Raw genomic sequence first — 72089 nt, 5'->3', positions numbered from 1 at the left:
ACCATTTAAATGACAGTATACACATAATAATACAAAAGCAGCAATTTTAAAGTTACATTAAAACCCACTAAGATAAAAAAAGCCATTTTATAAAAGTGTGTTTTTAGTCTTGACTTGAAAACTGTAACGCTCCCAGCTTCCCTGACAAACGAAGGCAGAGCATTCCATAATTTATGAGCTCTACAAGAAAAAGCCCTGCCTCCCGTGTTGCTTTTGTTGACCCTAGGAATAACCAGCAGCCCTGCATCCTGAGATCTCAGAGTGCGGTTTGGAATATTTGGGGTCAGTAACTTCTGCAAATAACTAGGTGCTAATCCATTCAGGGCCTTGTAAATTCACAGCCAAATCTTAAAATCAATTCTATACTGCACAGGGAGCCAGTGTAAAGAGGCCAAAACAGAGGTAATATGTTCACTTTTCCTGGTTTTAGTCAGAATTCTAGTGGCGGTATTCTGAACAAGCTGCAAGCAGGATACCACATGTTTTGGGACACCAGAAAAAACTGCATTACAATAATCAATTCTAGATTAAACAAAGGCATGCATTAGTCTCTCAGCATCAGATACAGAAATAATTGGTCTAAGTTTGGCTAATATGAGTCTCAAATGATAGATCGGGATCAAAGATGACCCCCCAAACTCAAGGGTCAAGCTCATGTAATCCCACATTTCCGTTCTGTGAGCCCACTAGCATAACCTCTGTTTTATCTGAATTCAACATTAGAAAATGTTGTGACCAATGCTTGATGTCTGTAAGGCAAGTAGCTAATAACACCCAGGAAGAAGACATGCCTGGCTTTAGGGACAAATATAGCTGGGTATCATCAGCATAGCAATGGAAGTTCACTCCGTGTCTGTGGATAATGTCACCTAACGGTAGCATATATAATGAAAACAGCAAGGGACCTAGAATGGAGCCCTGTGGAACACCACAGACAACTTCCGATAATCCCGATTTTACCTCCCCAATAGAGATGAACTGAAACCTATCAGAAAGATATGATTTGAACCAGGATAGGACAAGGCCAGACAGTCCTACTGTGCTTTCAAGACGATTCAGTAGGATGGAATGGTCTACAGTATCAAAGGCAGCACTTAGATCAACAATAATTAATAATAAATAGCAATACCATACAAAAAAGCTTCTATAAACTAAAAGAATAAATACAGTACTAGATTGAAAATTCTGCCTGCCCCATAATACAACTTGCGAAAGTCTGACTAAATGTGACATACTTTGTATATAATTTATTATTTTTTAAAACCTCTTGTACTAACTTCCAGACAAGGAATGGACAGATGCTGTAATTGTAGGTACGAAGCAGAAGTCCTGTTTATTCTTCTAAGTAACACTCGGTCCCTATGGGCTGAGACCACGCCAAAACAACAACCCCCCCCTTTCTCTTATTACTTATCTCTCTAGAATCCCAGTACCTGCCCTCCCTACTCGTTCCTACACCAGTCGCCCTCACAGCCCCTTACAGGCTCTATCTCTGGCTAACTCTCGTAGGCCTTAATTGAGTGACACTCTGTACGGTTGGAATTCACTCAATCGATCTCACTAAACACTCTGCCCTCTAGCGTAATCCCCCCTCTTTTATATCAACCAGATTAGACCCACTCTCTCACCAATCACCGCAGCACATCACTCTCACGGACTTCCTAGCAACAGCAGGAGCTGCACCACTCCTGCCATTAACTGCCGTTACTCCCCCCCTCACACACATGCACACGCACACGCACATCCCTACAGACTCCTACCCCCCACACACTCCTACTTCTACCCTTCACTATCCCTCACCTAACTAACCCCCGGCATGGTCCCGTCCCAAACAACACATACACCTGTTCAACCGAAAAACAGACAAACAAACATAAAAGAGTCCCTTCAGGGTGTAGCACCCACTACAGTCCCCAGGTTGCTACAATATAAACTTTGTTATTGTTATTATTAGGGCAACAGCATTATAATAACTGTCGCTTTGACTAGCCTATGTGTAGACTAGACAGTATCATTTATTAATTTGCCTATATTTATCATTTTGTTAAAAGTCCACAGTCATTTATCGTGATTGTGGACTTTAAAATTGTCCTTTGATGGCTGGAACTTTACATCTGCGATGTAAATCGAAAAGGCACCAAAGATCAGGTAACTGAACAATGAAGCGAGTCTCTCTAAAATGGGAAAACAAAAGTATAGCAAAATACAGCTTGAAAATGTTTTCAGGTAAGATAAAATTGTTTGTAATTCAGAAAGCGTGTACAACACTATGAAGGTTAAACTATGATACTGAATCTGTAAGGTTTAAATACCCATCATGAACAAGGACTACTGTATTGCACTTATTGAACATCTACAACATGTACAGAACAATGTGATCTTTTGAGAGCAACATGGGTTTGCAATAACTAATGGCAAGTGCCACATAACAAGTAGTTATTTGTTTAGTTTGTGTATAACATCTTAATTTGTCTTATATTTATTAATGTAATTGATAACAGACCTGTCATTGATTTATTGTGCAGGTGGGTTTTGTGTTTCAGATGACTAGGGGTAGCTGGAAACAATTGTGAATTAGTAATTATTAACCACCTGTATACACTGTACTTGCAATCTTTATTACACAGAAAAGTAACTGCACACATGAAAATAAATTATATTTTTGTGTGGAACCTTGCAAACACAACAGGCAGAGGAGGACCCAGGAGGAACATGAACCTTCATACTGGTATATTGTATTTTTATGATGTCTCATCTTAAACTTAAAATATGATCCCAAAGAAATAAAATGCACTAACTGCTATTATGTTTTCTCATAAGGGATTTTTTTAAAATGTTTTTGTAAAAACCTGCCACTTCATCAGCCGCTCATAAACTGATGCTGACAGTATTATTGAAACCCCTCAATCTAACAGTGGCATGTAAATGTGATGTCCCTTATGTAGCATTCTAATTCCTAAAGAAATGGTGCAAATCAGACAGATGTTCAGTGGCTCCAGGCTGGAGATTAATTAAATATTGCCTTATATATTCAATCTTTTTTTTTTTTTTTTGCCATATACTGTTACATTTAATCCATGGCTCTGTTAATATAAGCAGATGACCTTTGAATCTCAAAATGTCCCATTGTTATGGAGATTTTGTTATTTCTTTACAGAATAATTTTAATTAACAGGGGGCTCCCGAGTGGTGCATCCGGTAAAGGCACTCCTTATAGCATGGAGATTGAATTCAAGCTATGCCACTGCCGACAATGGACGGGAGTTCCCAGGGGGCGGAGCACAATTGGCCAAGCGCTGCCCGGGCGGGATAGGGGTTAGGTCAGCTAACCTGTGGCTGGCCGGGCACCTGCAGGCTGGCCATATACAATTCAGAACTGTGCGGTCCTCCGACACACGTTCTGAATAGGCTGCTCAGCAGGCTTGCAGAGCGAAAAAAAAGCTGATGGCACTCGTTTCGGAGGACGCGGGTGCTCGTGTTCATCTCTCTCGAGTTAGTTCGGGGGTTGCAGCGGTGAGCCAGGTCGAATAGTAATTGGACATTCCAAAATTGGGATAAAAATTGGAAAATCAATAAAAATAATTGTTAAAAAAAAGAAGTACATGTTTAAGTCAAACTTCCATAGCTGAATAAGTGTCCAAATCAGAAAAACATACAGGCCCACAGAGAGACATTTGGGGCTTACATTACATTTTCGACTGGGGGATCTGCTCTGCCCCCCACCCCCTATCATATTTTTAGATTTAAAATGGAAAAAGATTATTTTTATTTGTTTTAACCTAACTTAGAAGATATCTGAAACAAAAACTCATTTAAAAAATAAAAATGTAATACACATACTGTAAATAAACTCATTATTTAATATGAACCAGAGCTCCAGATAAAGTTGTGTGTCATTGAGCAATTTACATTGTAATTTAGACACTATGTGAGTAAAATGCAACCATACCTTGAAGTCATGAGTACTTTCAATAAATACTGTACATACTTTAATGCTAACTTATGGGGTATGCATTAACTACAACCTTACATTTTACTGTTATTTTACTTTGAACTACTGTATAAAAACTACTGTAATATATCTCGAGTTCATTTTGAGCAGTAATGCATGAGGACTTTTTGAGCAATTGATAGGTGTCTCATATTATTTTTTTTTTCATGTTCCGATTGGCAGATTTGCTGTCAATCTGGTCTGTAGAAAGCTTTCAATTGTTATTTTACTCATCAAATTAGCATGTACATTTTGTTTTTGTTTCTTGTATAGTTGCCCCCCTGTAGGGAAATAGTATTGTGACCATGGACATCAATTGAACTGCATAAGAGAGTCTTTGTACTGTGAACTCTAACTTATGTTCAGTAGTTTGTGCTAAAGTGTTTCGGAGTGTAAATAACAGGAAACCAGTCTTTGTGAAAGCAGACATTAAAGGAAGAAGGTTGCTAAGGCAACAACAATTTTTTAACTTTATTGTTAGAACTAATCAAGAAGTGTACAGGTTGCAGGACATGTGGGGTAGTGGAACTTGACTGGAGTTAAAATTACCAGAAGAACACAACATGCTTTTTAGCATGTCCTCTCTGATGGGGTAAGGAATACAGCAGGGTGAGCCACTTTTTTTGAGACACGCTTCTGAGAGCTTCCATTCTCCTCCCCCATTGTGCTGAGGTATGCCCAACATGACTCCCAATGGGACGATAATCTGGCCGACTACCCAACTATTGTTTCGAACCTAGTGACTATTTTAATCTCTTCTAATGCATGTGTGCTTGAGACTTGGAATCAATAAATGTAATACTGTAAGTTCAATCATGAGTCATTCTTGTCTGAATTATACTTTATTAATTATAATTGATAATGACAATAATTAATCAATATTATAAAATGTAAGAAATTAAAGCCTCTACTTTCCCCTTCTCATCAGCACTGTGTATATATATATATATATATATATATATATATATATATATATATATATATATATATATATATATATATATATATATATACTGCTGTGCAAAAGTCTAAGACATGTTACATTTTTCTGCTCTGATGCATTATGAGCATCAACAATTTACTCAAAGCCTCCACTAGTGAATTCTACTATTATAAGAATCTTGACTTGCATAAAGAAGGAAAAACATTGAGTGGAACAGCTCGCATCACTCGATTTTCAAGGTGTGGTATCCAAAGCATAATCAAAAGTACAGAGAAACATCATCTGTAATTAACAAACCCAAGACTGGAAGACCTAAAAAGCTGTCTAACAAGGATGAGCAATACTTGAAGATAATATCCTTAAGGAAAAGAAAGAAGACCAGCGTTGAATTGACAACAGAACTGGCAGAAGGCACAGGTGTCATTGTCCATCAATCAACAGTCCAAAGCACCTTTGACCATTGTTCCATAGACCAATTTCTGTATTCTTGTGCATATTTTAGCCTTTTAGTCTTGTTCCCCCTTCTTAACAGAGGTATCCTTACTGCAACACATCATTTAAGGCCTGACTTCAAGAGTGACCTTCGTACTGTTGATTTAATGGACAACAACACCTGTGCCTTCTGCCAGTTCTGTTGTCAATTCAACGCTTGTCTTCTTTCTATTCCCCCCAGGTGGGGGTAGGCCGGCATTTGTATATGCAGTCAAAACTGTGTCCACAATCCAGTGGGACAGTCGCTGCTTCGAATGGGCTTGACCCAGGGTCCTTTCAACATGACAGACGAAGAGCTGGTCAGACTGACACTGCGCTCTCGTCTTTCCTTTCTAACTACACAGGAGTGAAAAAGCCAATGAAGCACTCCCTGCTGGTTCCAAGTTAAGACCAACAACTTGCCACATATTGTATTTGAACCACACTCGCATGTCTTACTCTCCACTCCAAGCAGCAGTGCATTTACTGGGTTAGCCACTGAGAGTCCCGTTCTCACATGGTTTTACTTATGTCCTTAAAGGTACTGTATAGGAACCTTTGCTTCTAACACAAACTACATGATCTCGTAGATTGTTGTGCTTTGGTGAATTAAGTGAAGATTTTAAAGTGGTAAATTAATAAACTTGATGATATAATTGTTTTTCTTTTGTATAGATGTATGGTTTCATTCTTCTTTCTTTCTGTGTATTCATCTTGTTTTCCTGTATTTTTATCTGTTTAGTTCAACGTAGGAAATAATTGACGGGTAATTGTATACATAATCCTTTTAGCAATCTATGGTAAAAAGACATGTGGGTTTTTTTCTTTTGCTATTGTGTGTTATACATAAATAATCAAAATGTATATGTCATATATGAACTACATTCCAAACATTTCTAATAATCTGGATATTATTATGATAAATTCATGACCCCAAAATAAGAGACACATTAGTTATTTAATTTTGCCTGAGGTTAAGCCTTTTTAAAGCTATGACTTTGTGTCCGTTCATTTCAGGTCAATGTGCTGCCTGTGATATACCTCAAGGGACCAAATGGCTAAAAAATAATGTACATCTACAAAACAAAAGCTTATCAAATAATGTTGTTATGTGTTGTCAGAAGAATCAGTCAGTGTCTTATTGATTGATTGGGATGTAGATTTGGGCACTTCTATAAATGTGTAACTATTTCAGAAACAAGTAATCACTGATGTGGAAGTATATACTATATATATAATCTATGTGTAAGTGTGTGTGTATCTATACAGTATATAGTGTCTATATTTCTAAATGTATTTTCATTAAACTTGAAATGGACGTGTACATACTCTAAATCCAATAACAATGCATATTAGGGAATACAGCATGTTTTATCTCAGGAGCATTCCGTTGCAAATTAGGCCTAATGAATATATATTTTAAAAAATCAAATGTGATTATTTAATATTTAAAATATTAAGGGTGATCTTATTTCTTTACTACAACCATTGGTACGAATCCAATCCAACCTAGTAAGAATCCAATTGCACTATTAACTTTAATCACATTGATTGAACACATGTCAAATGCATACCATCCTGTCAGTAAAAGATAAATAGATTTAAAAAAGGAACCAGATGGGGCACCAGAATACAATATTTTACGTATTACCTTCTGTCAGACAAATGATTAGTTAAAAAAAAAAAAAAAATAACACACACACTTGTACAAGAATTTAGGTTCACAACATATGTTATGATTGTGGATAACTGTCTCATCTCACCTATTTTCTTATGTTTTTATTCTGTCTTGGCAGTAGATTACATCTAAAATTAAGGTAGCAGGTGCATTCTGAAAAGCTGTGACAATTGTACAGATTTCCAGTTTTGTGTTTTTTTTATGCAGCTTCAAATAAAAAAAAATCCTGAAAATTAGTTTAGACCTGCACTGACACCTGCATTAGGAGCATGTCAACAACAGAACGAAAGAAACATGTATTTTTCTGACTCGTTATTTTGTAGGTGTTTAGACGTATATAACCACATTTATCTAGCAGATGTATGGCTGCATGCTCTCGTATTGTAAGAAACTTCTTGCTAAATCTCTATTGATTCAACTGAGGATATTTTGTGACATAAAGCAGATTGCCTATTGGTGGTTCATCTACGGAATATGACCATTTAATACAACCATGTTCAACAGTAATCACTGTTGCTTAAAGTATCCATACAGCTAGCCAGATTCAGGCATTACGGAAAAAAAGAACATGGGTATAACAACCTTGTGACGGAACAACACTTTAAAACCCTGTACACAGACAACAAGAAACAGTTGGCCAGCTCTGATTCTGTATGGATCAGATTAACCTTACTGATCTCTTTGTCTCTGTATGTTAACACCCAAGAGTAAATGGTAACTTTCATGTACAGTATATCTGTATGTCTTTCTTGAATATTCTCTTTCTAACAAAGTCATTTTGACTTTTTCAATTTTGAAGGTTCTCGTTAAAAAATGGGAACAATTAAGTTTAAATGCATTTATTAGCAGGCGGGAGCTTGGGTATTGGACAAATAGGCTATCTTTAAAATATGTGGCAGACTTTTTGCCAATCAAAGACAAAGTTATATTGATGCAATTTTTGGGTGGGATCTTCCTCTCACACAACAAACTATGGGCAAGCAGCGTTTGATTTGCAGGTTGTGAAGCAGGTGGTGCAAATGTGTTTAAAGTCCCGACCATTTCCATATTCCAACTTTATTTTAAATGTACAAAGTGTTAGCAAACTTACAATCTAACTGGAGTGCTGCAGTCAACATGGCAGAACAAATCTGTCTATTTCATTTCTTAAAATGACAATGGACAGATAATGAATTCACAAAACTAACTGACATATCATCGTCTTCTTCTGAATCTGCAAATTCTTCATCGACATCTACATCATCAATGGAAATGGCAACATATGAAACATAAACGTGGGACCAGTCCCGCTGTAACTACCGCTGCTTCTAAGGGCAAGTTGGCCTTCTGATTTATCTAATATCGATGAACCACTTCAGTGTTTTCCGACTTCTGCAGCTTTAAAACACATTGGTATACGAGATTCCAATGACTGGAATGTAGCATATCTAAAAATGTTAATTTCAGTATCAATGCCCCGGAAGCAGCTTGTTACAGACACTCCCATCCAAGCTTCTCTGGATTGAACCGTCAGCCCAAATGTTGATTAGAGCAAACGTTTCTTCATCCCTGCCACAATCTGGCTCATGGTGTGTCTCAAGCAACAGAAATATGGCTAAACAGAATAAACAAAAATGTTTCCTGCTGAAGTGAAATCTTCATGCAGGCGTGGCTGTTTGTATTTCGTCCGCCGTCATTCATTTTGTCTTGCCCAATGGACATTTAGGTTAAGCCGGGTACAACCCAGGTACGTGGTTTCAGTGTGAAAGGGGCTTACGTAATTTACTGACTTTCATTTAATTTACTAATTAGTTAAAATTTCAAATTGCTGGATTGATGACGCTGCTTGCTTGGGTTTTTTTATAAGAAGATTTACTGCATATGTATGCATAATATCTTATTTAGCTACTTAAAACATGTTAAATGGATCTATAGGGGTGATATTTAATATATTCAAGGTTTTAATTGTTTTAAATCTTTAGCAATATAATTTGCTTTGACATCAGACCACGATAAATTGGGGCCCACCGAATTTCCATTCCTAGCTACTCCACTGACAATATCTGCCTTTATTTTGCACCAATCTTCACCAAACGTTTGCCATACACTCCTAGCCTCCTGCAGATGTTTTGGATTTGCCTATAACCTGATAAACTTTTGATTTTATATCAACATTTTTTACCTGTACGTGCAGAAAAATGTAATGACACCTCATAATCCCATAACAATCTATTAAATAATGTGTGGTTAATCCAGCAAAAAAAGTAATAGATCACCTACCATGAAGAGTATAACATTTGAAACAAAGCAAATAACCCACTCAGAACACCAAAGTGAATGATACGTTTCACTTTTACTTTAGAACCATTAGTAACAGTTCTACAGTGTTTCAAATATGATCATAACAATAGTGGTAGGAAATTATGTTTCAAACTCACCTGTTATTATAATTGTGCAATCGTGTTTGGCATTTTCAAGAACAAAAGGCTAACGTTGACGACAGTGATAGGGTACTGAATGCCTGTTGTTTCGGTGTTAGAAATGACAAATGTCACCTAACTACCTTCTCCCTGTATTTTTACTTAGGGAAGTAGTCTGCTATTTGTGTTGCCTGTATAATAAACAATATATTTTACTGTACACCACAATGTAACTTGAATAACTTCTGACTGCTCTCTAGTGCACGCGAAAACAACATACAATGATGATTAGGGCTGTATTTTTTCACTGTAAAAAATTGCTTATTACACAGCATTTCATGGTCTAAAAATGGGTATTTCGAGATTATTTACGATTAAACATAATATTAAAGCAGAACAAATGTATAATTTTCTCTAGTTATTATACAATAAATGTTCCTATATATTTAAATGCTTATCTAAAAAACACTAAATGCTAAATTGCAGAATATTTCGTTTTTTATGTCCACCTTTTAAAGACATTCTACTTTTACCATCAATGAATTATCAAACTAAATAAGTAAATATAAAATTAACAACAGACACGTGAAATGTCCCCTTGTACTGGAGAGTGGGATCTTTAGCAGAAATATTTCCTGATCTTTGGTACAGCTGGTGTGTTTTTTGTTGAAGTCATTTTTAAGAAATCGTGCAGCTCTATGCAGTGTTTTCAATCATTTACCAGAAGCAAAATAAACCAGCTGCCAGGGTCCTAAATGCAGTGTAACAGGTAGTGTGTATTTATTTTGAAGTGATAAAATATGTATATTTACACAATGCTTTCTGAAATGGGGAATTCCATGGGGAACTATCTATTACACGGCAATGGGTACATGTGATAACCTTAAATACAGCCTTAGTGGTGATATCATGCTTTTGGACTGCTTAAGATAAGAAGGCAGATGAATACATGTTCAGGTTAAAAAGTCTTCATATAAAATCGAAAGTTTATCGAATTATAGAAAATGCAATCTAAAACGTCTAAAGGAGGATAGGAGTATATGACAAAAGTGGTGAAGATTATTGCAAAAATGAAAACAGTTATCGTGTTCACCTGGTGTAGTGTGAAAGACTGACAGACAGACGGACAGACAAATGGATACGATCAGTGTATAATATGCCCGCATTTTTTAATAAGGACCCTAAACTGGTATCCTGATATACTTAACTTTAATTTGTAACAGGTGTTGCATTTATTGTGTTTTGTAACACTAACCATTATTTATAAATACATATTGACTTGTATGTAAACTGCAAACAATGTAAAACGGTAGTTACTATCAAAGGTTAGAATATCTGTTCAAAAGTGTTCACAAAGAAATTGATCTGTTATAACCAGCTGTCTATGCATGATAATGTATTTTACATCTTAATGCCATTCAAATAGTGACAAGTGTATTTAGTGGAATAGGTTTTGATATGCTGGCAAAAGTGCTGAACAGAAAAAATACTGTTCACAGACATAGATGGGATGCACACTATTAAAACGAACCTAGTGTGACAGTTTGCTTAAAAAATTGTATTAATATTTTTGTTCCACCATCCTCCCTTCCTCCTCTATGCCACACCACCTCTGCAATGGCAGCTCCCTCTGGGGGCTAGCAAAGCTCGCTTCCCAACCTTGGAGGCCCGGCAGCCCTGGCCTCCCCTCAGCGAGGGCAGTCCTCAGCAAGCTACTGGGGGACCTCCGGCTAAATAATTATAAGTCGGGTCATAAGCACATTCCAATTTCCTATTGCTCTGTCTCTCTGAGCCAAAGAAAGAACTCCAGCTAACCATCCTTCTACTCAGCTATTACTCCTTTCCCGTGACAAAAACCCTTTAAACGAGACAGGCCCACCTCCTGTTATCAAGTACCAAGAAACATGAGAGAGCAGCATGAGACACAATCATTACTCAAGCGGAAAAAAAAGTTTGACACTTTCAAAAGTTGGCTGCTCCATGATAATAGCCATTTTTTGTAACTTGTCAGTACATCAACTTGTAAGATTGGATGATGCTATTATGAGTGCTTATCGACTTAAGCATCAACTAATCTCATCCCTCCAGCTTTTGTGATACATGCTGAGATTTTTGACACATCTGTGTTAATCATTTTGCCAGACAGTACTCAGTCTGTTTTCCTATAGCTTCCAGCTGCAGCCCATTGTCACAGTCCTCAGATCTTATGTGCTGTGGAGTTTGTACTTGAAGCAAGCCAGTGGGTATAGAAATGAGCTAGGATATGGGAATCCACCTGTGTCCATTAAAGCTCCAATATGTAATGCAATGCAGAATGTCTGGTTATTTTAAAAAGTAAGGTATATTATTATTACTACTACGACTACATTGGTCCACCCTTACAATGCTAGATAATGTTAATAAAAGAAAAGTGTGGTGATTTGCTGTAGATGAGGTGGTGGTAGAGTTGAAATAGTGTAATCATTTTAATTGGGGACATTCCCCATAACCCTGTTTTTATGTGGTAATGTGCAGAGTTTCAGCCCTTCTGCAGTGACTGTACGATTTACCCATTATCTGGTCATAGAATTTTAATGGTGATTTAAAACAAAACCAAAAAAAAAAAAAAAAATTATACATATTCAATGCAATATGAACAGATTAAAGTACAAAGCACATTTTAATTATGACACAACTATCCCTCATTGTGGCTCTTAAAATTATGATAACTGCATTTTCTATTGCAAACACTGCATAATAAATATAAACATCAGCAGTTACTGTATCTTTATCACGGTTGTTGTTTGTTTTGTTATTTGTTAATTTTTTTTAAATAGATGTAATGAATGACAGTCAAATTAAAAACAAATCCTATTGATTAATGCATGCACTGTTTGCTGCATCTGTGTTCAACTCTCTATTCACATTCTACCTGCATACAAAATAAATGAACTGTTGGCAAATTGTTTTCTAAGCTCGAGAAGCTCTTTTCTTATCAATACGCTCAGCTAAACACAGTGGTCTTACAGTACTGTCTTGAGAAGGAAAAAGAGAAATGGTTTCCGTTGGATAGTAGTTTTATACCCTCGGTGGGCGGGACCGAGTGCATCATCCAAGGAAGGGGCCTATTGGCAGCTCTGATATAAAGAGCTCAGCCATACCTACCCAATGGGCAAGAATATCCCATACATAATGTTTGGTGGTCATCTTCGAATTGAAAGGGAACCTTATTCACGCCTCATTCTTTTGGTTGCAAGTGTGCCGCTTTTTCCTTTGTTTTTCTCCTGGAGTCTGAACAAATTGTTCAAACTGTGAATTAGACTGACGGACACTGAGTGCCAACCTACAATAGTGGATAGCACATAATGGGTATCAAGTGAGTGGCTAATGGGCTATGGTAGAATTGTGTAGTCAAAAGACTGCACTGTAAAGCATATATTTCAGTTTGACGTAATGACAGTATAAGCGTAACACACTGTTCAAAAGCACCAGATGGCAATGTGCAGTCTAGTAATTTTCAATTGGATGCATGCAACCATGTACAGAAAGAAGGTATTGTCAACCACCCATGGTTTTGGTATGTACAGTAACCACACAGAAATGATTACCCATACAGGTGACAACCACTGTGTCATATCTATTGTACATACCCGAGGCAAAGATCAGATGTTAATTATATAGCCATAGGTGGGAATCTAATAACAGTTTTGTGGGCAAACAGCATGCTTCCAATGAAGGGTCAAAGCCTTGTCTTATTTTAAACTTTCAAGCATCTGACAGGTTGACAGGAATTCAATGTAGAAATGAAAAAGGAACATGTCAAAACTGTCAGAATATTACAATTAAAGAACCTTTGTATGATTTAAGCTTTACCGATCATGAACTAATATAATATTGTCATGCAATCAAGCTTTAAGTCACATTACATTGTTATAAACTATTATTATTAGTAGTAGTAGTAGTCGTAGTCATAGTAGTAGTCATAGTAGTCTCAGTAGTCGTATTAGTATTATTGTTATTATTAACAGAGCACAAACTGCAGCATTAAAACAATTACATGTAAATGTTTTACCAATAGTATACAATACAAAACAGATTTAATTGTATACTGTAGAGTATTGTGTGTGTTGGTTTAATGTCGAAATTTAAGCAATGAAAAAGTGCAGTGTCTGAATCTCTTCTTGTAATTATTCAAACAGCATTGATAGAAACAGAAATATGATTTTAAAAAGAGGTTAGTCTTATACAGTATATAGCAATTTCCCCTGACAATTAAAAAAAAGACAATGCATTGTAAACAATACACCTTATTTAAATATGTATTTTGGTACACTCAAAGGTCAGCTTGTACATACCTGTCTTCTCTGAATATATAGGGTGTAATTTATAAGCTCATTAAAACAGTAGAGAAAAGCACTATTCATTTCCCTTAAGGCAGATGTTTCACGAGATCATGAATGGCTTTTCACCACATCCTACTAATTACCAGCGGTCTATTCTCTTCACATGGGTTGTCAAGAAGGCAGAAGGTTCCTGCATGCCATCTGTTCAAATTCCTGACCCCATACTCTGCTAGGCATCTTTTGGTCTAATCTCCTCTCTTCTCTGTCACGGAGATTGTGCTGGATCACATTGCTGGGTCATGCTGCTTTTATTGAGAAACTGGCACATGCCAGCACCCCTGGGAGTCTGCCTTATGGGTTTCTCACAACAGACAAGTGTCTTGAAAACAATACATCAAGCTGCATTTACAAGTGGCAATTGCCACAATGAAACATCAAACATCAGTTGCAGGTGTCTGTGCCAGAGCCTAACATCGGCTAGCAGTTACTGTTATCAATGCCATTGTGAGATAGATTAAAACAGGGGCTAGTGGGAGTCTACAGGGAGTTTACTGGAGGTCTGCTGTGGGCGCAGGTTTAGTGAATGTTGTTGATTGCATGCAACTACAAAGTATTCACATTCATGCAAAAGAAAAGAATCCTGTAGCCCATGGTAAAACTGATTTCAAGGAAACTATCAGACTGCCAGAGGTGCTAATACAAAGTAAACAGGCAATGCTGATTCTAAGCAGAAAGGTAACATCTTTCTTTATCAAAATAATCTATTGTTTTAAGTGCATCAAACCAGGCATAAGCAGCATTGCTCTAAAATTGAATGTTAGAGACTCTTGCTTGCACATAATCCTCCTCCTCCAACAGCCCAACAATGCAAACTTAAACCAAGATAAATCCCTATGAACTATGAACCCATCACGGCCAATATTGGTACAGTAGAGGGGCACATTTTAATCCTGTCTGTTAGGGTATACAGTCAGCATTGTAGGAGGACCTAATAGAAACAAATTAATTTTTGCCATTTCATACCAATAAATATAGTTATATAAAACCTGCTGGCAGTTTTGCACATGTACATTGTAATGTTACTTGAAAATGTTACTCAGAAATTAAAATGCAGATTTCAACTATGCAGAATTCAATCGAGACTGTTGGTAATGTATGAAAGGAAAGAAAAAAAAATAGCTTGGAGTGCAGAACAATAGTCAAACCAATAAATGTCATGTAAGTACTGCAAGGAAAAGGGGTATATTAATACAGATCAACCAATGGGAAAAAAGGATATTAATTGATTTTAATGCATAATTGTTAACATAACAAAGGTTAATTATAGAAAAGCGAAAAACTATATAATTCTATATAATGCATTTCCATTGGTTTCAGGTTTAATAAACGTTCCTTTGGAACTTAATGTATCATTGATTTGTTTTGTTCTATTCCTGTATATTGGTCAGTTTGTGTGGGAAAACAAGCAAGACAAGGTTTATTACTTGAAAATGGCCAACCCACTGTAAATACACGTAATATTAAAATGTATTTAAGGTATACAAGATTTAAAGGTTCAATTTATAATATTTAAGACGCCTAGTTAATAACTATAACCCATCTTTAATAAACCTCTGCCACTTTGCCCAACTTTATTCTACAAGAAACCCATTGATTTTAACAGCACTTAATGGTCTGCAGCAGAGACGTGTCGTTAAAAGATAATATCACTCAGATCCCCCTGTTGGGCAGTAATAACACATTCTGGGCAAAGGTTGCCCTACAATGACTCTGTTTATTAGGTTCGAAATCACACTGATACCCAGAGGGTGAAGTAGAATCAAAATAGCATTACATTTCCACTGAAGAGCCTGCTTTATGTGACTTAGGTTAACATTTGGATAAAACATGACAGATGGCCAGTTATTGCTTTCTTTTCCCTACAGCATGGTGGACTTTTACAGAAGCACTTTTGCCATTTCTCATGGATCTGTATCACAATGACTAAAAACACTAAAAAGTATAAGAATTAAAACACTATTTTTAATAATAATGATAAATATTGTCAAAAATTACAAATGTTGTATTATATGAGGTCCATGAGAATATTCTATATCTACCTAAACTATTTTCACATTTAATATGTCACCATATTTTGTTGATAGTTATAGGTTAATAGGGTTTTTTTTGTACACATTTTACATTTAAAACAAACAGTACTGCTTCAAAACGTAATCAAGTTCTGCATTCAGATTGCATATACAGTATACATGTTTGTTAATAGATTGCAAATACTTCTTCATATCAGGGTTTATATGTCACAAATTAATGCAATCTAGTTTTAGATTTCCGTGGTGTATGAAATAGAATTAGTTTAATCTGCGCCGGACAGCTCTAATTTCGGTGCCCAAGCACTCTCTCTTCCGGGATGTCTCACGACAATAATGAAGTCATGGGGCAATCAAATCAATCTTTCTGAGCCTTGTCATTGAATAAGGCTAGGCACCAAGAACAAAAAATGGGTATCAAAAATGCCACACACAGGAAACTTGTCTACCAGCGCACATTTTGAAGTACAAAAGTAGAAGATCGAGAGGAGGCTTGTACTTGACGGTACATACACCACATATTTATTTATTTACTTGTTTGTTTATTTGCTTACAGTGGTGGCCACATTTAATGTAGTACCCCAATATAGTAAGGTTTACTGTGTTGTCACATTTTATAGTTTTCTATATACAGTCAGCGCCGTCTAATCAGGATACTGATAATAGGGATTTCTGCTTAAATGGGATACAATTGGGAGACAGTTCTTCTCAGTGCCATTTACTGTATGTCATACAACATTTTCAAATGATGAATGGAAATCACTTTTCAGAGCAAAACAGGTTTGCGTAGCGCAGTGTGCAGTGAGTACGTGATTACGCTGTGACTTGCATAAATTGCATATAACACATTAAACTCTTAAAGGAGCTGGAGTCTCCTGTGGTTTCTCAGGCTGCTGTTGCAAAGAAAGTTGGTGTGTCAACATAGCAGGTGCCTCGCCTTGTGACAAAATGTGATTTCATTCTTTTTCATTGCATGTAGAAATAAAAAAATAACAGTGATTCATTTTGTTTAGGAATAAAAAAAAATGACTCATTTTAAATTCACTGTGTAACATTTTTTTTTTTTTGGTTCCTGGGTAGTAAGTGTTATTTCCTAATTGCTTATGCCTCAAAAGTATAGAAAATGGCTATTATTCCCCACAAACTTTGCTTTTGTGACCAGGACAGTGATATTTTGAAATTTACCCTATTTTCCAGAATATTCCAGATAGATTCAGTGCTGAGTAAACTTGGAGTAACTTCTAGAACTTTCTAGAACTTTCCAGTAATATAAATAGTAGTATAAATACAGGGGCCTTAAGCCCACCAGTTCAGTTTAGTTCCAGCTGCCTAAGTGGATACATATCTGCATTTTTCTGAGATGGCATCAAGAGGCTGTAAGCATCCGGCAGACGCATTTTGCTATGTCTGCGGCCAATTTATCAAGACAAGAGCAAAAAAGTACTCCGTGGAAGCATCTGCTAAGATGTGTGAGGCTTACAAGGCATATTTCGGCATGCCTGTCGGGGATCAAGACAAACCCTGGGCACCTCATTTCACCTGCGAGCACTGCAAAAAAACTCTGGAAGGTAAGATGGACAATTGTTGCTCGGAATTTTATGTTATAAAATTTGTTAACATTTTTACAATTGTAAAAGTTTTTAATTTTTAAATGTTTTACAATTTTCAATGTTATTGAAAAAATATATCATATATGAAAAATGTTGCGAGAATCTCTTACACATTAGTCATGGGTGAAATAAATGTATTTTTGTAGGATGGTACAGAGGGGAAAAGAGAGCCATGAAGTTCGCTATCCCAAGAATTTGGCGGGAACCCACTGACCACTCAAGCAACTGCTACTTCTGCATGGTGGACCCTTCCAAACGTCGGACTGGCAAGAATGCACCTGCTATCACGTATCCGGACCTTCCTTCATCCATCGCCCCGGTGCCACACTGCCATGAGCTCCCCGTACCCACTCCTCCGGAGAGAGAGCAGCCGTCTTTAGAAGAGAGCAGCAAGTCAGAGAGTGAGGAAGACGTTGTAGATCCAGATGACAATTTCAGAGGTGGAGCTGAGGAGAGAAACCCATACTACCCCAACAAAAAAGACCTCAACGACTTGATTAGAGATCTTGGTCTCACCAAGTCCAATGCCGAGCTTTTGACGTCTAGGCTCAAGCAGTGGAACTTGTTGGATGAAAGTGTGCAAGTCGCAGATCAGAGGAAGCGTCACCAACCTTTTTCCAGCTTCTTCACCCGTCAAGATGGGCTCTGCTTCTGCCACAATGTGACCAGTCTGTTCAAGGCAATCGGAATCGCCTGTAACCAGAATGAGTGGCGCCTCTTCATTGACAGCTCATCCAGGAGCCTCAAAGCCGTGCTGCTCCATAATGGTAACAAGTACCCGTCTCTTCCCCTGGCTCACTCAGTGCACCTCAAAGAGGATTACAACAGCATCAAGACCTTGATGGACGCCTTGAAGTATGATGAGTACGGCTGGGAGGTCATAGGAGACTTCAAAATGGTGGCATTCCTGATGGGTCTCCAAGGCGGTTTTACCAAGTTTCCCTGCTATCTTTGCCTTTGGGACAGCAGGGACACCAAGGCGCACTGCCACAGGCGGGACTGTTCACAGCGGACCGAGTTCTCTGTGGGGAGGAACAACGTCAATTGGGAGCCACTGGTGGACCCCCGGAAGGTGCTGATGCCACCACTGCACATCAAATTGGGCCTTATGAAACAATTTGTCAGAGTTCTAGATAAGGAGTCGGCAGCCTTCAAGTACCTTCAAGACTTCTTCCCTAAGCTGTCTGCGGCAAAGGTCAAAGCCGGTGTCTTCGTCGGATCACAGATAAAGAAGATTTGTCGCAGTGGTTCGGGGCTTCCTGGGCAATCACAAGGCCGAAAACTATGTGGAGCTGGTTGACTCTAGTGAAGAACTACGGCACAATGGGCTGTAGGATGTCCCTCAAAGTCTATATCCTTGATGCTTATCTTGATAAATTCAAGGAGAACATGGGAGCGTACTCGGAGGAGCAAGGCGAGCGGTTCCACCAGGATATACTGGACTTTGAACGCCGCTACCAAGGACAGTATAATGAGAACATGATGGGAGACTACATTTGGGGACTGATTCGTGAAAGTGATTTACAGTATAATCGTAAATCTCGAAAAACTACTCACTTCTAAATCTTTTGTAGTCATTTTTGTATTACTTTAGTATAAATACATGTTAATTTGGATTCATATGTTGTTTTTTTCGGACTTTATGTGAACGAAAAGACACAAATTTGCCCGTTTTCTCATTGGAAATAGGTACATTTCAAAATATCACTGTCCTGGTCACAAAAGCAAAGTTTGTGGGGAATAATAGCCATTTTCTGTACTTTTGAGGCATAAGCAATTAGGAAATAACACTTACTACCCAGGAACAAAAATTGTGTTACATAGTGTTATGTATTTAACATTTAATTATAACGTGATGTGATTTAATTATTTTTCTTTTCATTTAGAAACAAAAAAGTGTGACTAAGGTTGTCTCAAAATGCCTCTCGTTCAATTGGGACAGCCGCTTATTCTGGATATTTTAACTTCTCCCAAGACATCCGATAGCGGCTTCGACTGTACTTCAATACCAATATGTATACAATATATGTCTGGTTTCACAGACCTCAATTAGAACAAATCTAATGTTACCTTAGATAAGGTAATTCAAGATTAGATAGCGGTTTTCTGGTTAATGTATACATTGGTATTAAACTTTGCAACATGGCTGTTAGAAATAAACTCATTTTGATTTATTCTGCTTTCCAGCTGCTCCATTAGTACCAAATGTGCTTCTCTATGCAACACTGCTGATAGTTAAACTGCATTTGATAAAAAGAGAGGCAATGTAAGAAAACCATTATAACAATCGACAGGCTTAGCAATGAGCTTGTCCTGACACCCTTCAGTCACTGTTTGTTGCCATGTTGGCCACTCCAGCATGCAATGACAAATGCGCTCAAACCATACAATTACAGACAAGTTGGCCATCTGGTTAAGTCAAGATAGCCGAGTAGGTTGTTTATTCATAAGGAATAAACACAGCACTCAGAAGTATGCTCAAACCTAATTTAAACAGCTGAATTTGTGAATTACCTTCCTTATATTGAGGGCTGCTCCAGCTTAGCAACACAACTTAATTTTGCTGAGTTAGTATGTTGTTTTATTTCAATGACAGATTATAAAATTAGATTGTGGGGAGTTACTCACACTGTAGCGTGGAATACGAAAGCAATAAACCACGGCAAGAGGAATAAGTTCCTCTTGCGACCCAGGAAGTGCAGCCATTTTATAACTACTGCACACAAAACTCCAAGCCTTCATTTAATCTCACCACCAATCCTCCAGACTCTGAGCATCATTTAGAACTCAGATCTGAATAATACTGCTGGGGGGTCCCTGAGTGGCTCATCTGGTATAAGCACAGCTGTGAGGTGTGCTGGGTGAGTTATACAGAGCAGGTTCACGTCTTGGCTATGCAAAGTCACCAGTTTTCACTGAGGATTTTTGAAGGGAGTGCTGCATTGGCTCTGCCACTCCTGTGGGTTAGGGAGGCAAAATCAGCATGAACTGTTTCTACTCATCGCGCTACAGTGAACCCTGCTGGCCAGTTGCCTAGTGAGCTCAAAGCGGACACCCGCAGGGCTGGCCTTTTTCCAGAAGCCGGCAACTCGCTGACATCTGCTCTCGAGTTCCTGGATGTAAAAGAGGAATCTGGCTTGGTCGTGAGATCTGGGGAATTGATGCGATGAGGAGTAACTTATAGTCAACACAAATCCTTTTGAGGATGCAACACCGACAATCGATAACTGCAAAGCATATGACATGGTTTATTTAGATTTCCAGAAAGCTTTTCACAAAGTCCCGCATAAAAGATTAATTCTCAAACTGAACGCAGTAGGGATTCAAGGAAATGCATGCACATGGATTAGGGAGTGGTTAACATGTAGAAAACAGAAAGTACTGATTAGAGGAGAAACCTCAGACTGGAGCGAGGTAACCAGTGTAGTACCACAGGGATCAGTATTAGGTCCTCTGCACTTACTAATCTACATTTATGACTTAGATTCTGGTATAGTAAGCAAACTTGTTAAATTTGCAGACGACACAAAAATAGGAGGAGTGGCAAACACTGTTGCAGCAGCAAAGGTCAATCAAAATGATCTAGACAGCAATCAGAACTGTGCAAAAAGGATATTTCTGCTTAAGAAAGAGTGCAAGAAGAGCGGCCAGAATTATTCTGGGTTTAAAAGGCATGTCATATGCAGACAGACTAAAATAATTGAATCTATCCAGTCTTGAACAAAGAAGACTACGCGGCGATCTCATTCAAGCATTCAAAATCAAATCTAAAAGGTACTGACAATGTTGACCAAGGGACTTTTTTGACCTGAAAGAAACAAGGACTAGTGGTCACAAATGGAGATTAGATAAAGGGGCATTCAGAACAGAAAATAGGAGGCACTTTTTTACACAGAGAATTGTGGGAGTCTGGAACCAACTCCCCAGTAATGCTGTTGAAGCTGACACCCTGGGATCCTTCAAAAAGCTGCTTGATGAGATTCTGGGATAAAGCTACTAACAACTAAACGAGCAAGATGGGCCGAATGGCCTCCTTTCGTTTGTAAACTTTCTTATGTTTTTATGTTCTAAAATGTATTGCATTTTAATACACACTGATGTCCACTTGAATGCTTCTTAAATTGACTTTAAAATCTGAACCTAGTCATTTGTTTTGTTTTTTCATATGTGATCTCTTTGCTGTTAAGATCCAACATAATCACGCTTAAAGGCTCTCTCGCCATAGTCGACTAGATTGCGATTTTGCGATTTTTTTTTTTTTTTAAATGTCCAAGGAAATTGTTAACATTAGATATGAATTCAAGTCTGTTTACTTTCTGACAGTGTTTGACTAATGTATAACTGAAAAAGCTGAATATCAAAGGGGCCGGCAGTCCTTTATCACCTGTAATGACAGTGAAATTCACTTTTCAAAGCAGTTGACGAAAACATGCTCTGAGATCTTAAAGAATGTGATCAGGAAAAAAAAAGTTCCAACCCATGAGGTACTGCAGAACGGTCATGTGATCACTACCAAGCACTTAAGTTTGCCCATGACATTTTATTCAAAAAAAGTTATTCAACAATAGATTTTATTTATTATTTTACATTTTTCATTGTTATATTTGACAAGCATATGTAAATGTACATTTTAAAGCCATCTAATAATATTGATGATGATGATGATTATTTACACAATAAGAACAAAAATGCTTTGATCCTTAAATTACCTAAAATCAGGTTAAAGATAGTTGCATGCAACATACTGTAACATCTATTAATATGCAAGCTGGACCACAAAAGAGCTGTCCAACAGCATCACAGCAGAAAAGTAGCACATTGCTCAGTGTAATCAGCTGAAACATACTTCAGAGTTAATTTTTGATGGTAGACTATTGCACAGTAGATGCGGAAGGCTCCATCTCTAAATGTATTGCTGGATTAATGCGTCCAGGTGCAGCACCCTGGTTCCTGTATGCTTAACAGAGCCCAGGTTCCATAAATGTAGTCTGAGGATTACAATTCGTTTTGTTTTTTTTAAACCTAATTTTCATTCATTTTAACAAAAAAAAATCTAAATTGTAAATGTCTCTGAGCCTTAATAATAATAATAATAATAATAATAATAATAATAATAATAATAATAATAATAATAATGCAAGAAGTTTAGAATGATTAGGACTTTAAGAAAAGTAAATAATAAATGAGTAAATTTACCCAAGTACATAAACAATCTTTTTTTTTTTTTTTTGCCAATAAGCTCCTTGACGTTACTTTATTTCTGAATTCACCTTGAATGCTGTCGCTCCTTAGTTATTTTACACAATGACCGCAGGCTGAGCTGGTAAATCTACACATTTACCAGTTAATCTATAGATTTACCAATTTTACACATGAACCGTAACACGGACACACACACACACACGCATATATATATATAGGCAAATAGATATTAAACTTGCACATCATACATTCGATTTTTGTCTGAATTTGGTGAAGTTCTTAATAAATATTTAAACATATAAAGTGGTTAAACTCAATGGACCTGAAGATGGAATCCCATTTAGTGAAGTACTTCCAATACTTTCCTTGCATGTACAGTACATGAAGAGGACACTTGTACATTTTGTTCATAAGTGTATGGCATGCATTTTCAACTACAAAAAAGCCTCTTGTAGTGTGCATATTTTATTATAATTATTATAACAAATTGAATAAATTGCTTCAGGAATTTCAATGAAGTTTGTCTACCTTTTTTTTTTTTTTACTGTGATTTTCTGGAACAGAATGTTCTTTACTAAACCTAAAACAAAAATGGCACAGTGTACTGAACTTGCACAGACTATATACTGTACAGCAACTCAGAAGAGCTCCTTGTGAAATATGGTTTTAATCCTTAACATCAAAGAGATGAGTGGGATGGGCAAAGAAGAAAGAAAATGAAAGCCTGATCTTCAGAGTTATGTAAATGGACACAGACATGAACACCAGTAATACAATCAGATCAACTTAACTGCTGGAAATGAAAGGAACAAAGCTGTTATTTTGTGTTTCACTGTCTGTAAAAAAAACCCTCAGAAATATCTTCACGTTCTTTCGATTTGACTTTGACATCACCCCACAACTTCAAAGTCATGACAGCTGTGGTCACCTAATAAAAAATGCAGAAAGGCTGGCTGAAGATGACACTTATTTTAAATGGCTTTGGGGTAGATTAAACCTAAAGCTAAGGTGGAGGTGCGTTCTGAGAAGCTGCAAAAATGGTGTGGCTTTCCAGTTTACAGTTTATCTTAAGCAACATCAAATCAAACAATTACTGAAATTGAAGGTATCTAAAAAAGGAATGAGAGATATAATGTGAGGATATTTAACCTTTTAGGGAAGTTACAATTGGCACGAATAAGATCAACTTTTATTGAAATAAAAAAGGGTCTTAAACCACACAAACACCAACGCTAGGGGCATGGAAACAACAGATAGTAAGAAAACATGTATTTTCTGATTTGTCTGGCCCAGATATTACGTATTTAGAAGCATATAGAAGCATATAGGAGTAGGCTAGCCCTTTATGGATGCCACTTTTACATTCTAGATTAATAACAGGTAGGTCTCAAGAATGTCGAAAAAACGAATAACACATTCTGGTAGATCTTTTGATTTATTACTACTGTGTGTCAGAAAAGTTCACAATGCCATCCAATTACTTGGTTTCAGTTTTATGTTTTATTTTAATTCCAAGCAATTGGGCAGCATTGTGAATTTTTGTTTTAATACCAACATTTATCCTGCCTTAGCTAGGGTAGTGCACAGAATGATTTCGATTTCGCCTGCCCCTTTGTCTTAATTGCAGAATAAAAAACGTTTCTGAGGATAATATACAGTAACAAATTAAATAATATTCTAACAGAGTGTTTGATCTCCAGTTTCCTGTTTAAATACTTAAAATACTGTAATGCTTTAATCATACAGTATCATGTTACTGCTCATAGGATGTAGTTTATTTCAGTAAGTGTAGTTTATTTTAGAATGTATTTGGCTATACATTTCCAACTGAGATTACTATTCACTAATTTAAGTAATCAATAATACTCATGCTTTGTATGTTAACTGTATTATATTCTGATTACAGAGATTTGTCTATAAAACCCAAAAGCTACATAAGCATATCCGACTGCGGTGGGACCCGAGTAAGGGTGGATATGTAAAATGTTGGATAAATTAATCCTATTTTAAATACCATTATATACATTTGTAACAATTACTATATTCATACAATTATTGTTTTGAGATACAACTTTTGTTAGGGAGCTCCCCTAAATCCCTTGTTTAGAATGATACAGGGTATAAATGCTTGTGACAGGGTAGCCATCTGCTGTGTGGGTGCGTGCATTCACTGCTGAGTGACAGGCAGAAGATCGAAATGGAGGTTGAAGTTGATACGCCCCGCAGGCGAACAGGATTTATTTACATATCCACACATTGAACAGCTCACGTGACACTTCCAACAATGTTAGAGCATGGAGTACATACTACTCAGTGGACGAAAACTTTTTAGGATCTACAATATCTGAACTAATCTTCTCAGTTCAATAATAAACAAACTCTGGTTACTCGCCTGGCTGTTGGCGGTTTTGACAACCCTGGTTCTCTCTGTCTCTCTCTTTCACTCACTCACACACAGACACAGAGATGTTGGCGAATTTCAGCTTCTTTAGCCTTGTTGGCTTTGGTTTTGAAGCAGCCCTGAGGTGAATAAAATGGAACCTTTTTATACGTGACGGCCGGATAAATGACGGACTACTGTATTTTATAATTTCATTGCAAATTACTGCATGTTTTTTTTTTTTTTTTTAAAACCAGAGTTCTGTTCTGAGTCTCCAGGGGGCACTATCCAACTTCTGACAACAGTGTGAAAGGGTAACGTGGTGGCCAAGACTTGTTGCCCGACAGGAAGGAGACTCCAAACTAGGAAGGCTGCAGTTTAACTTGGCACAGGGGCCAAAATGAAAGGTCACCCTCAACTCATCCAAACAAAGGGTTTTTCTCTCCCTTTAGCTAGAGGTGGCCATTCCCCAGTTAGCACTCAATTACCAATCAGGGAATGGCCATACCTGTGTTTGTTGGCAGGGATAGATATACCCCACCCATGCCCAACTTACATTTATGCAACTATTTCCACCGGCAGGGCTTCCACCCTGCTGCAACATGGAACACAGGTATGTTTAGACAACCTTTTAACCTCAATCATTAAAAGTCATATGAAAATGGCATTGAAAACAAACAAACAAAAAAAAAACAGATCACTTATCAACAGCAGATGGAAATCATGGAAACACTTCCTGAATCAGACTCGAAGAATTATTTAAAAAAATGATATACAAAAACTGAGATGAATTACCTTTTCATCCATGAAAAGTGTTTTTTCACATCAAGATTAAAGTACAAAAGCAGAAACGTAAGAATGCTGAAAAACTTTTACTGTCACACATATAAAATAAGTACATTTCAGCAGTTCTCCAAACAGTCTCCAAACTTTGACAGTTATGATAGATTAAACCTTCAAAATAAGTGGATATTTTGCTTGTTTGTTTGAGTTTTGGTCTTCTGAATACAGATTTGTTTTAATGTACCCCCATCCTAAAGAATTACAGTGGATAGTAACCTACCCACCTACCTTGTATATTTAAACTGCCCAATCTGAAATAGTCATAGGCATATGCATCACTTTTTTATGGAGTTATCTAAAAAAAAAATTGTCACATGTGCTTTTGAAAATATTGTATTTTAGGTCAGATATACTCTACACAGCCTCCAAGTCTTTGACTTTGACTTGTGGCAATCAGCTATGCAAGGTGAATTTAAAGGAATTGGACAGTCGCTGCATTCTGTCCTGTTTGAGTGATAACATCCAAGAGCTAATAAAACCAGACAGATGATAGTAGTGTTGATGAATGGCTCTGTCTGGATTTCCTGTCTGGAGTCTGGGGCGGGCAGCACACAAGGCAGCCAGAAAGGAAGAATCAAGCAGATGGATTGTGTCTGCTCTTCCTGTTATTAGTAATACTGATCAATGGCAGAAAAAAAGTGATGAGTAAGTGGCAGAGTACTGTACTTTGAAGTTTGCCCGTTAGATAAAATGATTCCCTAGAACCACTGAACAGCATTTTTGTAGAAATAGAAAAAAGTAGCCAGAACAGTTGATCAGAGATAGATCAGACTGTATACTTAGGAAATAGGCTTTGGCTGGCAGTACTGGTATTATGGACCAATAAAATTTATATATATATATTTTTTAAAATTTTTCTACACACATTATAAAAAGCTCAGCCCATGGTAAGCAGGATCTTTCTTTTAAACAAATAAGTATTTAGAAAGCACATACATTCCTGAAAAAAACTAACTGAATGCTTTCCACTATAAAACAAAAAATTCTACACTCATTATGTCACAACGACAGAATCAGCTACACTCAGTCGTATGGAGCACCATTTGTGTCAAAACAATCAATTAATTCATCAATTCATCATTGAATTAATAAATATATTTGTCAATTCATTTGTCAATGTATCAATTTGTCCATCAATTCATAAATGAATTAGTCAATTCATCAATTAATACATCAATTTATGCAGCAGCTTATAAATTCATTAATCAATTCATCCATATAAAAGGCTTCTGGGTGACTCAATTGCAGATAAAAAGAAAAAAAAACACAGAATCTATCACTTATGTACGAGAAACTATCACCTATTTACATGATAATATCTATGGAAAGATCTTGATGAATTTCCATATTATTATTATGATTATTAATATTATTTATTCATATAGCAGAGGCCTTTATCCAAGGTGACTTACAGTTTTACTATGCAGTAAGTGACTATGACAGAAATACAGTGGTTCTTGGTTGTAAATCTCCCTCCCGACCTGTGAGGGTGCTAAGCAGCGAGAACAGAGTGCTCTGGATGGGCTGATCTGACAGTTCTTTCCCAGGGTTCAAGGGAAGTCGGCCAGCTAGGAAGGAGGCAAGTCTGCAATAACACACTGACCCGGAAGGGAAACAACATGGCAGCTGTAGATTGGATAGGCAGTTGTACTCGTTTACCAAGGGGTCATGTGTGACAGCATAAAAGGGGACGGAGAATCGTAATCTGTTCCTTCGTTTTGGTTTGTGTAAATAAACTGAGAAGGACTGTGAGAGACCCGTAGTAGTAAAAAGTACCGTGAGTGTTTTGTTTGTTTTGTCTTGTAATTGTCTTGTCAAATACAAGACAAAACAGTAAGCTGGAACGGCACTTCAACAATAGTCACTAAATAAACTGTATCACCCTCCACGAGCACTACTGCACGCACCAAGGACTGGTGACCGTGTATGTATTATTGTGGGTCAGCTATCGTGTTTATTAGTTGGAACTGCAATCCCGTTATTGTTTACCCTGTGCAGTACACATTGTTGTGTATTGCCAGGGGATTATTGTTTAGGTCACCAGACCTAGAATATAAAATAAAGATTCACTTTTCCAAACTGGATTACAAGGCTCTGTCTGTTTAATTATCGCACTGCATCACTCCTGCACCTGTTTCCACTCAGCCACTTTGCCACAGTGACGCATACAACAAATAAAACCAACATGGTAGAATTACAATAAATGTATATATAAAAAAGCAGTATTATAATACTGTAGTAAGAAGTTTGCAGACTGCATCAGTCCAGTGGGGTGACAGGATATAGCTAGTGGTGCAGGGCTGGAATCGAGAGAGTCAGTGTGTAGAGTCAGATCAGGGGGGTAGATGGGTGGGGTCTACAAGTGCAGCCTAAACTGATTGGTGACATAAGCAGATAAAACTATCATAAATCGAATTTGTGAATCAAAATTAATTAGGGTTGCAATGAAGGGTACATTTTGACATCTGAAGGTTTAGAACACATTACTGAAGGAAGGTTTGAATCTTCGATGGTACTAATTTGCATAATTTACTGGTGATGTAACCATAGCTACTTGTTTATATTTCATTGAAAATCCTTTTTTTATTTTACAGGTAATCCATATAAATGGAATACAACATTCACATGTAGTTTAAACATGCCTTATATAGAACAGTAATCATGTTTTTATAATTTAAATAAAAATAAAAACACATGTTGTTTATGTACATGTAATTGATTGCAGCAGCACCAACTGCAGCGGACTTAGGCAAAACAAAGCTTTATTTAACAGTCACCGTTCCAAGCAGGTTATCAGTCACATTTTACTACCACTAAAAATATTAATAATAATAATAATAATAATAATAATAATAATAATAATAATAATAATAATAATAATAATTTATTACGTGACCCCCGGATATTGGTTGTGCCTCCATGAAATGAGTCACTTGCCCAGTTTGCATTCAACTTTTTTTTGGTCGTCTGGGCATTTGACAAAAAAATCCCAAACAGCAGAGGGGTTTCGAGACATTTCTTTCAATACAGCTTACGCTATACAACGCTTTGCTGTCGAGATGGCGGCGGGGGTGGGGGAGGGGCGGACAGCGCTCAGTTTTCGAAATTAAAATTATTAGTGTTAGCATAGATTTTTCAGTGCTGGGACAAATATCAGAATATTTGAATGACTATGTTTTGACGTATTAGGATACAGAACTCAGATGTTCGTATTCGCTAGAAATGACAAAAAATGCCTTGCACTTATTTACCGCCTCACCAGAAGTTGTGCGACAGTTTAAAAAAGTGTGTTTTTAACTGTTGTAGAATTTAGTATTTTAAAGGCATTGGGGTTTTAGAGGAGTGCTGGAGATGGTGAGTTTTTAAAGTATTGGTTTTATTGTTGTTTTTAGTAAGCCCCATCTCCGTGATTGTATTGAGCAGCACTGCACTTTGCTTTATGTAGAAAAATCTTCACTAATATACAATTGAACAAGAACTGTTGAGTATTTATTTTCGTTTCATACAGTATTAAATGACAGTGTTTAAGAAATAAATAAATATCAAGATAAAGACATACATGAATGTCTATGTATTGATTTATGTAGACATTTATTTCAATATTTATTAATGTTTTACTTTTACGAAATATATAGGCTATCCTTCAGCATAGTGGGGACTCTCATCAACCAGTATCGAGAGGAACCGTAATTCCTTACACCAAAAGACCACAATGAGCGTTACACTGACAGGAAACCAACATTTTTCAGAGCTCAAGATCAGAATGATGAATGACTTGAAAATTCTCCAAAATATGTGTCCCAAGAATTCTCAGCTGGCTGACTTCATCTTTCAAAATACTGCTTGTCTCATCTAATCTTGTAGCACTGACAGGTAACAAGACACGCTTGCAAACTGAAGATTATAGTTTCAAATCCCACGCATGCAAGACCTTTTTATATTTATATAAAAAAAAGATATTTTTTGCAGGCAAATGTTCCATTTTAAAACGGAAATAAATAATTTAATATAAATGATATACATCACAATAAGTGCTTTCCCTAGTACATTTCCATGTTGACAAAACAAGTACAACGACCTTGTGGAGGAGGCCCCATTCTGCAGTGTACTGACGACTGCGTCTGAGAGCCCTAAAGCGGACAGACGGTCCTGTTCAGGGGCCAGACCCATAGTTGTAATCTGCCCGGTTATGTGAGGTTAGAAAGCAGACTGCAATCACAAAGCGATGTAGGCTGTTGAAAAGAAAAAGATTAAACGCAGCGCAGTTGCGCAGTGTTTATAGCTCAGTTCACAGAAGCAGAGTTTCTGATTCCAGGGAAGTGGCAAGTCGACTTCCAGCAATAAAAATTGCAGGGGAACTACCAGAAAACACACAGTGAGAGCTCTTTCACACAGACTCAATCACAGCAACTGGACAGGTTAGTTATACCTACCTGAGTGAGAAGCAAAAGAGAAAGTGAGCTCTGCGGAGTGACTACTTATTCCCTCGGTAGGCGGGACAGAGGACGTCACTCCCCGGAGGGGCCTATCGGCAGCTCTGACAAAAAATGCTCAGTAAATACCTGACCTGTGGCAGGCATATGCCAAAAGTATTGGTTGTTGGCCATCTTTAAATTGAAAGGGAAAGACTGTTTTTTTTTTCAGGATCTGATCACATCAAGAATCAGACACACAACAATGTAACGCCATATTTCTCTCAGACTACAACTTCACTGCAGTTTGACTCTGGTGGCTGGAAGCTGCACACCAAGCCTCATGGAGTTGTGTCAAATTAGCAGCCAAATAATAACGGGGGAGGGGGCTTAGCTGGAGGGTTTTAGAAAAAACGAAACAGTGTATTCACCACGTTATTTTTTCTATGTTTGTAAAGGTAGCCTAATAGAAATATTGGTAACATGTGTTTTTAAGTTAAATATACAGTGAGATCATGTTTTTAGAATAAAATTGTGTCTGTTGGATGCAATGGTATTTGAATACCTGATTGCTGTGAGCTATAGTAAATTTGCATCAATTGCTTATTGCAGGTATTTAACACCTGCGTAACATCAAGTTAGAATTGTCCCACCTGAGCAAAGAAGCTAAATATATTACAAAATTGAAGTGCAGGCACAAGGAATTTTAGATTTTTTTCTCCATTAGTTTAGACATTGCATATTACAGAATTCTTTTACATTAGTTTGAGTGTTAGACATTAACTACCATTATGCTGCTTTTTAGTAAAATACATATTTTATTAGACCGGAATAACACTATGCGTTAAAGGCTTTTTTAATCAAAACCTTTTTTTGAACTGTAGACAACCAATACATGGCTTAAAAACAGCATGAACCAGGAATGATCATCAAGTGTTCTAGCTATTTATAGGGTGGGCGAACAGAGCGTGATCGAGTTCATCCCCTATTAGAAGGACAGTGTGTGCATATCGTCAATGCAGCAGTTTTGAAATCGATGTAAGATTATCCCAGTAATCATCAATTGCAAAAAACCAAAACAAAACATTTGAATCTAACTGTTTGTCTGCTACACTTTGTCTGTCCTAAAATATTGAAGTATGTTTGTGTGGTTATTGAACAGGAAGAGACAAAAAAAAAAGTTTGAAGTTAGAGGACTCTTTTGCCAACCAGAAATTCATTTTGAAATGAAAAATGAAAATGCTCAAAGGTGAGTTTTATAATATCTAATTTCTCTTGATATCCCATAATGTGTGCTAAATGTTATTTATTGCTGTTTCAGCACCAGTGGTTTATGCTGTGCTTAATAGTCACCAATATATTTTCCCTCTGGGACTGTCTTTGAGCAATTCTCACTAAAGTGAATCTTCTGTAATGAGGTTAGTATGAAAAGTGGCTCCTAGACATGTGCAGTGGTAGTTTCTTACCCCCTGTAACTGTACACCATAAAACTATTTGCATTTTAGCTTAACACTTTTTTTGACATAAGAACTGTCTAAAGATGTTTACAGCTTGTAAAATAATGTTGCCTAGAGTATTTTTCTAAATAAAGTAGCTACATATTGAAACATTTTAAGTCAGAGAGGCTCAGATTTCATTTGGGAGCATCTCAAAACCTTGTTTTTGAGCCTCATCATGACAGCAGCTAATTTTCTGGTGCACCACCAATGGAGTCACCCTATACCCCTGGCTACACTTGGGTGGTGCGTTGGCTGAATTTTCATTTTTTGATTAGTCACCAATCCAATTGCAAGAGTTTTTCCAGACTTTAAAGGGAGTTTTCCACAAAAATGTAATGACATTATACCAGTTCTATGAATTGGAGCAGCATGTCAGCACTGAGATGGTTTGAAGTTCAGAGGAATTCATTTTTGAAAAGCAGCCAAAAAACAATGCAGGGCACACACCTATATGGCACTGACTGCAAGATTCAGAACAGTGTATGACATAACATTTTTTTGTGTACACCAATCTGGAAAATTCAGTTGAGGGATACATCCCTGAATCTAACTGTGTATCTGAAAATACCCTTTGTAACATTAAAACAATAAGCCACTCCCATTTTCTCTTAACACACACCCTTTCGTGTCTTAATTTACCACTTCTGCACAGAATTGCATTGTGCGGGCTGTTACTTTTGGAATATTGTGCTTGTTACTTAGAAGCAGGAGCACAATTCTAGTTTAACACATTTTCTTTAACAGTACTAAAAAACAACTCAGTAAACTAAAGAAAATAATACATTGGTACATACTGCATATTTTGTTTAAATTTAAAGATGTTATATTATTTTATATTTGAAACGCATACGTATTTGTCTAGTCTTAGGAGATTGTTTAGAAATATAGGTACCTCAAACATTCTATAACTGGTATATGCCCAAAACATCAACAAAAAAATACTGAAGAAGTGAATGTGACAGAAAAATCTATAGCTTTTACATTAAACCTGTCTGACAATATACTGGAAATGTTGGAAAAAAATACTCCATTTTATGAAACCCGTAAATCCTAAAATTGAACAATAAATGGATTATTTAGGGATGTGACGAATAGCCCACGAGTGAAGAAGGAAAGGGCAGAGATTGCGTACGATTGATTTCCATGGCTAGTTATAGACATCAGCTTCAGGTCTTCAGATCTTATGAAACACTGATGCCTGCCTTTGGATCAGCTGTTTTATATTTGACACATTACTGTGCCATATCAGAGCGCAGTAAGGCATAGTCATCTGTTTCTGGAAAAGCTATCTCTAAGAAATCGTTTCTTGGTCTGTTACCCATGAATAAACAGAGCTATTGTGTAGCCAAAAAACAATTGGCCACCTGCAGCTAAATAAATAATAAAATCAACTACAAAGTATGATATGTTATGGCAAAATAGTTTGTAAATTGCATTAAAATTGCATTGCAGAGATGACATGATTAAACAGTGACCTGAAAAATATCAGCCTACTTGAATAATTTTCAGATTAACAAAAGCCAGATACCTTTTCCGTAGTACATCACTAATCATTTAGCCACGTTTGACTTTTAAATATCAAATACTGGCACTCATAATATTTAATGTGAAGGTTACACAATGAACAAAAGACGCAATAAATCTCTCCGAACTCATAACATTTTATTTTTTTAAAAATCCAAACCCACCCAATAAATGCCATACAAACATGCACCCTAAACGACTCGAATATGGCTGTATCTCATTATCTACAGAGTGTATGCATATGTAAACTTATTTTGTGTCTACTAACAAAATAAATTGCATACATTGTTTTCTGAATGTTTTTCCTGAATACCAGACCTCTTTATATTGTAAAGGACATAGAGAGGTCACTAGACAGGCATATAAGACTATTCACTAATGCACTGATAATCCCAGTTATGTTTAGCACAATTTGACTGGGCTCCATCCTTAGCGTGAGGCATCCCTGCATTTCCACATGACATCATTTGCTTCATACAGATACTGTTTGCTTAATGTCATGCTTTACTATGTGCGTCACTCTCTCCAGTGTTTACTGCATGGCCTGCCTATATGATATAACACATTCAGCCCGAACTAATAATAGACTGGTATTTCAGACATCGCACATACTGAAAAATGCAGCATTAGATCATCATACTCTGTTGCAGTGATTACTTTCCATTGTGTACACCATTCACAAATAAATCTTTATCAGCAAGTGATGGGGGAAAAAAATCTTCATTAGACATAAAGTGCTGTTTTATTGCGAGGTTTGTAAATGATCTCATTATAATAGGTAGGCTAATACATGTGGCCTTTATGTTGTGCTTATTTAGCACCAGGTTTTAGCAATTAATTTCACTCAAATCATTGTGCTACTGAGAATGACATGACCATATAAAGAATTTGATGATGTAACTTTTATAATTTCTCAAACCTTCAAATACATTTATTTAAACATAAATGTCCAATTTCCAAGTATCCGGGAACATTCAAATATATCTGCGATGTAATGAAATCCAGATTAATAATATTACAATTACAAATCTAGCTAACTGTTATTTTACAGATACTGCAAGTCATCAAGCCTTAGATGATACTGTATATTGGTTCACTTGACTCTCTTTAAAAAAATATGATGTCAAATCTATTGTGCATAAAACAACATTTATACTTTGGTTTAACTTATAATTGTTGTTGTAATAAATGTATTTCCTCAAGCATGGCATACAATGGATAGAACATTTGCTTGATCACTCCCACTCCTCATGTCTATGCTTCTAGAGAGCGAGAAAGGGCATTACAGTACTATGCACTGTTCCCTTGTCACTGTTTTCCTGTATAGCTTGGTACCCTCTAGGTCCTTCTAAGAAACATACATTAAATGCATTTGAAACACACACCCTGCTATTAAGATATATTACCACAAGAGATTACAACAGATGAGTACAAGACACCGATAACCTCCGTATATCATACCCAACTAAAGTATGTGTCTTTATCAGTAACTTTACACAAGCTTGCCTTTACATCGCGCTTAAGAACATACACAGACAAAGCATAGTAACATATAAATAGGGCTTGAAGTTTTTGGTTTTAACCGATAATAACCAGAAAAACACCCCCAAAGACCTATTTAGAAAATTATCTTTTTTATTTTTTCAAACAGATAAACCTGGGTTTCGGCAATACATTTAATAATGTCAATCATTCACTACTATTTCTACATAAATAAAACGTCTTTCAGAAGGCAGGCAGTTTTTTGGGGGTTTTTTAAAAAAAAATTTTTTATAAATTTAGTCGTTGCCAATTATTTTTATTATTTTCTCCCAATTTGGAATGGCCAATTATTTTCAAGCTCAGCTCACCGCTACCACGCCAGCGCTGACTCGGGAGGGCGAAGATGAACACACGCTGTCCTCAGAAGCATGTGCCGTCAGCCGACCGCTTTTTTTCACACTGTGGACTCACCATGCAGCCACCCAAGAGCTACAGCGTCGGAGAACAACGCCGTTCCGGGCAGCTTACAGGCAAGCCCACAGGCGCCTGGCCAGACTACAGGGGACGCTGGAGCACGGTGAGCCAAGGCCACCCTGGCCGACCTAAACCCTCCACCCCCCGGACGATGCTTGGCCAATTGTGCGCCGCCACCTGGGAGCTCCCATCCACGGTTGGCTGCGGAATAGCCTGGACTTGAACCGGCGACGTCCAGACTATAGAGTGCATTCTGCACTCCATGCGGAGCACCTTTACCGGATGCGTCACTCGGGAGCCCCTGGCAGGCAGTTTTAAAGACATTGCTACTGACCAATCGACAATTTTTGTGGACCTACCCGTATAATAATGTGATGTTCTGTGTTTTCTTTTGTTGTGCTCCGTCTGTAACACTGAGCTGAATTTAAATGACTTAACGCTCTGCTACACGAGAGCGCTGAGCGACTTTTAAAATCGTGACTAATAATTCTTTCCCATAGACGATGATATTTTATTTTACCAGCAGCCCGTACCGGGTGTGCTGCTGTAGAAAGTTTGTGAACGAGATTGTGCCCGGTTACACAGAATTTAAATTTAAATCTCTTTTCATTTTTTTTTTCTTAATCACTGCAATATTTTTATCTGCAGAAAAGGTGACGATTCTGTTTAGATGTTCAGCTAAACTGCTTCTGATTTTAGCAAGCCAGTATTACTTAAAGGTGAATCTGCCTGGTATTTTGAAATCAACAGTGTTTGTCATTTTTGTTTTTGATCAGTGTTTTTAATAATGTAGCCATGCCTGTGACTACAGTATGGAGCAGATGGTGTGCTGAAAAACTGTTTAAACTGTGAAAAAGATACGTGTTTCAGAAGAATGTTGAAAGGATTATTTTGTTCCCCAAGGCCTATCGATTTTACCAGGCATAATAGATTGTACCAAATTCTCAAAATCAAGGGGAAAAGTAACAGGCTGAAAAATATTGAAGACCATTGGCTTAGTCCACTCGAAAGAGACAATCCATTAGCTCAGGCAAGCCCTTATGAATTCTATATTATTGCCAAAACTCAAAGGGAATTCTCTGATAATTATGTCCAAGCTCACTACAAAGACGGCATATTTGTTCTATTTTACCTCAGAAACGGCAGCCTAATTTTGCCAGCGGTCATGATATACATTATAGCTGCCTGTTACTGTACATTTTAATAGTGAAATTTCATTTTGTGATTGAAGCACAGATTGCATGCATTTTTTTTTTTTTTTGGTGAGACGGTCCATAGCCAGAATGACTACAATACCTGAAGAAGAAATAAATAATAATGGTTGTACTGTTAACCAAACAGCTAGGCATACAGTACTACTTTCAGGAAATTGAATTGGCATACATGGTTCATTCCAAAATGTGTATTTGTGACAGCGTGGATTAACTAAATCCATTTTGTAAAACATTTATTTCACACAGAGCAAACTCAAACTAATTTTTCATAAAAACAACCCTTTAATGAAATGGAGAACCAGCTACAGACTGGATTTGTGTGAAACTGGTGTGAAATTACCAGTGAAGGCAATGCCTAAACATTATTTACTGTAGGGTAGTACCTGTTTTCAAGGCAAACATACAGCATAGATCTACTTCAGAACTAACTTATTTTTCACATAGGAAAACAATAGTGCCATCTGCTGTTATAATTGTTAGTCGTATGTGCCAGAGGTCAAAGCTGAAGACTACATTCATTGTCATTTTCCATACATTAAAAAAAACACAAGTACAAATCCTAGGCATGTAAATAAAAGCTATACTGTTAATATCATTTAAATATTCCTCTGTCTAGTATGCCTGGATTCCACTTCATGTTTTCCGTTTGCCACTGGGAATTGAAAGTGATTTGAAATCAGTCCTGTTCATTTCCATTAAAGTCAAAATGGTTTGAACAGTCTCCTTCAATGTCAGTATATATATATATATATATATATAATTACAACTAGTGCCCTTATAGTGTGTAAAAAATGGCATTACCAGGTTCTGAAAAGTAAAATTCAATGGTAATTCGATCTGAGTTGGCATTATTGCTAAATTAATGTTTAGTGGTAATGGATATAAATGTTATACAACCATCTGAAATTCCCTTGTATTAGGTTTTATTACAGCTTGTATCGGATAAAGTCATGGACAAAATACAGATTCAGTGGCATCTCAATGAGCAAACAAACAAACAAAAAAACCCTATAACTTACAATACTAACATACAACATGTGTAAAAAGGAGAAGGCTGACAGCAGCACAGAATAAGCAAGGGTAACCAATGATTCCCTGAGTAAAAGCACTGCTGCTTGGGTGTAACGTGAGTCATGCAAGCGTCAAGTTGCCGATATTGCTGAGCCGTTTTAGGATCTCTTAAAGGAACAAATGCTTATGCAACTCAATAAAAGATGGTGAGAGGAATTCAAATAAGCAGTTAATGTGAAACATTATAGAAACAGATATATATATACAATGGAATTTGAATAATGTATTAGGCATTAAGTTTCCCTGTCCAGCACTTTATTAGCAAAGTGGTATTTGATCACTTGATGTCAGAGGAGAGTTACAAAATATGTTACAAAAAAAATAATGGACAAACTGTAAGTATTATGTTAATATTAGACATATTCTATCGAACACCTTACATAATATACACTATACATTGAGAATAACTATTCTGTATTGTGAGTGAATATTTTTTCACTGTATCATCTAATTTTGGAATCTTGTTTTCACCTAAATCCAGCTTCAGAATGATGGGCCGAATTTCACTGTTCCCAATGACGCTGCATTTTCAGGCATATGCAGAGCACGATCTAAGGAAAGGAGTTTTCTGAATTTTAATTTAGTTTTAAATATAAATGATACTTTCCATACATTATAGTTGTTATAAACACAAAGCTCCATGAACAAAATACACTCCTGAGAATGGCCACCATAGACAAATCACTAGCTCCTTATACTCCATGAGCAACCGGTGTGTTCTCTATAAAACTGATGGTTATGTCACATGGGATTAGTCAGTTTATTAGGTGTACCTTGGAGTGTATTTTGTAAGACTATTTTAAAGGACATAAATTAGGGCTGTCAATTAATTGCAGTTAACTTCTGTGATTATTATTATTTATTTATTAGCAGACACCTTTATCCAGGGTGACTTACAATTGTTACAAGATATCACATTATTTTTACATACAGTTACCCATTTATACAATTGGGTTTTTACTAGAGCAATCCAGGTAAAGTACCTTGCTCAAGGGTACAGCAGCAGTGTCTCCCACCTAGGATTGAACCCACGACCCTCTGGTCAAGAGTCCAGAGCCCTAACCACTACTCCACGCATTAATATTATATATATTTTATAACAATAATAATGATGATAATAATAACAGTCACTTATACAAGTGCAAAAATGCATGCAATTTATACTGTAGCTGAAGCTATAAAGAAAACCTTGTGGATGTTAAGGTGTAATTTCTATTATATGAATGAACAATGTGATAGGTATCACGTAATTAAAGGACAGAATACATGATGCTACATGTAGCATGGTACTTAGAAGAATACACAGGAATCTACATGCTGCACACTAGTGTTGAAATATTTTACTCTAATCCTTAAACTAGAGTTATAGGATCGATCACAGTGTTATTGCCTTTTCTTATATTATGTTAAAGCCTGTTTGTTATGGTGTTTTTCCTTTTCATCATTGATGCAGTATTGTAACAGTATTCATGTCTCCTTGCTTTCACTTCTCGTCATTTATGAGTTTGTGTTTGTATGCTATCCGGAATTGCTTCAGTCATCATTTGAGACTGTATTTGCATGCAGGGTCATGAGTATCACATAATTAGAGGGCAGATTACATGATGCTACAAATAGCAGAATACATAAGAAAACTCAAGAATCTACATGTTGCATACTATTGTTGAAAGATTTTACAACAAAGATAAAAGTGTTTAAAAATCTGCATTGGAAACGTAGTGGCGTTCCAAGGAATATGGACTGTAAATGGCTAAAGCCCAGTTTCAAGTAAGGAGGCTGTGTGGTCCAGTGGTTAAAGAAATGCGCTTGTAACCAGAACGTCCCCAGTTCAAATCCCCCCTCAGCCATTGACTCATTGTGTGACCCTGAGCAAATCACTTAACCTCCTTGTGCTCCGTCTTTCAGGTGAGACGTAGTTGTAAGTGACTCTGCAGCTGATGCATAGTTCACACACCCTAGTCTCTGTAAGTTGCCTTGGATAAAGGTGTCTTCTAAATAAACAAATAATAATAACATTTATTTGTACACCATTGACTTTGAAAAATCAGCATTTTACAAACTGAAGTATACAAATGTGGGACCAGTAATATTACTGTTAGTACTAATAAGAGGTAAGGCTGTTACTAAGAGGTAAGGTTTGCCCTCCCACTCAGGCAATATTCTCAGTCTGTGAAATTTTATTTTCACCTCAATTATTCTTTATGTGGCCAATTTGGTGTTGTAATGGGGTGATGGTCCAAGCTTACCCCCACCCACAATCACGTTACTCAGAAAGTCTTTACAACGCAGGAAAACAGTCATTTGGTAGTGTTCACAGGTATAAATATTTATTTTGCACTGGATACTTCCTCAAATTGCAAATGACAACTGATGCTCACAGAATGACATGTTGCACATACAATGCCTGACATTTTCACAGACAAGCTCACCTAGTAATTATCCTAAGGAAAGACATGGCATTTTATAATCCCCAATCCTGCCTACTCAAAACAGGATTAATTATTCAATAAACATTTTCACCTCAAATGGTTTTATACAAATAAACTCTTATTTGACATTCATACTTTTACAATAAACATTCCTATATTTTACATTACATATGTTTCTTCTCGTTTATACGTATTTGTTTAACCTGCATGAATACTGTCCTTGTTTACCAAACACGATCGGTAAACTATTATATTGCTTACTCGTTATTATAATCATTGTCATTGTTATTCTTTAGTCCTTAACTATTACCAGTACAGACTGAAAATTACCATTACCCCTTCTCTTGGAAAATTAACGAACATATGGCTATGTTCGTTAATGGCTATGTATAGCTATGGCAACTTCATTAAGGGAAGCGTCTTAATCTAAATACAACAATAGACCGTCATATATCATACACACTTGATCAACAGCATGCACAATACATAATAAAACATGTCTCTGTTGCCAGTAGAATAACAATCACAATAACAGGCAATTCAATATTATAGTAAAGGTCTCACCCTCACATTCACCCTCACAGGTGCATAAATAAATCCAGTCCAATTTCATAAAATGACCTCATTCCTTTGAACCCAAGAATTATAACATATTGGTAGCCAATATTATATAATGTTTGACGTGTGTGGTTTATGAAAAGAGGAAGAGAGAGTGCACATCATAAAACTATCCTATTATGGAAACCCGAGAGACAGGGGTGCCCTTTACCATGGCGTATCCTTGCACAGGGTATACGAGAAGGGAAGACGTTCAAAGGTTGTTTCTGCATTGTGGCTTATCGGAAAAACTAACCTGACTTGCTTTTCAAAGGGAAGAAAAACAAAGTGAAACTCTACATTGTAAGTACCCATTAAGCCCTCTACTTCTGACACCCTGAATTTTCTTAGGGATGTGCCCGTATTCCATTCGTGAAAAACTTTTGAAGAAGGTCAAAACACATGTGCATTAAAAACCCATTACTGAGACACCGGGTCACAGAGAAGTGACCAGAACATAATAATAATAATAATAATAATAATAATAATAATAATAATAATAATAATAATAATAATAATAATACATTTTATTTATAGAGCGCTTTTTCTCAAACCCAAAGCACTATACAAGAACAACAATACAAACATACAATATACAAAGGTACAGATAAAATAATAAAACAAATCAAAAGTTAAAATGAATCAGCAAAAGCTATTTTAAAAAGGTGCGTCTTTAAGCAAGATTTAAAAATATCCATAGACTCAGAATCTTGAATAGATCTGGGCAGCATGTTCCATAGTCGTGGGGCGGCACTACAAAAAACTTGGTCTCCCATAGTACGGAGCCTAGTCCTAGGTTGAATAAGACATCCGGCAACCATGGATCTTGACTTGCACGCTGGAATGTACTTTTGCAATAGATCTCTCAAATAAACAGGGGCAGCAACATTTAAGGCCTTAAGGTAAGGAGCATAATTTTATAGTCAACCCGATACCTCACAGGGAGCCAGTGCAGTTTATACAGTACAGGTGTTATGTGCTCACAAGGAGAGGTATATACTGTCATTTTCAAGAAGTTGGTATGATATATATATCTATATAAATACAGTAATTGACACCCACAGTTAAGGGTTTAAAGCTAACTTGAACTCTCAAACAAAGAATTCCCCTGTGTGTAAGGACACAAAAGCTTATTATTGCAGTAAAAAGAAAAAAGAACATAACAGTCATGTCACTGGGCCCTTTACTTCAGCTTTACAAGAAATGCAAAGCACCACATTTGCTTCCTTAATTGACACTAGTTCCTCCACAGTATTTGTTTAAGGATCCACATCCTTGTGACAGACTTAGCTTAACCATTTGAAAAATAAATGTTTACCTGACACAGATACCATTAATCTTTTTTTTATATAAAGCAATCCTTTACAGCACTACTATAGGCAAACATTCTAGTGTTTTTTTATTTTTTATTAAACACAGGCTCAAAAATATATGGGACACGCAACACTAGTAAAATACATTTGAGTAAAACATTTTGAAAGGAATTGGTGAAATGATAGAACACCCTGGTCCCTTTCTGCAATGTTTGCATTTGCACTTTTCTTCCAAGGAACAGGCTTAACAACCTTTCTATCTCAGTAAAGTTTCTTTATCATCTGGGCACTCTGTAACACTGTCTTCAAATTCACTATCGTCCTGAATCTCTATCGCTAATTTTTTGGGTGAATGTCTGCTTCTATATCCCTTCAAAGAGAGCACAAGATCATGATGCACCATTGCATTTTGAGGATCGATCCAGGACTGTTTCATTAATGCTGTGAAATGTTCCTTCAGTTTACATATAGGTATAGCATCGAACATGCTAGGAATGTCAGATACCTTCACAGTATCCCTGAAGTAGGTGGCAATATCAGCCCTAACACATTTTAATGGCACAGAGCTCATCGCATTTGGCAGAACAGGATCACATGTATTCTTAATAACAGGCTTATTACACCCCTTGGACCAAACACCATCAGGATCCCCTAGGAATTCCTGTGTTATAAATGTATATTTTAAATGAGTAAGGGTAATACAGTACTGTCACCTCAATTATTCTTTATGTGGCCAATTTGGTGTGTATATAAATCCAGTCTGATTTCATAAAATGACCTCATTCCTTTGAACCCAAGAATTATAACATATTGGCAGCCAATATTACATAATGTTCATAATGGGCAGCAGTGTGGAGTAGTGGTTAGGGCTCTGGACTCTTGACCGGAGGGTCGTGGGTTCAATCCCCAGTGGGGACACTGCTGCTGTACCCTTGAGCAAGGTACTTTACCTAGATTGCTCTAGTAAAAACCCAATTGTATAAATGGGTAATTGTATGTAAAAAAAAAAAAAAATAATGTGATATCTTGTAACAATTGTAAGTCGCCCTGGATAAGGGCGTCGGCTAAGAAATAAATAATAATAATAATAATGTTTGACGTGTGTGGTTTATGAAAAGAGGAAGAGAGAGTGCACATCATAAAACCATCCTATTATGGAAACCCGAGAGACAGGGATGCCCTTTACCATGGCGTATCCTTGCACAGGGTACACGAGAAGGGAAGACATTCACAGGTTGTTTCTGCATTGTGGCTTATCGGAAAAACTAACCTGACTTGCTTTTCAAAGGGAAGAAAAACAAAGTGAAACTCTACACTGTAAGTACCCATTAAGCCCTCTACTTCTAACACCCTGGATTTTCTTAGGGATGTGCCCATATTCCATTCGTGAAAAACTTTTGAAGAAGGTCAAAACACATGTGCATTAAAAACCCATTACTGAGACACCGGGTCACAGAGAAGTGACCAAAACAGAATAGAACTGTCATTTTCAAGAAGCTGGCGTGATACATATACAGTACATGACACCCACAGTTAAGGGCTTAAAGCTAACTTGAAATCTCAAACAAAGAATTCCCCTGTGTGTAGACACAGAAGCTTATTATAGCAGTAAAAAGAAAAAAAAAAGAACATAACAGTCGTGTCACTGGGCCCTTTATTTTAATTTTACCAGAAATTCAAAGGACCAAATGTGTTTCCTTAATTTACACTAGTTCCTCCACAGTATGTGTTTATGCTTCCACATCCTTGTGACAGACTTAGCTTAACCATTTGAAAAATAAATGTTTCACTGACACAGACACCATTCATCATTTTTTTTTTTTTTTTATAAAGCAATCCTTTACAGCACTACTATAGGCAGACTTCTTTAATATAATACATTCTAGTGTTTTTTTTTTTTTTTTTTTTTTATTAAACACATGCACAAAAATATATGGGACATGCAACACTAGTAAAATACATTTGAGTAAAATATTTTGAAAGGAACTGGTGAAATGATAGAACACCCTGGTCCCTTTCTGCAATGTTTGCATTTGCACTTTTCTTCCAAGGAACAGGCTTAACAACCTTTCTATCTCAGTAAAGTTTCTTCATCATCTGGGCACTCTGTAACACTGTCTTCAAATTCACTATCGTCCCGAATCTCTATCGCTAATTGTTTGGGTGAATGTCTGCTTCTATATCCCTTCAAAGAGAGCACAAGATCATGATGCACCATTGCATTTTGAGGATCGATCCAGGACTGTTTCATTAATGCTGTGAAACGTAAAGGTATAGCATCGAACATGCTAGGAATGTCAGATACCTTCACAGTATCCCTGAAGTAGGTGGCAATATCAACCCTAACACATTATAATGGCACAGAGTTCATCGCATTTGGCAGAACAGGATCACATGTATTCTTAATAACAGGCTTATTACACCCCTTGGACCAAACACCATCAGGATCCCCTAGGAATTCCTGTGTTATAAATGTATATTTTAAATGAGTAAGGGTAATACAATACTAAAGATCAGTGAGAAATGTTGCAAATGCTGTAATCAATCTAACATGCCTATTGTCATCTGCAGAGTAGAGAAGGGACACTCTTGGCTGATGTGGGTAGCCTGAAAACAACAACACAGAATCATATCGTCATTTTTAATATGAGCAGAAAACGATTTTTACACATTCATAACGTATCTGATTTGTGTATGTTCTTTCTACATTTACCAGTAGTTTTTAAAAATTAAACAGCTGTTCTAAGTATAAAATTAACCAATATTGCTTTGACCATTTTATAAATTGACCCATCTGCTGGTACACATTTCCTGATTTTCATGGTTATTTTCTAAACTGATCCATCAGCTAGTAACGTTATTAACCAATATTATAATATTGGGGGGGTGGGGGATTGTGACAGAAATACAATGAGTTCTGGTGATAAATCTTCCTCCCGACCTGTGAGGGCGCTAAAGAACGGGAGGAGAAGTATCTGGAAGGGCTGGCCTGACAGTTCGTTTCCGGGACCGGAAAGTGGGTCAGCCTGGAAGGAAGCGAGACTCTGTTGTAAGACCGTATTGATTTGACAGGTAAACAAGGGGCAGCTGCAAGTAATAAGGCAGCTGCAACCGTTTACCTAGATATCATGCGGGATTACATATAGGGGCCAGGGTAACGCTGTTCTTTTCCTTCGTTTGGGTTAAGCCAAGGACCGAGAAGGACGTAATCCCTGTATTACTCTGCAAAGAGTTGTGTGTGTGTGGGTTTGTGTTTGTTCGTCTCTGTAAACTAACTGTCTGTGTCTTTTGAAATCACTAGACAGCTAAACACACATCCGGAGCTGTCGCCTTGGGCCAGCACAAGCCGGATCACCACTTCACGAACTGTCACGGAATAAAGTATATTCACGCACCACCATCACGACTGCACGCACCCGAGACGGGTGACCGTGTTTTTGTTTCCTTTATCAGGACTGCAACCTGTGTTCTTCAGCCCCGAGCTTTACACATCGTTGTGTATTGCCGGGGCTTATTATTTGTGGTCACTAGACCAGGAGGGAAAATAAAAGCTTATTTTCTGGATTACAGTTGTCTGCCCATCATTCCTGCACCGCATCACTGCTACACCTGTTCCCCCTACCACCCACTTTGCCACACGTGGTGTCAGAAGTGGGATCATGGACCGCAACGCGCTGGCGGAGCTGCTGCAGGCACTGGAGAGCAGACGGGACGCAGAGGAGAGAAGGAGGGAGGAGCGCTATACAGCGCTCATTGAACGGGTAGGACTGGCCGTGGCTGCAGTAGCGACCCCGACGACAATACCGGTGATGTCGCCCCCGAAGGCACGGGCGATGAAGATGTCGGCGGAGGATGACCCGGAGGCGTACTTGGTGGCATTCGAGCGGCTGGCTACCGCGGCGGCTTGGCCGCGGGAGTTCTGGGCCAGCCAGCTGGGACCCTGCCTGATTGGGGAGGCTCAGGCAGCTTACCAGGCTATGAGCGACCAGCACGCCACCGAGTATGACCTAGTCAAGCAGGCTATCCTCCGCCGGCTCAATATTACTACCGAGACCCACCGGGCGCGGTTTCGGGAATACCGGAGAGCCCCGGAGACACGCCCCAGGGTGGTTGCGGAGAGGTTGTGCGACCACATGGTGCATTGGCTGACCCCCGGGAAGAAGACCGCCCAGCAGATGGGGGAAGCCATTGTGGTAGAACAGTTCTGCCATGTGGTCGGCGCCGAAACCCAGGCGTGGATACGGCGCCACAACCCCGACACCCTGGAGGAGGCGGTCAAATTGGCCGAAGATTTTGAGGATTCCCTGACCTCTGCCCGGATTGGGATCCTGTCCGCCCCTGCCCTTCGAAGCAGCCGCGCTCTCTCTCCCTCTCCTCCAACATCATCACCACCACCTCCCTCGTTCCAGGGACCCAGACCTCCCAGAGCACCGACCCCATTGGGCCCCCTTGCCTCCCCCCCATGGAGACCAAGGTTGGCCCCCAGCTGGGGTAGAGGTGCTGCCCCTGCCCCGTTGCCATACCAGCAGCGGGCCAGATTTCTAACCCATGCCCCCTCTGTCCCTCCTATCTGTTTTAGGTGCCACCAGCCGGGACATCTGGCCAGGTCATGCCCCGCTGCCATGGAGTGTGACGTGGCCGCGTGCAATTGGGCACCTGAGACTGGTAAGCGGGGGGAAAATGATCTGGAGGGGCCTTGTCTGATTAATGTGGTGTTAGGGAATGTGAAAACCCACGCGTTAGTGGACACAGGGTGTGAGCAAACCTTGATTAGGACAGCTCTCCTGGGCGGTGTGTCGTGGCGGCCACGAGGTCAGGTGGCCATCTCCTGTATCCATGGAGACACGGCGGCATACCCCACATTAAAAGTATATTTATCGGTAGGACCGATAAAACGTCACCTTGTAGTCGGGGTGGCGGAAAGGTTGCCACACCCAGTTATTCTGGGCCGAGACTGGCCAAAATTCAAAGAATTGATGAAAGAAATGGCAGTCTCAGCCACACACGTAAACGTGGCAGAAAAAAAAAAAAAGGAACGAATTGGTGATGTGTTTCCTTTTCACACTGAAATGTTTTCCCCTCTTTTCCGTCCTAGAAAAACGAATAAGGAGAGACGGACCGCAAAATGGGAGGGAGCGTTGTTGAGACAAGGCTGGGGTCTGGTGGGAGAGTGCTGCAATGGTAACAAACGCCAGTCGAAGGGAGTGGGAACGCAGTGTGACCGAGAGAGCGAGGTTACTGGACCGACTAGAGCAGATGTTATTCCAGCCCCTCTCAATGTACCGGACCCGTGGTACTCAAGCGCGGACCTAGTGTGGGGCCAACAAAACGACCCGTCACTGGTGCACGCTTGGGGACAGGTCCGGTCCATTGAAGGTAAGGATGTTGACGGCGCTGGGGCGCTAGTATATCCACATTTCAGTATCAAGGGGCAATTACTGTATAGGGTAAACCTAGCCGCGGGCACAGGACAGCCTGTAACACAATTATTGGTTCCCCCGTCTTGTCGGCTGGAGGTCATGAGGCTGGCGCATGATATCCCTTTTGCGGGGCACCTCGGAGCCGAGAAGACGAGGGAGCGAATATTGGCTCGATTCTATTGGGTAGGTCTTCATACTGATGTGTCGAAATATGTAGCCACCTGCCCAGACTGCCAGCGAGTAGCGCCGGGTCGAGTGCGCCCCGCCCCTTTGGTCCCACTGCCGATTATTTCCACTCCTTTCGAGCGCATTGCAATGGACATAGTCGGCCCTTTGCTACCTTCTGACTCCGGGTATACGCACATTTTAGTAGTGGTGGATTATGCAACGCGATACCCGGAGGCAGTTCCATTGAGGTCCACTAGTGCCGCTGCAATAGCCACCGAGTTAGCCCAGATTATGGCCAGAGTAGGGATCCCCAAGGAGATTTTGACCGATCACGGAACTAATTTTTTGTCCAATACGTTACAGCAGGTGTACAAAATATTAAAAATACGTCCCATCAGGACGTCCGTTTATCATCCACAATCGGACGGTCTGGTGGAACGTTTTAATCAGACCTTAAAGTCGATGCTGAGGCGATTTGTGACACAAGAGCAGAAACATTGGGCATCACTTCTCCCCTACCTCCTTTTTGCAGTGAGAGAAGTGCCGCAGAGTTCAACTGGGTTCTCCCCCTTTGAGCTCCTGTACGGCCGGCAGCCTCGCGGCATTCTCGACCTGCTGAGAGAGGGGTGGGAGGAGCACAAAGGCTCGTCTAAAAATGTAGTGAAGTATGTGCTCCTACTCAGAGATCGCCTGGATTTGGTCGGTCGTTTGGCCCAAGACAACCTCAGATCGGCTCAGCACCGACAAGAGCAGCATTATAACAAAAATGCACGGATTCGAACCTTTCGACCAGGGGACAAGGTAATGCTGCTACTTCCCTCATCAGAGTCAAAACTGTGTGCTAAATGGCAGGGGCCGTATGAGGTGATTCGGGCTATAGGGAAAGTAAATTATGAAATTAGACAGCCCGATCGCCGGAATGAACGTGAAATCTACCACATTAATTTGTTGAAGCCCTGGCAGGCAAGAGAGGTCTTATTTATAGCCCCAGGCAATATGGAGGATGATTTAGGTCCCTGTCCAGAGACCCCGAGCACAAGAGCGATTTCAATCGGGGAACAATTAGTTCCGGATCAGCAAAGAGAGCTGCGTAAGCTTATTGAGGAGTTCAGCGATGTTTTTTCTGATGTGCCCGGCAGGACGAACTTAGTTGAATATGACATTATCTCTCCCCCAGGTGTCACAGTGCGAGAGAGACCGTACCGGATCCCGGAAAGTCGACGAAGTGGCGTTCGCAAAGAGGTACGGGATATGCTCGAGCTTGGAGTGATTGAACCTTCCAGGAGCGAGTGGTGCAGTCCTATTGTAATAGTGGCTAAGAAGGACGGCACCAACCGCTTCTGCGTAGATTTCAGAAAGGTGAATGCTATTGCCAAGTTCGATGCGTATCCCATGCCTCGGGTCGACGAACTTTTAGACAGACTGGGAAAAGCGAGGTTTATTTCCACTCTGGACCTGACGAAGGGATACTGGCAAATCCCTCTAACCCGCAGCTCCAGAGAGAAAACCGCATTTTCAACACCAGAGGGGCTGTTCCACTTTAAAACCATGCCGTTTGGGCTACATGGTGCGCCCGCTGCCTTTCAGAGACTGATGGACCAGGTTTTACGCCCACATCATGAATATGCAGCAGCGTATATTGATGACGTGGTGATTTACAGCTCCACCTGGCGAGAGCATTTGGCTAGGGTTGCAGCCGTTCTTCAGTCTCTAAGGGCAGCCCGGCTGACAGCTAACTTGAGAAAATGTGCGTTTGCCAAAACAGAGACTCAATATTTGGGATTTGTAATGGGAAATGGAAGGGTGAAACCTGTGGTCACCAAAATCCAGGCTTTGGTTGATGCAGCGATCCCCAAAACCAAGACTCAGGTGAGGTCACTACTGGGCTTAGCCGGTTATTACCGCCGCTTCATCCCCGAGTACGCCACAGTGGTTAACCCGTTAGTCGACCTCACCAAAAAGAGTGCTCCAAATTTAATTAAATGGTCAGCTGAGTGTCAGGGGGCGTTTGATACGATTAAGCGTAAACTTTGCCAGGCCCCCACTCTTATTACCCCAGATTTCACCAAGAGATTCATCCTCCACACCGACGCCTCGGATGTAGGTTTGGGTGCAGTCTTGTCCCAAAAAGTAGCTGGAGTAGAACACCCGATATTGTACCTGAGCAAAAAAATGTTACCTCGGGAGCGTAACTACTCCGTAGTCGAAAAAGAGTGTTTGGCCATTAAATGGGCTACTCACTCTTTACGATACTACCTGCTGGGACACTCATTTGATCTTGTCACAGACCACGCCCCACTCCAGTGGTTAAGCACCATGAAGGACAGCAATGCCCGGATAACTCGGTGGTATCTGGCATTGCAGCCCTTCATGTACCATATGATACACCGTGCGGGGAAAGACCACCAAAATGCGGATTATTTTTCCCGGGAGGGGGGAGCAATGGGAAAGGTAGATTTAGCCGAGTGTTCCTTCGGCTCCACTCTGAGCGGTGGGATATGTGACAGAAATACAATGAGTTCTGGTGATAAATCTTCCTCCCGACCTGTGAGGGCGCTAAAGAACGGGAGGAGAAGTATCTGGAAGGGCTGGCCTGACAGTTCGTTTCCGGGACCGGAAAGTGGGTCAGCCTGGAAGGAAGCGAGACTCTGTTGTAAGACCGTATTGATTTGACAGGTAAACAAGGGGCAGCTGCAAGTAATAAGGCAGCTGCAACCGTTTACCTAGATATCATGCGGGATTACATATAGGGGCCAGGGTAACGCTGTTCTTTTCCTTCGTTTGGGTTAAGCCAAGGACCGAGAAGGACGTAATCCCTGTATTACTCTGCAAAGAGTTGTGTGTGTGTGGGTTTGTGTTTGTTCGTCTCTGTAAACTAACTGTCTGTGTCTTTTGAAATCACTAGACAGCTAAACACACATCCGGAGCTGTCGCCTTGGGCCAGCACAAGCCGGATCACCACTTCACGAACTGTCACGGAATAAAGTATATTCACGCACCACCATCACGACTGCACGCACCCGAGACGGGTGACCGTGTTTTTGTTTCCTTTATCAGGACTGCAACCTGTGTTCTTCAGCCCCGAGCTTTACACATCGTTGTGTATTGCCGGGGCTTATTATTTGTGGTCACTAGACCAGGAGGGAAAATAAAAGCTTATTTTCTGGATTACAGTTGTCTGCCCATCATTCCTGCACCGCATCACTGCTACACCTGTTCCCCCTACCACCCACTTTGCCACAGGGATATTGGCACAATTACAAATTATATTACAAATAAAAATGTTATTTACATATTAAGACTCAATGCTGTATCTGTTCAAATCTGGATAATCCTTGACAAGAGCTTACACAAGAAGTAAAAAAATCTCACCTGCATTTTGTTTTAAAGGTTGAACTTTCCGACTGCCTTTTAAATCCATATTTTTTCTCTGAAAAATTTAAAAATATCAGTAGAATTAAATTCAATATAAAAACTATAGACATTTTTTGTCATATTTATATTAGTTATAAGCTGACATACCTGTTAATGTTACATGACCAACAAGAGCTGCCACAACCACAACAATCAGTATTGCAAATGACAGTGTCACCATCCAGACAAATGTTCCGCCATCATTTGAATGAGAAACTATGAGTGCTGTAACAAAATTAAAAAAAAAAAATCAATCAAACCTATTGAAATCTGTCAAATTTATAATAACCGTGATGAACTGTATCTAGACGTTTAAAAAGGTTGCTTGAGGAATGCATGGTGGAGTAGACAAACATTTCAGCTTGTTCTTTCAGGGTAAGGATAATACTGATTAATATTTGTCTACTTAACTTAGTTTTACATAACATTTATCATATAAAAGTTATTATGCTGTGCCTTATATAATTAATATTTGATGAGAATATAGTGGTCCTGGGTCCAGTGGTTAAAAAAAGGGCTTGTAACCAGGAGGTCCCCGGTTCAAATCCCGGCTCACTCAATGACTTACTGTGTGACCCTGAGCAAGTCACTTAACCTCCTTGTGCTCCGTCTTTTGGATGAGATGCTGTGTAAGTGACTCTGTAGCTGATGCAAAGTTCACACACCCTAGTCTCTGTAAGTCGCCTTGGATAAAGGCGTCTGCTACATAAACACATAATAATAATGTAATGGTTATGTACTGTGAGAATGGTGGAAAAATGTAGTTACCCAATGGTAGCCTCATAATGTTCCACAGAGGTTACATTTTCGTATGTTTTCATGCCAATAGTTAGTATCAAAATAGAATGAACCAAAACAGACCGACATTGTCAATTTAACTACTCTAAGGGTAGGCCTACTACTGATACTTTTATTGTAATCAGTGCTAGCAACTGTATCATTGCACCGTAATTTCAACAAGGGGCAATGTACAAATTGTAATGAATCACTAAAAAAGTATTACTATTTTTTTTAAAGGTTCATATTTCACATAATTAACGTGTCGATCTAGGCTTACACATACTGTGATATCAATATTCAATGCTGTGAAAATATGTGTGGAAATCTAAGGGAGAACGGTCTTGCTTATTTATTTGTTTGCATTATGTAAATCGGCCGGCACCACTCACGGTTCTTGCCCCTTTAAAAATTGACCCAGACACAGAAATTGGAGGTTCAGCGCTTACGAGCACTTTTAATAATACAAACAAAAACACAAAATGAACACCTAGCTCCTCCGTGAGCACTAACTATACAAACAGGAACCTAAACTGATCCGCAGGACACCTGCCCAACAACAAAATGCACTCTTCTGTGCACTTACGCTTTACCAACTGCTTGGAAGCAGAGCACCCCTTCTGCCTCCTTCTCCTCAGCAGCCCCGAGCAAACTAACTTCTCCCCTTTTATACCCTGCACCTGGCTCTAATTAATAATAAAACAATTAACAAATCAAAATTAAACAATAAAGCAAAACAATCAAATAAAAGAAACTAACAAAAATGTGCCTGCGCACATGTCCTACGCAGGGAGGATTTTACAATTAATAAAGAAAAATGACTTGATCCCTAAGAAGAGATTGTGGTAAAGTAATACAAAAGTTACATGAAGGCTAATCCTGTCTGAAATAAAGCAGCAAAAAGTTTGATTGTAACCTACACGTTAGTATTTAATGCATTTTTACAAACCATGAATATTAGAGCTGATGAGTAGGTCTTACATACAGCTCAACCTTCAGTGAATGTGCAAAAGGAACAGCAACACAGTCGGCTTTCTAATAAACTGGAATAATGTATCTCTAAACAAAACTGTGTAGACCAAACAAGTGTAAACAGTATAGAAAACCGCTAGCACTTGAAATCAGTAACCGTTCATAGTACCCCTGGTTACAGGAGATAGGTTGAAGTTGAGGTATAGTGGTGACCACGCCACTATTTTCAAACATTTTTGGAGCACAGGTTAACTTTGGATTGGGCAATGGCTGAGTAGCTTCACAACACACCCAATAACAATGAAGCAAGGTGTCAGAAAAGTTTAATTTCACAGAAGCATACAATTTGATTATGTCAATATGCCCCAATGGTCCTGAATATATATATTTTCTGTTTAATAAAAAATAAAATCAGGCATTTACTCACAGCATTGTAATTCACATGTTTGAACTGGTATGGCATACTTGACATCTACCCTCCTTCCCTATAAACACCAATATAAATATGTCAGTGAACTCATTAAAGTTACAAAGGTATGATTGTTAAAAAGTGGCATTTCAAAAAATAAACTTCTTACCTGGATACAAATATTTGACTGGCACATTCCTCTGGTTAGGTTAGCTGTTACTGGATTGGACTTGTCCTGATGAACACAAAGAAAGAACAGTTTTCTTTTTTTTTTATTATGATATAATTGCCAAGTGGGTATGCGCCAGTTGTGTTTACAGTAAAAATGCACTGGGTAGTCTGGAGTTTTTCTCATGAGTCATACACAGCTGGACTGTGTTCTCAAATTCCAAAGCACAGGGTGTGAGCAGATGTTCGATTGAACCTCTTATCTATGTAGCTCATGACTTACACTAAGACATGCATTGATGTAGTACAACTAACACTTTTGTACAAGCTTTTTATCACACCTCGGTAAAAAAGGGAATGGTCTAGATTGTGACAGCCAAATAATTCAGAATATATATATATATATATATATATATATATATATATATATTTGTTGAATGTCCTGACGAGTACATTGAATAGTTCCTTCAAGATAAAAATCTGAAGGTCTAGATCTATACTTACTACATGGATTAAAACTCGATTCTTTCCTAAAGGATGGCAGATCGAATGTGCAGTCCTGTTGCACAGAGTTAAAGAAACCACTACATCCATCATTGATGTGATGATTACTTGGTAGTGGTCTGGTGTTAAAACCACCTTCATGTTCCAAACTGCAAGTGACAGAGAATATTAAATAATAAATATTAAAAAAATTAAAACAAATATGCCTGCATTAATGTGGTTGTAGCTAACAAAATGCTTTCATTGATTGAACCTGCCGTCCACTTGCTTTCACTATAGGTCTTAAATGGGCAGTTTCAAAAGAAAATGACATTGCAAACATTAGAAAACAATACTTCAAATACTAGACTAGGTCAAAAAAAATTTTTCTGTTTGCTTGCTTTGTCTGCCAGGAAAAACAGTATGTTACACTGTTTGATAAAGGTCATTTTACTTTCTTTGGGGTGAAGCATCTGTACTGCCTGCAAAGCATGTCAGTTGCTTAGTTGATAAAAGGAAGAAGGTACTGAAAGGGACGTTTTTTAATCCATAGTTTGGTAACACTTATAAATAATGTCAGCAGTTTCATAAGATATCATAGGATGGCATTGGCGTTACATCGGAATAACACATTTGTGTTGTTATTTTGTATAAATGTTTCTAGTCCTAAAGGTAATTTTTTTTACATGGACACAAATTCATAATGAATTTCAGTTGAGCACCACAGGTATAGTAGCTAATGCATTCAAAATTCATATCCATTTGCGGCCATCATTTTTGAAGTGTAACCTTTTTTATGCACAGTGCATGATATAATTAGTTAAAGACGTATGTTAAGTAAATTACCTGGAAAATATCCATTTGCAAAAGGACATCTTATCCATGAACCACTCTTGGTTGTAAACTTTAAAATAATAAATAAAAAAAGCAAAACAAATCTAAATGTAAATTATGTATGAAACCATAACTTCCCCCAACATATCTAAATAGTTTATACAGTCTACACAAGAAGCCTTTTTTCTTGAAAGGAAACTTTATTGTTACATTTCATGTTTCATATTCATTAACTGTATGTTTTCCAGTACATTGTTTAAGTACCAATTATGCCTGACAAATCTGGCATATCCTGTACAGGGAGGCCAAATGTGTCTCACAACAGTAATTTCAACAAGTTAAAATAAATATAAATCATTATTTTCTATGAAAGTCAGTATGACAACTATCAATTTCCAGGAGCTTTACAGGCATGCAATTATTGAAGTAAGTTGTAAGCAAATGGTTGAAAACTACAAAATATCCAACAGTACCAACAGGAATCAGTAATTTGACAAATATTATAAGAATAATGCATTTACCTTTACGCACAGTCTTGGATGCGAGTCAATGCCAACATATTTAATCTGGAAACAGATCAAATACATAAGAGATTATTATTATTATTATTATTATTATTATTATTATTATTATTATTATTATTATTATTAAATCTAATTTGCACTGAGGTCCCACAATGTAATATTATGTAGCTAAGGCTTTGTAGATGTTTTTCAATGTGTAACAAAATAGGCACAGTTAAAGATTTTCTAAACAAATCATTCCCCTAAAAAAAAAAAAAACAACCACTATATGTACGGGGTGCCATGTGTAAATTATAAATTATATCTGAATGTACACAGTTAAAAAAATATTTATTTATTTTCACAACATTTATAAATCTGGGGAAAATCTACAAGATTTAAGTTAAATCTGGAAAAAAAGACATGTTAAAATATTAATATGAGCATTATCACATGTGTGTAATTTGCCATGTTGGCAACCACCCTGCTAGTAACTGATCATTTGCAGCAAGAGTAATATGATATTTGTGTAACCCATTATATTTCCATATAATTCCATAATAAGTTGATTATCTGACAGAAATTACAATAATGTAATTTGCATTTTAATGCTCTTAAAAAATTCAGTTTTATTATCAGACTTGTGGTACTATGGAAATTATGTGGTTTGCCGACTAAGACTTTGTCATCATTGCTTGGGTTTTCTTATATTTACAAGATTCAACAAAGTGTCATTCTTACTTTGTTCTGCACTATTTGTGAAGAGTTTGGAAGGTCAGTGCAGGAATTAATGTGTTCTGTTGTCCAACAAAGGCTCACCCTAACTTCAATGGGACAGGCCAACTCCCAAACTAGCTCCTGTGATACTGGGTTGTAGGTGATTCCACTCCAGAGTTCTTCAGTGTCTGAAGAAAGTGGAGGAAAAGAAAACATTTAAATGTACAGTACAAGTTTTCATTTAAATATGCACAAAGAAGGGTAAGTAGACACTGAAGCAAAACATGGTTTATACAGATGAGGGAAAATGTGACTTCTAAAACCTCAAATGCACACAAAACGTAAATAAGAATAGCAGGCATAAAATATCACTTTGAAATTACACTTCCAAGATTGGATCACTGGCATGATTTGACTCATGTTTCAAAAATGGAAATCATTTTAATCTATAAACTCACTTTTTTTAAATGGACACAGTTGTATTCTACTTGAATCTGGAATTGAAGACCATCCCTAAAAAAAATGAATATTTGGTCATTAATAAAATATATGACACCTTCTAAAGTTCATTATCTAAAAACATCTGCTACATTTCACTGCATCTCAGAGTAGTTGTTTTAAAGCTACTATAGTACTGATGCTGAGGTATGATGTCATGTTATGCATATGTAGTACACAAGTACAATGCACAGCTAAGGAGGAAAAAGGATACCTTAGGAAACGCATCACAAAAGAGCAGTAGATTGGCAAAACATTCTATATATTTTATTCCAACTGAGTTTGTATGCCAAAATGTTCCAAGCCAGGACACATTTAAAGTCATTACCTCAATGCAAAGACAGGGCACCAACTTGGAATATGGCAAGGTCACTTTTTTCACAGGGTCTTCCTTTTTTATCTGTGAAAAACATACAGAAAATAAACAAAGAAAGGACTAGCAAAATACATTGCAATTGTAAATATATGTTATTACATACCAGTACATAAGCTCCAGTACTTTCACAGGAATGCCATTTATGACATAACCTCAAATGGTAGTCATTGTCATCAAGAAACTCTGAGACGTGTACAGAAACCAGCTTCTCTTTTTGATCAACTGAGTAATCTAGTTTTCCAGCTGTTTAAAACACACACAAAAAAAACATTTTAAACTGTTTGGAAAAGGACAACAAAATAAGTATATAATTACAAGATTTATGTGTCACAACGTACTGTATGTCAAAGATTGTGTTACATTTTTTCTTTCCCACATTTTTTTGTAATTAAAGGATATTTATAGATAATTACAAGTAAACAGATCCAGTTATTTTAATTCTAGATCTTTGTAAAGGAGGGAGAGTCTATTTGACTCATATTCCTGAGAAATAATTTCAATGCCAGTAGAGAACACTTAACAAGGAGTAAATAAACCAATTTGAAAACACTTTTTGCACCATTAGCATTTCATTATAATCATTATTTAGGGTTTTTCTTTTTAGTTTCTACAGGTGTTTGTCTTACCTATGCATATTGGAATGTTCTGTCTTATATCTCCATTATTGCAGTCTAAAATCAACAAAAACACTGAGATAGATTCACATCAATGTTTCAACACTTCATGAAACTACACTTTGGCAAATGAACAAACCATAATATTTGATCAGCTCAATTGACATATCCTGCTTTATAATACCTGTCTTGTAATGTGTAGTTTTAATTAGAAGTACAAGCTTTGAATGGCATCTTATAAACTGATAAATCCCTTGTGGGTAACATGTCTCAATCCACTTTTTTCCCATTAGTATTGTACTGAATGATTATGACTGTGATGTTCCCTATTTTGAAGCCCTGTTCCCTCAAACCTGTTCTGTGTTAGCATCACAAAACACATTCCTTAAAGAGCGCCTCAGTTTTGATTGCAGTTACTTTTTTCCTTTGAACTCATACATTACAGTAGCAAATGTATGATTGACAACAAGTACTGTATGGGTTTCCAGAAATGAAAGAGACTTGATCCAGTTTTATAAGCATATTTTCTTTTATCATCAATCAACAGACCGAACATTAATTTTTTTTTTTTTTTACTCAAAATAAATCCATACCCTGAACATGGTACTCCATAGTTTGCCTGTTTCCATTCGGGATTGTTTTTAGCATTACAAGAATCTGTTGGGCAATCCCAACTTCAAAACAGTTGTACTGCACATGCACCTAGGAACATGAAAAGGGAATGCAAGCTTTTACTTGTCGAAATACAATTCCTTTATGTAAACAGGAGTATGCGTGCATTCTATAGAACAGGAAACATTGATAAGGACTTTTCTCAGTTTCACATGTGCATTGGTCTGTATGCATTTGAAATGTAAATAAAATTGGTAAATGCATGTTGTTTCTAAAAAAAAGCAAAATGTAGGCCTAGTTGTCCAATTGTCATCAAACTTGGAATTAACATTATTTAGTATAAGATATTAAGGATTTCAGATTTTGGAGATACTGTATACGGGGTGACTGTCTGTGTGTACATCAGTCCATCTGTGTGTCACACTAACATTTTTGCATATGTCTGGAGAACCACTTACCCAATTGTAATGACAATGGGTATTAATATTTTTTGGCATAAGTTATTGAGAGTATCAGGTTCTGGAGATATTAGTCAAATAATCTACAGCTGTGGCAGGCATGTATGTTACTGACATGTATAAAATGTTGCAAAAACAATTTTAAAAAATAAAATAAATTTCACTAATATATTTTTTTGGTAAAAATACATCAAATATATGAAATAATGTCCAAAAATGTTGGTATAAACCACCGTAGATTGTATGCAAATGCATTTACTTTTACGATATGTAATGTACTTATTGTATTTATTAAGAAATAAATAGAACACAAAAACAACATTAACGTCTGCATTGAACTGAAAGCATGGATTCTTGCTGCAGTAGATACCTAGCAGTTTCACTTCTTCCTTGTTCACATACTGTAATAGTTTCCTCACCTGCTGCCCATGAAGCTTCATACTTTCAGTTTTCTTGAATCTGACCGTTCTGCACTGACGCCTGAGGGTAGAAAGTGTAAGGGAACATATTTCCACCGCCCGAATATTCTCTAGGAAACATAAAAAAAAAATGATCATGATAACTGCAGAGGACAACCACCCTGTCACCATGTAATCTCTAACAAAGAATTTCACTCCTAAACCCAATTCCAAACGATTTGGAATTCTCATTTTGAAATTGCTGTTGCTTACAGTGAAATATAAAGACAACAACAAAAAGCTATTACATACCATCAAGCTGTAAAGTTCCATTAACATTTAGATATAGCAAGCAATCTCTTTCTTTTTTACACTTCATTACTGTAGAGATGTTCACACTTTGAAAGGGCTGAGATTCAAATGATTGGGGTCTTTGAAATACATCAACTGAAAAAAAAAAAAAGACATTTGTTTATGAATATTGTCCAGAGTACAACATACAGTGCCAGGCTCTGTAGCGTGAACTCCACAATTGTTTTATGAAACCAAAACAAAATCACTGGCTTTACCATCACCACCCCTTATTTAACTGTTATTGACTCAGAGACTAGATCAAAAGAGAAATAGGCTGTTTTGGTCTTTGCTTATACAAAATATACAATAAGACAGCATGTGGTTGCTTGAGTGCTTTGTAAGCATTCACCAGGCATTTCCTGGCATGTCTTGTGGCACATGAAAGCTTGTGCACTTGAGCAAAATTCAGATGTTAATTCAGGGTTGACTCATGCTCTGTTATCTGGTCTACCAGAAGCACCTTAGAAAACAGTCTGCAGTTGATAATCATCCAATCACATTGCTTTTAAATCAGTTAACAGCAAAAAACTGCATTTGTTTAAGAGCAATGGAAGTCTTGGCACTTCTTACTTCTTATTCACCGGGCCATATGGGATAATCTGCTGTGTACTGCTCACTGGCAGTGCCAAGATTAAGATTACAGATTAAAATAGCATACATATTCACATGGCTTTTATTGTACATTGTGTAAAATGTGTTTAATCAGATATCACTTTTTTATTTTTAGCAAGGCTATTTTAATTTTAGTTACATAATTATTACATTAATTCTTCTTATTTAGCAGGAGTAATAACCATGTCTCAATATAGAACACTACGGTATCTTATCAGTGACATTTCAATTTATTTAGTGAGTATAAAAAAAAAAGCTTCAGCATTTAAATATACACCACGTGAACTATAGTTCTATTTTAAAACATAATGAGTAAACAGTTGTGAAATCTATTGACAGTTTTTCTTCTTCAAGTCTTGTCATTGAGGCAGTTGCCGAGATTTCTGTTCTCTAAAGAAAGAAGCTATTTATGCGCATGATTGTGCAGAACGCCCACAATAATGATGGCTCTCTTGGATGTAATTTACATGTTTTTCCTTTTTCTCAAGAGCTCTTTCACAACTGTAAAGTATCGTGGTCAAGTGGCTAGTGCAGGTGGCAAGAAACAGTCTGAAGTGGAGATTAAAATGCCAAAAGTAAACTTTTATTTAAGTCTCAGGTGAAAATAGGCAGAACAAAACACTAATTATTAACAAAAACAAATCTAAAAGACTGTATTTAACACATATATTTCTCAATCAGTCACTCCAGCCTCACTGGAATCTCAAATCTTGTCCCTAAAATGAGCTCTACACCGGTACTTATACCCTCCCTCATGACTAGCCCCTCCCCAGGACTAATCCACTACACCTTCATTAAAGTATAGTCTTATAAGTATTGTAGCGATCTCGGTTAACTCAGGCAGGCGCATCACACAGGACGAGGTAACCCACACACAGGCGGAGGGCGGGCATGAACCCGGGACCTCTCGCACTAAAGCATAGCGCAGATACCGCTGTACAAAATAGCCCTGCTGCTGCCTTCCACCGCGCACGCTACACTCCCCCCTGCCAGCCTCAAGTCCGCCCCGGACTTGATCACAAGGATACAGTCCTACAAGTGCGTGCCGGGTACCTGCGTCCACTTCTTACAGGCAGGCGCATCACACAGGGCGAGGCAATCCACATGCAGACGGATGGTGGGCGCGAACCCGGGACCTCTTGCACGAAGACATAAGCCCAATATACGCTCCTTGCAAAGGAGCCAGCTCTTTTGTACAGCAGTATCAGCACTATGCTTTAGTGTGAGAGGTCTCAGGTTCATGCCTGCCCTCCGCCTGTGTGTGGATTGCCTCGCCCTGTGTGATGCGCCTGCTTGCATTAACCAAGATCTCTACAACATGTTACAGTATCTGCCTTAATTGCTTCACACTTATTAAAATATTAGGGTAATTTCCCTTTGTTTAAACATTATATACCCACTCTTGCCAGTTCAGCATACTATAGTTAAAACCCAGCTAAAGGATATATTTCCCCCATGTTAACTATTATTAAGCGCACTCACGGCTAATAATAAAGCCTGACGTCAACACGTGCGCCCACCAAGATGGCTGCACCCAGAGCTACACCAGCTTGCCGGTATGTTTGCATTTATTCAAAACATGAAATGCATTTTAAAAATATTAACAAGCGTTTTCACTTCTTTAACTCAAAGGAAGTCTGAGCTTTAAAATAAACTCAGGCAACTCGCTAGTAACTCATTGCATCCTTGTAAATCATATATGCGCCTATTCATTACCAAACACAAAAATAGTTACAGTGGTGGCCTCAGAACTAACTATTACTGTATCTTTTCACAGCAATGTGTTATTGTTTTACATTAATCACAAACAACCAGTATTAAAAAGTCTTTAGGATAATGTCTTTCTGTTATACAATGATGCACGATCGTAGTGATGGAGTGTGTTTCTCTTTTGTTTTCACTCTGTCACAACATGTTGTTATGTGCAGTAATTTAATATGGTTCTTTTTTTATGTTAACCTAGTTAAGGTGGTCTGTTGGCAGACTCTGCTCTGTTTTATTAAACAGAAAACAAGGTCCCATTGTTCCGCACTTCCCCACTGTGCCTTTTTATCAGTTCAAGACATTTTTCAGTTCATTTTACTTTAGTTAATCGGTTACACGTTAAGCTGCTTTTCTAAATTACAGTTAAGTAAATGTTTATTGTATAAAGCAATTGTTTAAACTGTATAATACAACAGCAACCTAAATGTTTCAGTGTCTCGTCTTGTCATAAGCCACCTCTTACAAACTCTTAATATAGGCCCTAGGTTAACAATAAAATGCCATGTAATTAAGCACCATTGAAATTATGAATGTTAGGAGAATCTAAAATGTGTAAAATGCGGCCTACACTTTACTTACATCATATTCAAGTGTTGTGTCGTAAGATAAGGTTAAAAACTCTGTAACTACAAATGCAAAAGAGACTAGCTCTTTTGTGTAGTGGTTAAGGTGCTAGATTGTGAGTGCAGTGTTGTTGGTTCTCACCCAGTCTCCAATTTACATTGGTTCCGTGACCCAGATGTCATACATGGGCTGCACCTGATCTCCAAGGTTAATGGGAGGGGGAGGGGGAGGGGGAGGGGGAGGTGGGGGGGAGGTAGTGTAACAGTGTTGTGTGATTCACTGTTACGGATTCTGACTCGTCTGTGAGATGAGGTTAAAAGCTCTATAACCACAAATGCAGAAAGCCAGGCTCTCTTGCATTGTCTAGAAGTGTCTCAAATTAGCCCTACAGATTCTGTACAGACTGGAAAGGGCAAGACACTGTTGCAGTTGTTCGGTAATATATTTCTTACAACCTGCAAGGGTATGAATTGATATTTAAATATACTCACGTGATGCTTTACTTTTGCAGTACAGTCCCTGTAACAAGAAAGACACACATGGTTAATACTGTTGATAATATTCCTTAAAAAGTTGTAATTCCTAACTGAATGTGCCATGCTTGAGAGGAAATAATCAAAATATCACAAATTATAAACTTAACAGGTTCACCATAGGTAACAGAATGTTATATATTTTTTGTATATTTATTTGAATAAAGGACGTGACTGTGGGTGTTGTGAACAGTGCCTTTTCCTCATTTAAAATGAAACTTGATATTCAACTTCAGTTCCCTGGAAAAGCCCTTCAAATTAGGAAAGACAGGTGGGAATCCATTAAGATTTTTTATTGTTTGCCTCAATAGAAAAGTAGAAAACTGCTTTATACCCACTGCACTTAAGCTCTTAGGCCCTGTCCACACTATGCCTTTAAACCATATTAGTTGCCTTTAAACAGGCTTAAAAGTATGGTTAGCGTCTACGCTACGCAGCATTTAATACCGGACTCGAGACCACCTCAGGGGGTAGTCTTCAGTCCAGTTCTAAATTAGATCGCATCAGGTAGTGTGGTTTGTCAGATGTGTGGACACTGTAATACCGAACTACATTTTTTGTGTATCCTCCAATATCCCAAAATGCTTTCTGATATATTTTGCGCATGTGGACATTACAAATACAGTACTTAGAACAGGCACCTGAAGGAGTTGAGAATAACTATCAATACTGCTGTACCGTATACCATTTCTGAGGCTTGTTGTAAAATGGTGGATCATGGAGTGACGTATGCTGAAATAAAGGCACATTGATATCTGGAGCGATGAAATCAGTCAAGGATTTGTAAGCAGATTAGCTATGTTTTATTATTACTATATTGCAGGAATTGCACACTATTGACAATAACTGGTAAAACACTGCATTAAAAGGCAAATATATGCAGTATTATCCGTAATCCTTGAACACAATTGAATGCTAGTATTTATGTACTGTACGATGTTGTAATCAGACACTATTGAATGTTAGTTTGGTATAATTATGTACAATAAAGCGGGCATCTGGTGATTCTGCCTGTGGAGAGTTAGTCTCAGAGCGCTCTTTGTTGCTGCTCATGAGCTTTGCAGTTTTCAACTCGTCGTATAATTGAATACTAATCAGGGAAACACAATCTTTCTGTTTTTTTTTGTTTTGTTTTTAAATATAAATGCTACGGAAGACATAAATAATAATCACAATACTCAGGTTTTGACAGTTTGTGTTTAATTAATTGGTGCGGCTGCATTTTAGTAACAGTAATAGAGGCAGTTAAATTTGTTTTTGGTGTTTGATAGAGTACACCCAGATTATCCTGTATGTCGTGATAAACACTTACAGTGCAGACTATTTTGGATTATTTATAATAACTTAGAAAGAGAATATGTGTGTTTCCGAAGAGATTCCCAAATATTTTTTATTCTGTGCACCCAAAGTCTTGCAAGTACACGTTTTAGAATTACTGGTTGGTATTCTGTCCTAAACCATCAGTTTGTCAGTCCCAAATCGTTGTGACACAAAGTATATATTAAATAAAGGGGGGGAAAAATATGTTAATCAGGTTGTTTAGCCTTTTATTGCAACTGTGGTACCATTCAGTAGAGTGAAAATTGTAAAGGGGTACTTGAGCTGAAACCTTCAGACAGAAGTGATAGTTAAAAATAAAAAAAAAGTTGAAAAACACTGATCTATACTAACAGTAATAAACAGCATTTGAACATGTTATCAGCTGAGTCAGTTGAACACAGATGGCCTCTAAAACTATAATTTCACATTTTGTAGGCGGGAAATCTCACTGATATAAATCCCTTTATTAACAACATGAGCATTCACCAAAAAGCACTGGAAGGTAAAGAAGCTACAAACATATTATTTCCCATCCAAACTTTTCTGTCATAAGCAGTGGTCATGAATGCTGTCAGAGAGCCAATAGGCCACATTTTTCTTTTTTTTTAATGTATTTTTAACAAACAGAATTTCCTCATTTTACAGTTGACATTTATTTGTTCTATGTTATCTCTACAACTTACCAACTACCAGCTGTTGATCTGGGAATGACTCATCTAATAACTTGGCTAAAATATCTAGAGGAAATATTTTTTAGTTTATTTGATTACCTTCCCATTTTTGTAGAAACAAGGGGTTTCCCCAGAAACAATGGGAAGACATCCTTCCCTGAAAAAATACTTTCAACAAATGATCAAAATAAATATGTCACACCCCTAGAAGGAAACAAATTGAAGCACTGGTTGCAAAGGTGAACGCAATAATAACACACATCACGTTTCTCTAGCTGGCTAAATAACTATTTAAGGTCCCACTCCAACTTTAAAAAGTGCCTGTTCATGGTGAATGGGAAATTGTGTTTGTAATTAATACATATTGACTTAATACAAATGAATAAGAGTTCAATATACACATTCAGCTGAAAGGTCATTGCATGGTAATACTAAAAAGGAAGTAGGAAGCAGAGGCAAATAAATCATCATATGCATATTTCCAATCAGGTAATCCTATTTCCCTGATATATAAAAAAAAAATTTAAAGGTCAGAATTTTTTCTAGTCACACTAAATCAGTAGTAGGATATACTTTTTTTTCTTTCTGTGCTAAAATACTGGTAAAGCCCGGGACAGACAGCGCAGCATGCAAGGCATTTTGCCACCTGTATCGCTGCAATTTCTTTCATATGGTGTTGGACGGATCAGAGCAGGACAATACCACTAGGCCCACGGTGACGCTGAGCGGTGCTGCTCAAATCGAATCCAAAGCGATTTTTTTCTGGCTGCTGCGCAGTTCTGTAGGTGAATTAACCAATCACAGCCAAGTGCTGACAACACGTGTTTGCCAGGAAAAATTATGATTGAAACTGTTGTCTACGGAGGTGTCCAAGCACCCTGAAGTGTTTGATCCCTCCCATATTTCATACAAGGACAGGCAGGTCACCCCTGATAAGCATCCTTCCTGCCTTTATTATTTCTGTAGTTCACTTCTATATTTGCTAAATAACTGGATGTAAAAGGATATATTTTCTAACACTTTAGTAGTAGGCTACTTGATGTCAGCAATGTATTGTATGCTTCTTTATATGACAGAAAAACAAACCAGTGTTTTAATTTAGTAGATTATATGGGGGGGGAGTTTTGCATCAATCCCAATAGAATTAATAATGTTACGTTGACATATTGAAATTACATATCACTTTTCAGTTTTCCAGAAATTGAAAAATGTGACATTTCAAAATCTAACATGAAATACTGTAGGCCTACTACTATTGTAGTTTCCAGTATACTTTGTGTTGAAACTTGGATATATTCATCTAAATCAGTACTACTGGAAGACATAGAAGTTTCTCCCCCATTTTTTGTAACTCGCACCACAAAGGGATCCATTGAAACCACCAAATACAAACTGGCAACTGTTCACTAAGAACCAATGTGTTGAGGAAGCCAGAGTACAGTTATTAGCACCGTCTACTGTTTGGAATTAATGTAATTTTGTTTGTATGTATTCATTGTCAGGAATTACATATATATATATTTTAAATACGCAATCAACTGTGTTAAAACTATGCTATGCTTATGTGTTGATGCTTCTTCAGATTTGCCCCAAGATCGCCCAGAAATCTCCCGAGATCCACGTATTGGCCACCGCTGGTCTAGATAAGAGAATAAAGATGTGTTTCCACTTGGGGCACTCAGGTGTAGGTATAGGCAAAGAATCTGACATGGTTGCAAACTGTTCCTTGCTCTTGAGCAGACAGGTTTCAAGGGTACAAGTACTTTCTATATCTTCTAAAATCTATTGCTACAAGTACAATAATGCAGCATTGTTTAAAGATGTATACTATCTATTTATTGGCTTCCTGACAACATTCATAAATTAATTGTAGTGAACCTTGGCAAGCTATCAGACATTTGCTCTAAACATATTCAAACTCTACATTAAAATACTGTAAGTGAAAATGTGATATCTGCAATATATTACATTGGTATTCTCCAAATAAATAAATAAAGTAGTTTAAAATAGTCAACTTACCGGAGAACACTGATGTCCACATTCTTTAATTCTATCAATTCTTTCCCAGCCCCACACAGGACTCATCATACAAATAGCAACAACAGCTAGGATCTCTAAGACCAGCTTTCTTTGAATACTTAGAAATACAGCCATGCTTATTATAGTCAGCCACCAGCAGGTATCAGCTGTATCACAGGTGTGCTGTCTCTGGTTGTTTAGCTTGGGTTTAAATTGAGGTGTTGGTATAGGTCCGCCTATTCTGTGCTGTTTGGGTGCAGCCCTGTTAACTCTTTGTAAGATCTTTCTTAAAAGGTGACTTTACTTGTGATATTGGGTATACCGACCCTGATTAGCAGTAATATTGGCCTAGCTTGGCTAAATGGGGTGTGTAAAAGCAGCCATATATCTTAAAAAATATAACTTTGAGTATCATAGCTATTATCACTAATAGTGTATACACCAATGCATTACTTTACAAATGTCCAGTTTTACATAACTAGGGGTCTTATTTATAAGATTTAGTATTTATTTATATTTTGATTATTCTTGCTAGAGGTAGTCTTATGGTTTAAGAGAAGCCAAGTAGAGAAAAAAATACATTATCATTTATAAATGATACATGATAATTATCTCCTGTATGGGGGGGGCACTACAAAAATAATTCATGAAAATAGTACCTTGTAGTTCCTTAATTTCCTGTAAGACCATTTAATTATTATGTAGAATTCCTCTGTATAATAATCATGTTGCCACTCAGTAATTACTTATAAATTAATCAAATGAATGTAATAAGTCTCCCAAGCACAATATATATATATATATATATATATATATATATATATATATATATATATATATATATATATATAGTAAAATATCTACTCCTGTGCCAATCTGGGATTAGCATGCTAAATATAAGTGTTATTTAAAGTGCTAGTGATACCCAAAGGATGACCACACAGATACACCAAATGCAGATTTTTTGTGGGGTTGGGATTTAATTCCTTGAAACCACTGGGTATAGTATTAACAAAAGGTAACTTCCAACAATAACATACAATTGCTTAAGATCGGTATTTCAATACTGGTAAATGTGTCTTGCCAGAGGTACTGACTCACACTGATGATTCAGAATGACCTCTTCCAGGTCTGACCCCTTAGCAGGTTGTCTTGTTGTATTGGAATGACCTATCATGTTGATAACAGGATAATAAAATGTAGTTTGGCCAGAACAACCGTCCTCTTCATCTTCACCTCCCTAAATTCTCTTTCTTACACTGTTGACTTTGTTGTAAACATCATTTACCACTAATCTCTTGTAACATTATGGCAGTATCACAAAAACAACAATCTCAGTAATATAAAAAAGTAAGGATAAGACATGTAAAAAATGTATTTTCTTTTTTCGCATCAAGAGATATAAAAGAGTTTTTATATTTTTCCAAGTGAGCAATAATTGGAATAGCAACTGCAGCCTAGTATTATGATTATCGAATTAAATAATTACATGTTTGTTGTTGCTATTAAATACATATTATGTTCAAACATTCCTTATATTTGTAGTTCCAGGCCATCTGTTCTTATCAGACTTTGCAGAAAAGACGGATGGTCACTACCCAGTGAGATGACCACTACAGTCTTATGGTTCAGGGTTCAATAGAGACTGCAGTTCATACTTGAGGGACCTTGGGAAGTCTAGAGGTCTGGATGTAAATGAGCACTTACAAACAAACAAACAAAAAAAAAACTGTACTGTACAGTATAAATAAATTTTAAAAATTACCCTCAGGAAACATAATCTTAAGTTTTTATTGCTGTGGGATTAAACAAAGCTTTATGAAAAGCTTTGTACAAAAAACAGACTTGTTAAAACCTGTCCTGGACCAGCCTATCCTAACTTTTGTGTAAGCCATGAGAGTCAAATAAACATTGTACTATGGTGTGTGAAAGATTTCACTCAGGTTCTAGCCCCTTAAAAGCAGACCCAGATACAAGAAATGAAGTTTTGAAACACTTTCGTGCAGTATTTACTATGTACAGAAATAAAAAGAATGTAGATCAAAACCAAAACAAACACCTAACTCAACTAACTTTGGAGTGCTAACTCAACTTTTTCCACAGCACTACCTAACATCGGACGGCTAAGCCATTTACTGATTTAAACAAAAACACTTCTAAACACACAAACAAAAAGGTTTCTCACACTACTACTTAACCACACAGGTCAGCCGCTCCCTTCTCACAGACTGGAGAGTGCCTTGAACAAACATTTCTCTTTGGTAATCGCAGGCAGGTGGCATTCATTCATAATTAGAGCCAGGTGAACTGCATCCTGGCTCTGTCCCATGACATTCTGGGGGATGTAGTCCTTTAGCCCCTTCTGGACTACATTTTTCTCTCCTCTTCCCCCTAGTCTGCTACAGACGCAATACATGATAGACAAGTGCTGAGCAGTCATATTATAGTCAACATGAAATATATATTGTAATAATTGTGCATATACCTTAAAGCACATATTGCATACATTTGTATTTTATATTGTCACACAATCATCTAGCTCTCAATAATTTAGTCAATAAACTGAACTGATTTGTAATGCAATGCTGTTTGTAATGCAAGCAGCTCACTTTTATAACCACTAACTTGTGGTGTGAAATCTCAGTTAATTTAACATCGTTCTCAGTCAAGTATCTGAAATTTAGAACAAACTATACATTATCCAAGACATAAAGCTTAGGCCCTGCATCCTTTCTTTATTTGCTGCATTTTTTCCACTTATCCTACACCATATTTCTTCTGCCAATGTCTAACAGTTTGCTGGCAGGTCCTGCCTGCCGCCTAGTAGCACAGATGAGACAAAAAAATGCTTGTGCAAACATGCATTTTAATTTAGGCGCACATGTTCTACTAGAAATTCCTAAAGGTTGACTATAAAAAATAAACGTGATTTTTTTTTTCAGCTGAAAGCATAAAGCAAACAAAATAAAAAAAAAAACTGACAGTCGGACCTCAACTCTCATAGCTCAATCATAATGTACTCTGGGAATGTAGTTTATTGGTGTCCACTGCCCACTGTTAATCACACATTAAAAACTACAAATTCCATACCCCACCAGTTTCACTGATTTATCAGTGCTACACGTTTCCACAGTTTGAAAACTTGTCAAACCAAGATGAGGAAATTAAACAATTATTTTCATGAGATTGGAGAGGTTTCGAAAGAAAACCGTGTATGTTTACCCAAATATGACCCGTGTAATGTCAGATTTTGGCACTCAATTGTGATGTGATGGGTGTTTTGATAATGTGAAAAGGAGGTAAATTTTTTCTCTCATGCTTATTTAACCCTTTCAGGACCAAGTATTTTTCAGTGGGTTGTTCCCCCAGGACCAGGCATTTTTTGGCTATATTTGAGACTCTTCCTATAAAAATTCACTAAAAATCCATTCTTTACAGTAGCATCTTGGAAGTGGTGTCCTTTTTGTCAGAACACTCTGGGGAACATTATTAAGTACTTCATAAACCATATATTTTTTTAAACACAGTATTTCTTTTTTATGTAAATATATTTTTTATTATGTATTCTGCTTAGATATACATGGCTACAAACGTGTTATTCTCTGACCTGACAGACTTTACAATACTTCCTGAAAGTTTTATTGAAAAATATTGATTTTTGGGCAAATTACAAGACATTGTTTCACCTGAGTGATTGCAATGACATAAAACATGTTTATTCTCAGGGTCTTTATAAGAAATAATGGACACTACTCTTGATTATTTTCTCAAAATAAATATTTATAAATAAAAGAATAGTTATTCTTTCCATTATTATCTGATAATGTTAGTTAATGAAATGTTTTGTTCCATGATTCACAAAAACGGATGGAAAAAGTTGATAAATGTAATTCTCTGCGGGAGTTTAAATATTGTTACATTTTCTTTGCACACAGTACAGTAGCTACGTTTAATTTCTATCCCGAGATCAGTTTAAATTGTCTGATTTAGCATCCTGTTCCATACGAAGCTATATTAAAAAACACAAAACAAATGTACAAGACCCAATGTATTGCATATGATAAATATTTGCATACTATTTTTTTAATGGTGGATAAATATGAAAAAGACCAAAAGCAGATTTGATTATTATTTATTTCTTAGCAGACACCCTTATCCAGGGCGACTTACAATTGTTACAAGATATCACATTATTTCACATCATACAGATATCACATTATTTTTACATACAATTCCCCATTTATACAGTTGGGTTTTTACTGGAGCAATCTAGGTAAAGCACCTTGCTCAAGGGTACAGCAGCAGTGTCCCCCACCTGGGATTGAACCCACAACCCTCCGGTCAAGAGTCCAGAGCCCTAACCGCTACTCCACACTGCTGCCCCAGTGTGGAGTAGCGGTTGAACAGGCACTTCCAGGCACTTCCAGACACTTCCGTGTTTTCAAAGCGGAAGTTGTTTAGAAGTTGTTTAGGCATGCGTGAGCAAGCACAGTGCACTGCGTACCACTTTTTATCCTCGTACCTGAAAATAACACTACAAAGGGCTGTGTTAGTTACAGTGTGTTCACAGTTGTAAGTAGCAAAAGAACATACAAGTTCAACCAACATTGGCTAAAATTTTCCCTAGCTTAAGTTTGACAATGTTAAAAAAATCCCATGTTTTGCACATTTTGTCAGAATGCAGGGGAACTGATGGCAGGCAAGACTGCATTTTTAACAGGGAGCCAGAAGTTCAAACATGAAAATATATTAAGCACATTGCTTCAAAACGCCACAATATGCTGAGAGGCAAGTAGCACATTCTGAGGAAGATGCTATCAGGCAGTTAAAAATCATTTAATTTGGAAAAACAAGTTGTCCATTATAATTTTGTTGATGCAAAAGTATTGAACTGAACAAGTGTTACGTAAGAAAGGAAGGAAAAAAGATTTGTAGATATTCAACAATACATTTGAGCAAAATTGTATATTTTTTTTCTGCGTGCCTACATTTTTTAACTTAGGTGCACAAGTTAGCGAGCCCTGCCTATACCAGGTTTTTACCAGGAGAAAAATGCTTAATATTAAAAATGCTTTGATTGTGCATTTGTTACGTTTTTGTTGTTGTGGTTGTTTTGTTGTATTATTGCTATCTTACGTATTGGACACTATTATATTAAAGTCTGCTAATAATTGTTGGTCATAGCTTACTGGTGGATCGCGGAGCCCGTTGAGATCCACCAAAATGTACCGCAGTGTTTGGTGTATTGGCTACCACTGGTATAGAGTATTGGATAGATTTGTTTTCATTACTTCCAATTATCAAGGGCAATAAACTTTTTTTTTTTTTAGCCTTCTTAGTGAAGGGGAAGAATATGATTAACAGGATTTTAGCTAAATGTAATGTTAGCTTTAAGCTTTATTAAAGTGTGTGTTAAGCAACTCTGCAAAGTGGTGTATGGGACAAAAAAGATACATGCAGGTTTCTGGGAGTACAGCCAAGCGAAGCCTG

At 37.6% G+C, this 72089-nt stretch overlaps 1 protein-coding gene and 1 long non-coding RNA gene across 6 annotated transcripts; one reads left to right on the top strand and one right to left on the bottom strand.

Annotated features, from left to right (window-relative positions):
• Positions 1-43587: 43587 nt before the first annotated feature.
• On the bottom strand, positions 43588-68864 carry LOC117415354 (putative interleukin-17 receptor E-like). Of its 5 annotated transcripts, none has more exons than XM_059027167.1 (18): positions 66600-66765; positions 62548-62575; positions 59075-59209; positions 58784-58893; positions 57888-57996; positions 57307-57351; positions 56784-56923; positions 56633-56704; positions 56265-56319; positions 55909-55994; positions 55108-55152; positions 54599-54656; positions 53774-53922; positions 53271-53336; positions 53120-53177; positions 51052-51168; positions 50902-50959; positions 43588-44548 (listed from the first exon to the last, which is right to left on the bottom strand). In XM_059027167.1, the coding sequence occupies exons 1-18, from the start codon at positions 66732-66734 to the stop codon at positions 44503-44505; spliced, it is 1512 nt and encodes a 503-aa protein (XP_058883150.1). In that variant the 5' UTR covers positions 66735-66765; the 3' UTR covers positions 43588-44502. The 5 variants fall into 5 exon arrangements, with proteins under 5 accessions (XP_058883150.1, XP_033881482.3, XP_033881481.3 ...); XM_034025590.3 differs by having other exon boundaries at positions 43589-44548; positions 55831-55994; XM_059027168.1 differs by lacking the exon at positions 66600-66765 and adding an exon at positions 68785-68864 and having other exon boundaries at positions 43590-44548; positions 55831-55994.
• On the top strand, positions 46496-50697 carry LOC131737528 (uncharacterized). The gene is made up of 2 exons (XR_009329172.1): positions 46496-46606; positions 50435-50697. It is a non-coding gene; the product is annotated as an uncharacterized LOC131737528 (long non-coding RNA).
• Positions 68865-72089: the final 3225 nt, after the last annotated feature.

Source organism: Acipenser ruthenus, chromosome 7 (genome assembly GCF_902713425.1).
Source record: "Acipenser ruthenus chromosome 7, fAciRut3.2 maternal haplotype, whole genome shotgun sequence".
Lineage (NCBI taxonomy): Eukaryota > Metazoa > Chordata > Actinopteri > Acipenseriformes > Acipenseridae > Acipenser > Acipenser ruthenus.
The sequence above is the reverse complement of the archived record's forward strand: the minus strand, read 5'-3'. Positions and strand labels throughout refer to the sequence as shown.

Excerpts from the sequence above, each read along its gene's own strand:
- LOC117415354 (XM_034025590.3), bottom strand. The coding sequence starts at position 66,734 with ATGGCTGTATTTCTAAGTATTCAAAGAAAGCTGGTCTTAGAGATCCTA. Across the intron at positions 57,997-58,783 it reads TGAAGCTTCATGGGCAGCAG|GTGCATGTGCAGTACAACTG; the intron begins GTGAGGAAACTA and ends TCATGTTCCTAG. Across the intron at positions 55,995-56,264 it reads ACTGTGTCCATTTAAAAAAA|ACACTGAAGAACTCTGGAGT; the intron begins GTGAGTTTATAG and ends CACTTTCTTCAG.